Source organism: Lolium perenne, chromosome 3, assembly GCF_019359855.2.
Source record: "Lolium perenne isolate Kyuss_39 chromosome 3, Kyuss_2.0, whole genome shotgun sequence".
NCBI classification, from domain to species: domain Eukaryota; kingdom Viridiplantae; phylum Streptophyta; class Magnoliopsida; order Poales; family Poaceae; genus Lolium; species Lolium perenne.
Window position 1 is genome coordinate 83,042,019 of NC_067246.2, and position 71,332 is coordinate 83,113,350.

The 71,332-nt window shown below is 46.7% G+C and overlaps 5 protein-coding genes and 1 non-coding gene across 6 annotated transcripts; 3 read left to right on the plus strand and 3 right to left on the minus strand.

The window, feature by feature from the left end:
* Positions 1 to 13,817: 13,817 nt before the first annotated feature.
* On the plus strand, positions 13,818 to 13,890 carry TRNAE-CUC (transfer RNA glutamic acid (anticodon CUC)). The gene has a single exon. It is a non-coding gene; the product is annotated as a tRNA-Glu (tRNA).
* Positions 13,891 to 13,979: 89 nt separating this feature from the next.
* On the plus strand, positions 13,980 to 16,166 carry LOC127341774 (large ribosomal subunit protein uL5). The gene is made up of 5 exons (XM_051367707.2): positions 13,980 to 14,113; positions 14,215 to 14,322; positions 14,844 to 14,886; positions 14,991 to 15,186; positions 15,811 to 16,166. The coding sequence occupies exons 1-5, from the start codon at positions 14,111 to 14,113 to the stop codon at positions 16,001 to 16,003; spliced, it is 543 nt and encodes a 180-aa protein (XP_051223667.1). The 5' UTR covers positions 13,980 to 14,110; the 3' UTR covers positions 16,004 to 16,166.
* Positions 16,167 to 16,837: 671 nt separating this feature from the next.
* LOC127341773 (enoyl-CoA delta isomerase 2, peroxisomal-like) lies at positions 16,838 to 17,714 on the plus strand. The gene has a single exon (XM_051367706.2). It carries the CDS (start codon positions 16,880 to 16,882, stop codon positions 17,606 to 17,608), a length of 729 nt encoding a protein of 242 aa, XP_051223666.1. The 5' UTR covers positions 16,838 to 16,879; the 3' UTR covers positions 17,609 to 17,714.
* Positions 17,715 to 21,955: 4,241 nt separating this feature from the next.
* On the minus strand, positions 21,956 to 22,957 carry LOC127339440 (putative cyclin-dependent kinase F-2). Its single transcript, XM_051365295.1, has one exon. The coding sequence runs from the start codon at positions 22,955 to 22,957 to the stop codon at positions 21,956 to 21,958; it is 1,002 nt and encodes a 333-aa protein (XP_051221255.1).
* Positions 22,958 to 29,557: 6,600 nt separating this feature from the next.
* LOC127339436 (putative cyclin-dependent kinase F-2) lies at positions 29,558 to 30,572 on the minus strand. The gene has a single exon (XM_051365294.1). The coding sequence runs from the start codon at positions 30,570 to 30,572 to the stop codon at positions 29,574 to 29,576; it is 999 nt and encodes a 332-aa protein (XP_051221254.1). The 3' UTR covers positions 29,558 to 29,573.
* A 6,597-nt stretch (positions 30,573 to 37,169) lies between these two features.
* Positions 37,170 to 38,151, minus strand: LOC127339435 (putative cyclin-dependent kinase F-2). Its single transcript, XM_051365293.2, has one exon. The coding sequence runs from the start codon at positions 38,104 to 38,106 to the stop codon at positions 37,186 to 37,188; it is 921 nt and encodes a 306-aa protein (XP_051221253.2). The 5' UTR covers positions 38,107 to 38,151; the 3' UTR covers positions 37,170 to 37,185.
* Between the last annotated feature and the right edge of the window lie 33,181 nt (positions 38,152 to 71,332).

Below are 71,332 nucleotides of genomic sequence, written 5' to 3' on the forward strand. Positions count from 1 at the left end.
CTGTTTTGACAGATTCTGCCTTTTATTTCGCATTGCTCCTTTTGCTATGTGGGATGGATTTCTTTGTTCCATTAACTTCCAGTAGCTTTGAGCAATGTCCAGAAGTGTTAAGAATGATTGTGTCACCTCTGAACATGTGGATTTTTGATTATGCACTAACCCTCTAATGAGTTTGTTTCGAGTTTGGTGTGGAGGAAGTTTTCAAGGGTCAAGAGAGGAGGATGATATATTATGATCAAGGAGAGTGAAAGCTCTAAGCTTGGGGATGCCCCGGTGGTTCACCCCTGCATATATCAAGAAGACTCAAGCGTCTAAGCTTGGGGATGCCCAAGGCATCCCCTTCTTCATCGACAACATTATCAGGTTCCTCCCCTGAAACTATATTTTTATTCGGTCACATCTTATGTACTTTACTTGGAGCGTCGGTTTGTTTTTGTTTTTGTTTTGTTTGAATAAATGCTTGTGTGGGAGAGAGACACGCTCCGCTGTTGCATATGGACAAGTATGTCCTTAGTTTCTACTCATAGTATTCATGGCGAAGTTTCTTCTTCGTTAAATTGTTATATGGTTGGAATTGGAAAATGATACATGTAGTAATTGGTAAAATGTCTTGGATAATGTGATACTTGGCAATTGTTGTGCTCATGTTTAAGCTCTTGCATCATATGCTTTGCACCCATTAATGAAGAAATACATAGAGCATGCTAAAATTTGGTTTGCATATTTGGTCTCTCTAGAGTCTAGATAATTTCTAGTATTGAGTTTGAACAACAAGGAAGACGGTGTAGAGTCTTATAATGTTTTCAATATGTCTTTTATGTAAGTTTTGCTGCACCGGTTCATCCTTGTGTTTGTTTCAAATAACTTTGCTAGCCTAAACCTTGTATCGAGAGGGAATACTTCTCATGCATCCAAATACTTGAGCCAACCACTATGCCATTTGTGTCCACCATACCTACCTACTACATGGTATTTCTCCGCCATTCCAAAGTAAATTGCTTGAGTGCTACCTTTAAACAATTCAAAATTTATCACCTCTGATTTGTGTCAATGTTTTATAGCTCATGAGGAAGTATGTGGTGTTTATCTTTCAATCTTGTTGGGCAACTTTCACCAATGGACTAGTGGCTTCATCCGCTTATCCAATAATTTGCAAAAAGAGCTGGCAATGGGATTCCCAGTCCCAAATTAATTAACTTAAATAGGCACTCCTCCATGGTATGTGATTGTTGGACGGCACCCGAAGGATTCGGTTAGCCATGGCTTGTGTAAGCAAAGGTTGGGAGGAGTGTCATCATAATAAAACTAAAATAAAAAGGCACTCCTTCATGGTATGAGATTGTTGGCAGGCACCCGAGGATTCGGTTAGCCATGGTTTGTGAAAGAAAGGTTGGAAGGAGTGCCACCCAAAAATAAAATAAAATGGGAGCCGCTCTTTGAAGCTTTGTCTGGCAAGGGGGTTAGAGTACCCGCTACCATTCGTTGACAACAACATACACCTCTCAAAACTTTATTTTTATGCTCTCTTTATGTTTTCAAAACCAAAGCTCTAGCACAAATATAGCAATCGATGCTTTCCTCTTTGAAGGGCCATTCTTTTACTTTTATGTTGAGTCAGTTTACCCATTTCTCTCTATCCTAGAAGCAAACACTTGTGTTAACTGTGCATTGATTCTTACATACTTGCGTATTGCACTTGTTATATTGCTTTGCATTGACAACTATCCATGAGATATACATGTTACAAGTTGAAAGCAACCGCTGAAACTTAATCTTCCTTTGTGTTGCTTCAATACCTTTACTTTGAATTATTGCTTTATGAGTTAACTCTTATGCAAGACTTATTGATGCTTGTCTTGAAGTACTATTCATGAAAAGTCTTTGCTATATGATTCAGTTGTTTACTCATGTCATTTACATTGTTTTGATCGCTGCATTCACTACATATGCTTACAAATAGTATGATCAAGGTTATGATGGCATGTCACTCCAGAAATTATCTTTGTTTATCGTTTACCTGCTCGGGACGAGCAGGAACTAAGCTTGGGGATGCTGATACGTCTCCGACGTATCGATAATTTCTTATGTTCCATGCCACATTATTGATGATATCTACATGTTATATGCACATTTTATGTCATATTTATGCGTTTTCTGGAACTAACCTATTGACGAGATGCCGAAAGGCCAGTTGCTGTTTTCTGCTGTTTCTGGTTTCAGAAATCCTAGTAACGAAATATTCTCGGAATCGGACGAAATCAACGCCCAGCATCCTATTTTTCCACGAAGCTTCCAGAACACCCGGGAAGGACCAGAGGTGGGCCACAGGCCACCCAGACCATAGGCCGGCGCGGCCCAGGCCCTGGCCGCGCCGCCCTATAGTGTCGGCGCCCCTTCGACCTTCTGACGCCGCCTCTTCGCCTATATAAAGCCCCTCGACCTAAAACCTCGATACGGAAAAAGCCACGGTACGAGAAACCTTCCAGAGCCGCCGCCATCGCGAAGCCAAGATCTGGGGGACAGGAGTCTCTGTTCCGGCACGCCGCCGGGACGGGGAAGTGCCCCCGGAAGGCTCCTCCATCAATAACACCGCCATCTTCATCAACGCTGCTGTCTCCCATGAGGAGGGAGTAGTTCTCCATCGAGGCTCGGGGCTGTACCGGTAGCTATGTGGTTCATCTCTCTCCTATGTACTTCAATACAATAATCTCATGAGCTGTCTTACATGATTGAGATTCATATGATGATGCTTGTAATCTAGATGTCATTATGCTAGTCAAGTGGGTTTTACTTATGTGATCTCCGGAGACTCCTTGTCCCACGTGTGTAAAGGTGACAGTGTGTGCACCGTGTGGGTCTCTTAGGCTATATTTCACAGAATACTTATTCACTGTTATGAATGGCATAGTGAAGTGCTTATTTATATCCCTTTATGATTGCAATGTGTTTTGTATCACAATTTATCTATGTGCTACTCTAGTGATGTTATTAAAGTAGTTTCATTCCTCCTGCACGGTGTAATGGTGACAGTGTGTGCATCCGTGTTAGTACTTGGCGTAGGCTATGATTATGATCTCTTGTAGATTATGAAGTTAACTATTGCTATGATGGTATTGATGTGATCTATTCCTCCTACATAGTGTGAAGGTGACAGTGTGCATGCTATGTTAGTACTTGGTTTAGTTGTGTTGATCTGTCATGCACTCTAAGGTTATTTAAATATGAACATTGAATATTGTGGAGCTTGTTAACTCCGGCATTGAGGGTTCGTGTAATCCTACGCAATTAGTGGTGTTCATCATCCAACAAGAGAGTGTAGAGTATGCATTTATCTATTCTGTTATGTGATCAAAGTTGAGAGTGTCCACTAGTGAAAGTCTAATCCCTAGGCCTTGTTCCTAAATACTGCTATCGCTGCTTGTTTACTGTTTTACTGCGTTACTACTGCTGCGTTACTACTGCTGCGTTACTACTGCTTGTTTACTGTCCTGGGCAAAGCACTTTTCTGGTGCCGTTGCTACTATTTATTCATACCACCTGTATTTCACTATCTCTTCGCCGAACTAGTGCACCTATTAGGTGTGTTGGGGACACAAGAGACTTCTTGTTTTGTGGTTGCAGGGTTGCATGAGAGGGATATCTTTGACCTCTTCCTCCCTGAGTTCGATAAACCTTGGGTGATCCACTTAAGGGAAACTTGCTGCTGTTCTACAAACCTCTGCTCTTGGAGGCCCAACACTGTCTACAGGAAAAGGAGGGGGCGTAGACATCAGGATGCTTGATACGTCTCCAACGTATCTATAATTTCTTATATTCCATGCTAGTTTTATGACATTACCTACATGTTTTGTTCACACTTTATATCGTTTTGATGCATTTTCCGGAACTAACCTATTAACGAGATGCCGAAGTGCCAGTTCCTATTTTCTGCTGTTTTTGGTTTCAGAAATCCTACAAAGGAAATATTCTCAGAATTGGACGAAATCAACGCCCAGGGTCTTATATTTCACGGAAGCTTCCAGAGAGCCAGAGAGGGACCAGAGGGGAGCCCTGGGGGCCCCACCCCACCTGGCGGCGCGGCCAAAGGGGGGGGCGCCCCCCTATGGTGTGGCTCCACCAGGACTCCTCCGAGGCTGCCCTTCCGCCTATATAAAGCCTCCGTCGCGAAAACCCTAAAACAATAAGCCACGGGACGAGAAAAGTTACGCAGCCGCCTGATACGTCTCTGACGTATCGATAATTTCTTATGTTCCATGCCACATTATTGATGATATCTACATGTTTTATGCATACTTTATGTCGTATTTATGCGTTTTCCGGAACTAACCTATTGACGAGATGCCGAAGGGCCAGATGCTGTTTTCTACTATTTTTGGTTTCAGAAATCCTAGTAAGGAAATATTCTCGGAATCGGACGAAATCAACGCCCAGGGTCCTATTTTTCCACGAAGCTTCCAGAAGTCCGAAGGGGAAACGAAGTGGGGCCACGAGGTGGGGACACAGTAGGGCGGCGCGGCCCAAGCCCTGGCCGCGCCGGCCTAGTGTGTGGCCCCACCAGGACTCCACCGACCTTGCCCTTCCGCCTACTTGAAGTCTCTGTCGCGAAAACCCTCACACGTTCGACGAAACCAGAGAAAACCTTCCAGAGCCGCCGCCATCGCGAAGCCAAGATCTGGGGGACAGGAGTCTCTGTTCCGGCACGCCGCCGGGACGGGGAAGTGCCCCCGGAAGGCTTCTCCATCGACACCACCGCCATCTTCATCACCGCTGCTGTCTCCCATGAGGAGGGAGTAGTTCTCCATCAAGGCTCGGGGCTGTACCGGTAGCTATGTGGTTAATCTCTCTCCTATGTGCTTCAATACAATAATCTCATGAGCTGCCTTACATGATTGAGATTCATATGATGATGCTTGTAATCTAGATGTCATTATGCTAGTCAAGTGGATTTTACTTATGTGATCTCCGGAGACTCCTTGTCCCACGTGTGTAAAGGTGACAGTGTGTGCACCGTGTGGGTCTCTTAGGCTATATTTCACAGAATACTTATTTGCTGTTATGAATGGCATAGTGAAGTGCTTATTTATATCTCTTTATGATTGCAATGTGTTTTGTATCACAATTTATCTGTGTGCTACTCTAGTGATGTTATTAAAGTAGTTTATTCCTCCTGCACGGTGTAATGGTGACAGTGTGTGCATCGTGTAGTACTTGGCGTAGGCTATGATTGTGATCTCTTGTAGATTATGAAGTTAACTATTGCTATGATAGCATTGATGTGATCTATTCCTCCTTTCGTAGTGTGAAGGTGACAGTGTGCATGCTATGTTAGTACTTGGTTTGGTTATGTTGATCTGTTATGCACTCTAAGGTTATTTAAATATGAACATTGAATATTGTGGAGCTTGTTAACTTCGGCATTGAGGGTTCGTGTAATCCTACACAGTTAGTGGTGTTCATCATCCAACAAGAGGGTGTAGAGTCTAGCATCTATTTATTTATTCTGTTATGTGATCAATGTTGAGAGTGTCCACTAGTGAAAGTATGATCCCTAGGCCTTGTTCCTAAATACTGCTATCGCTGCTTGTTTACTGTTTTTCTGCATCTTTACTTCCTGCAATATTACTACCATCAAGCTGCACGCGGCAAGCACTTTTCGGCGCCGTTACCTCTTGCTCATATTCATTCATACCACTTGTATTTCACTATCTCTTTGCCGAACTAGTGCACCTATTAGGTGTGTTGGGGACACAAGAGACTTCTTGCTTTGTGGTTGCAGGGTTGCTTGAGAGGGATATCTTTGACCTCTTCCTCCCTGAGTTCGATAAACCTTGGGTGATCCACTTAAGGGAAACTTGCTGCTGTTCTACAAACCTCTGCTCTTGGAGGCCCAACACTGTCTACAAGAATAGAAGCACCCGTAGACATCAAGCACTTTTCTGGCGCCGTTGCCGGGGAGGAAAGGTAAAAGGCACTCATACTCCAGTCCCAGGTAAAGTACTTTTCTGTTGCCGTTGTGTGTGTGCTCGAAGCTATTTCCTTTAGATCCTGCAATTGCATCTTTTTGTTTCTTGTTTACACTAGTTAGGCATAATGGACAACAATGAGCTTCTTATTCTATTTCCTGATTTAAGACATGGACGGTTTGATGCGAAAATTAAAAAACCTATGGAACATATTAGTATGAACGCTTTGAACACCATTGTTGCTAATGATATGGAAAATTCTAAGCTTGGGGAAGCTGGCTTTGATGAGCATGATATTTTTAGTCCCCCAAGCATTGAGGAGAAAATTTACTTTGATGATACTTTGCCTCCTATTTATGATGATTATAATGATATTGGTCTTTTAGTACCGCCTACTATGGAGGATAAATTTGATTATGATTACAATATGCCTCCTATATTTGATGATGAGAATAATAATGATAGCTACTTTGTTGAATTTGCTCCCACTACAACTAATAAAATTGATTATGCCTATGTGGAGAGTAATAATTTTATGCATGAGACTCATGATAAGAATGCTTTATGTGATAGTTATATTGTTGAGTTTGCTCATGTTGCTACTAAAAGTTATTATGAGAGAGGAAAATATGGTTGTAGAAATTTTTATGTTACTAAAATGCCTCTCTACATGCTGAAATTTTTGAAGCTACACTTGTTCTATCTTCCTATGCTTGTTACTTTGCTCTTCATGAACTTGTTTATTTACAAAACTCCTATGCATAGGAAGCATGTTAGGCTTAAATGTGTTTTGAATTTGCTTCTTGATGCTCTCTTTTGCTTCAACTCTTATTTCTTGCGCGAGCATCATTAAAATTGCTGAGCCTATCTTAATGGCTATAAAGAAAGAACTTCTTGGGAGATAACCCATGTGTTTATTTTGCTACAATACTTTTGTTTTATATTTGAGTCCTGGAAGTTGTTTACTACTGTAGCAACCTCTCCTTATCTTATTTTATTGCATTGTTGTGCCAAGTAAAGTCTTTGATAGCAAGGTTCATACTAGATTTGGATTACTGCGCAGAAACAGATTTCTGTCTGTCACGAATTTGGGCAGGGTTCTCTGTAGGTAACTCAGAAAAATCTTCCAATTTACGTGCATGATCCTCAGATATGTACGCAGCTTTCATTAAATTTGGGCATTTTCATCTGAGCAAGTCTGGTGCCACTTTAAAATTCATCTTTACGAACTGTTCTGTTTTGACAGATTCTGCCTTTTATTTCGCATTGCCTCTTTTGCTATGTTGGATGAATTTCTTTGATCCATTAATGTCCAGTAGCTTTGTGCAATGTCCAGAAGTGTTAAGAATGATTATGTCACCTCTGAACATGTAAATTTTTATTGTGCACTAACCCTCTAATGAGTTGTTTCGAGTTTGGTGTGGAGGAAGTTTTCAAGGATCAAGAGAGGGAGATGATACAACATAATCAAGGAGAGTGAAAGCTCTAAGCTTGGGGATGCCCCGGTGGTTCACCCCTGCATATTTTAAGAAGACTCAAGCGTCTAAGCTTGGGGATGCCCAAGGCATCCCCTTCTTCATCGACAACATTATCAGGTTCCTCCCCTGAAACTATATTTTTATTCCATCACATCTTATGTACTTTACTTGGAGCGTCTGTTTGTTTTTGTTTTTGTTTGAATAAAATGGATCCTAGCATTCATTGTGTGGGAGAGAGACACGCTCCGCTGTTGCATATGGACAAATATGTCCTTAGGCTTTACTCATAGTATTCATGGCGAAGATTGAATCTTCTTCGTTAAATTGTTATATGGTTGGAATCGGGAAATGCTACATGTAGTAATTCTAAAATGTCTTGAATAATTTGATACTTGGCAATTGTTGTGCTCATGTTTAAGCTCTTTCATCATATACTTTGCACCCATTAATGAAGAAATACATAGAGCTTGCTAAAATTTGGTTTGCATAATTGGTCTCTCTAAAGTCTAGATAATTTCTAGTATTGAGTTTTGAACAACAAGGAAGACGGTATAGAGTCTTATAATGTTTACAATATGTCTTTTATGTAAGTTTTGCTGCACCAGTTCATCCTTGTGTTTGTTTCAAATAACTTTGCTAGCCTAAACCTTGTATCGAGAGGGAATTCTTCTCGTGCATCCAAAATCCTTGAGCCAACCACTATGCCATTTGTGTCCACCATACCTACCTACTACATGGTATTTCTCCGCCATTCCAGAGTAAATTGCTTGAGTGCTACCTTTAAAATTTCTATCCTTTACCTTCGCAATATATAGCTCATGGGACAAATAGCATAAAAACTATTGTGGTATTGAATATGTACTTATGCACTTTATCTCTTATTAAGTTGTTTGTTGTGCGATAACCATGTTCCTGGGGACGCCATCAACTACTCTTTGTTGAATATCATGTGAGTTGCTATGCATGTCCGTCTTGTCTGAAGTAAGGGAGATTTACCACCCATTTAATGGTTAGAGCATGCATAATGTTAGAGAAGAACATTGGGTCGCTAACTAAAGCCATGATCCATGGTGGAAGTTTCAGTTTTGGACATATATCCTCAATCTCATATGAGAACATTAATTGTTGCTACATGCTTATGCATTAAAGAGGAGTCCATTATCTGTTGTCTATGTTGTCCCGGTATGGATGTCTAAGTTGAGAATAATCAAAAGCGAGAAATCCAATGCGAGCTTTCTCCTTAGACCTTTGTACAGGCGGCATAGAGGTACCCCTTTGTGACACTTGGTTAAAACATGTGTATTGCGATGACAATCCCGGTAATCCAAGCTAATTAGGACAAGGTGCGGGCACTATTAGTATACTATGCATGAGGCTTGCAACTTGTAAGATATAATTTACATAACACATATGCTTTATTACTATCGTTGACAAATTTTTTTCTTGTTTTCAAAACCAAAGCTGTAGCACAAATATAGCAATCAATACTTCCCTCTGCGAAGGGCCTTTCTTTTACTTTTATGTTGAGTCAGTTCACCTATCTCTCTCCATCTCAAGAAGCAAACACTTGTGTGAACTGTGCATTGATTCCTACATACTTGCATATTGCATTTGTAATATTACTCTATGTTGACAATTACCCATGAGATATACATGTTACAAGTTGAAAGCAACCGCTGAAACTTAATCTTCCTTTATGTTGCTTCAATACCTTTTACTTTGAATTATTGCTTTATGAGTTAACTCTTATGCAAGACTTATTGATGCTTGTCTTGAAAGTACTATTTATGAAAAGTCTTTGCTTTATGATTCATTTGTTTACTCATGTCATTACCATTGTTTTGATCGTTGCATTCATTACATATGCTTACAATAGTATGATCAAGATTATGATAGCATGTCACTTCAGAAATTATCTTTGTTATCGTTTACCTGCTCGGGACGAGCAGGAACTAAGCTTGGGGATGCTGATACGTCTCCGACGTATCGATAATTTCTTATGTTCCATGCCACATTATTGATGATATCTACATGTTTTATGCATACTTTATGTCGTATTTATGCGTTTTCCGGAACTAACCTATTGACGAGATGCCGAAGGGCCAGTTGCTGTTTTCTGCTGTTTTTGGTTTCAGAAATCCTAGTAAGGAAATATTCTCGGAATCGGACGAAATCAACGCCCAGGGTCTTATTTTTCCACGAAGCTTCCAGAAGTCCGAAGGGGAAACGAAGTGGGGCCACGAGGTGGGGACACAGTAGGGAGGCGCGGCCCAAGCCCTGGCCGCGCCGGCCTAGTGTGTGGCCCCACCAGGACTCCACCGACCTTGCCCTTCCGCCTACTTAAAGTCTCCGTCGCGAAAACCCTCACACGTTCGACGAAACCAGAGAAAACCTTCCAGAGCCGCCGCCATCGCGAAGCCAAGATCTGGGGGACAAGAGTCTCTGTTCCGGCACGCCGCCGGGACGGGGAAGTGCCCCCGGAAGGCTTCTCCATCGACACCACCACCATCTTCATCACCGCTGCTGTCTCCCATGAGGAGGGAGTAGTTCTCCATCAAGGCTCGGGGCTGTACCGGTAGCTATGTGGTTAATCTCTCTCCTATGTGCTTCAATACAATAATCTCATGAGCTGCCTTACATGATTGAGATTCATATGATGATGCTTGTAATCTAGATGTCATTATGCTAGTCAAGTGGATTTTACTTATGTGATCTCCGGAGACTCCTTGTCCCACGTGTGTAAAGGTGACAGTGTGTGCACCGTGTGGGTCTCTTAGGCTATATTTCACAGAATACTTATTCGCTGTTATGAATGGCATAGTGAAGTGCTTATTTATATCTCTTTATGATTGCAATGTGTTTTGTATCACAATTTATCTGTGTGCTACTCTAGTGATGTTATTAAAGTAGTTTATTCCTCCTGCACGGTGTAATGGTGACAGTGTGTGCATCGTGTAGTACTTGGCGTAGGCTATGATTGTGATCTCTTGTAGATTATGAAGTTAACTATTGCTATGATAGTATTGATGTGATCTATTCCTCCTTTCGTAGTGTGAAGGTGACAGTGTGCATGCTATGTTAGTACTTGGTTTGGTTATGTTGATCTGTTATGCACTCTAAGGTTATTTAAATATGAACATTGAATATTGTGGAGCTTGTTAACTCCGGCATTGAGGGTTCGTGTAATCCTACACAGTTAGTGGTGTTCATCATCCAACAAGAGGGTGTAGAGTCTAGCATCTATTTATTTATTCTGTTATGTGATCAATGTTGAGAGTGTCCACTAGTGAAAGTATGATCCCTAGGCCTTGTTCCTAAATATCGCTATGTTTGCTTGTTTCTTGTTTCTTGCATCTTTACTTCCTGCAATATTACTACCATCAACTGCACGCCAGCAAGCACTTTTCTGGCGCCGTTACTACTGCTCATATTCATTCATACCACTTGTATTTCACTATCTCTTCGCCGAACTAGTGCACCTATTAGGTGTGTTGGGTACACAAGAGACTTCTTGCTTTGTGGTTGCAGGGTTGCTTGAGAGGGATATCTTTGACCTCTTCCTCCCTGAGTTCGATAAACCTTGGGTGATCCACTTAAGGGAAACTTGCTGCTGTTCTACAAACCTCTGCTCTTGGAGGCCCAACACTGTCTACAAGAATAGAAGCACCCGTAGACATCACCGCCGCCATCGCGAAGCCAAGTTCGGGGACAGAAGTCTCTGTTCCGGCACGCCGCCGGGACGGGGAATTGCCCCCGGAAGGCATCTCCATCGTCACCACCGCCATCTTCATCGCCGCTGCTGTCTCCCATGATGAGGAGGGAGTAGTTCTCCCTCGAGGCTAAGGGCTCTACCGGTAGCTATGTGGTTAATCTCTCTCCCATGTACCTCAATACAATGATCTCATGAGATGCTTTACATGATTGAGATTCATATGATGAGTTTTGTATCACTATTAATCTATGTGCTACTCTAGTGATGTTATTAAAGTAGTCTATTCCTCCTCCATGATGTAAAGTTGACAGTGTGTGCATCATGTAGTACTTGGCGTAGGTTATGATTGTAATCTCTTGTAGATTATGAAGTTAACTATTACTATGATAGTATTGATGCGATCTATTCCCCCTTTCATAGCTATTGTTGACAGTGTGTATGCTATGTTAGTACTCGGTCTAAATTGCAACGGTCTATTATGCTCTAGAGGTTACTTAAATATGAACTCCAAATGTTGTGGAGCTTGTTAACTCCGGCTTGAGGGAGCTCTTGTAGCCCTACACAATGAATGGTGTTTGTTATCCAACAAGAGAGTGTATGTAGCACAAGTGAGGAGAAGTTATTTATTTGTTATGTGATCAATGTTGAGAGTGTCCACTAGTGAAAGTATGATCCCTAGGCCTTGTTTCCAAATACTGCAAACATCGCTTGTTTCTTGTTTCTGCATCTTTACTTCCTGCAATATTACCACCATCTATACCACCTGTGTTTTACTATCTCTTCGCCGAACTAGTGCACCTATACATCTGACAAGTGTATTAGGTGTGTTGGGGACACAAGAGACTTCTTGTATCTTAATTGCAGGGTTGCTTGAGAGGGATATCTCTGACCTCTACCTCCCCGAGTTCGATAAACCTTGGATGATTCACTTAAGAGAAACTTGCTGCTGTTCTACAAACCTCTGCTCTTGGAGGCCCAACACTGTCTACAGGAATAGAAGCGTGCGTAGACATCAGGGTGCCTAGAGGGTCCACACCCTAGGGCGGCGCGCCCCCCCTCTTGGCCGCGCCGCCAGGTGGTGTGGGCCCCCCTGGCCCTTCTCCGTCTCTTCTTCGGTGTTCTGGGTCCGTCTCGGTAAAATACGAGGTTCGGCTTTTGTTTCGTCCAATTCCGAGAATATTGCCCGAACAGCTTTTCTGGAACCAAAAACAGGAGAAAACATGAACTGGCACTTCGGCATCTTGTTAATAGGTTAGTCCCGGAAAATGCATAAAAACATTATAAAGTGTGAGCAAAACATGTAGGTATTGTCATAAAACTAGCATGGAACATCAGAAATTATAGATACGTTGGAGACGTATCAAAGAGCCACTAATGTTCCCACACTCTACCCGTCCTCGCACCTCGGCATGAAAATCCATATCGGTTGCCCAGCTGTCCACTGTTACATACACAAATTAATAACTAGAAAAATAGGAAAAGTAGCACGGATCTTGGCAGAAATCATATGCTCATTAGGAATTAGTTAATTCTCAGAATTATCAAATCCATTTAGTAGAGATGTAGTACAAATATCCAATAGAAATAGGCAAATCTCAACATAAATATTATATTAAACTTCAAAAGGAATATATACCTACCAAGCCATATCCCTCATGAAATCTGAAATATTTCAATGTCTGTGAAAACAATTATGCTTTAGAATTCAAAGGTCTTGTTAGGTAGAATATTTTAACAAATGAGATAAGGGAACTCCAACAATTACATATGTGTGACTTGAAGATATAAATAAAGAAACAAATTGCACGGTTGTGTGGATGCAACCCTCTCGGTGCATACCTTCCATGTCCCACATTGATATTGGTTTTATCTTTTATATAGTGCACTAAGGGTTGTATGAGGTTCAAACTCACCTTTTGTCCCAATTTCCGTTCAACTTGGCAAAATATATTGCCCACACAAACCATTTGGATGCCCTTAGATCCATAAAATCTACCTATGTCCCAACGAGTGATTCTCCTTCTACAAAATCTACCTATGTCCCAACAAATGATTTTCCTTCAACAAGCGGGGGAAGTTGAAAATAACTAATAATAATTATGGAAATTTTTACTGCATATTTGGAAAAAGAAGGATACTAAGCATGTAAGATTAGTGCCATGTTGTACTCCTCCATTCCGAAAAGTTTGCATTTTGTAATCCTCCATTCCGAAAAAGTTTATCGCCAGCTAACACATCAATTCAACTTAGTCCAACTACCAGTTCCGACAAAAATTCCAGAACGGAGGTAGTACTGAGGGAGAGAGGGAGAGAGGGAGAGAGCATGGGCAAATCTAACGTCTCTCGGGAATTTTCCAGGCTTGCTAGCGACACATCGGCTGACATCAAGTGTTTTTTTCATGGCTATTTGAGAAAGAAAAAAATCCTAAGCTCAGCTTGCTCGGGCTTTCAAATACTCTAGGGTTTGCCAAAGAGAACATTGTTGAGGAAACGTAAACAAAGTTTTAACTCTTTTGAGTTGCCTAGGTAATTGAGGCCATAGAAATACAATTCTTACTCTTTGCCACTGATCGTATGGTACATGGAGCTAATGTGTGTAATCCAGATATGAAGTTATTACAGAAAGCAATTATATAAATGGTACTCAGTATATCATCTCAATCCTCCGTCGTAGTCTAGGTGGTTAGGATACTCGGCTCTCACCCGAGAGACCCGGGTTCAAGTCCCGGCGACGGAATTCTTTTTTGCCCTTAAACCAAATTATCCGAAATTTACTAAATCACCCTCCATTCCACGCCATCTACGGGGGCACGAAGGTAATTACCCGCATATAACCATCTCCGCACTAGGGTTTCCGTCTCCTCCTACAAAGCCTCTGCCGCCGCCGCCTCGCGCTCCGCTCTAAACCCTCCTCCCTCCCCACTCGCGCCGCCGCCGCCGCCCCAGATCCGGCCGCCATGGTGAGCTCTTGTACTCCAGAAGCGCGATACTCTCTCGCTCCCGAATCCTTCGGGCTGGTCATGGTTCCTGCTGTTCTGACGATGTGGTTTTGTGCTCGCAGTCGACGGAGAAGAAGCAGTTGAACCCCATGCGGGACATCAAGGTCCAGAAGCTCGTCCTCAACATCTCCGTCGGCGAGAGCGGAGATCGTCTCACCCGCGCCTCCAAGGTAATAAATACGCCTGTCTATTTGCCCTCTTCCTCTCCTCGTTGATGCGCTCGCGCGTGTGTGGTTCATATTAGGTTCGTCTAGATTTATCAGTATGTTGGTTGTTAGATTGTTTTACTTTGCTATACACTGGTCAGAGATTTAGTTTGTAGAATTTTATGCCAACGATGATCTAGCCAGTGCTCGGCACTGACCTATTCTATCTGTGGTGGAGTCAGTGCCTCTGTTGTAGTATGCTATTAGGATATGCATCAGTTTGCGATGCTAATGATGCTACCATGTAACAACTATTCATTGGGTGTTGTCAGTCTTGTCTGCTCCATTTCTGATAGTTGTAGGGTGGCCTGAACTTGTGTAATCCGAGTGGCACCATATGTCCTTCCCCAATACGATATTCCAGTCCAAAACAGATAATCTGAGTGGCACCAATCAGTTAACTTGATTTCCCTGAATATGTTGTGTTGGAAGTAGACCTCAACTGCAAATCATTGGCGTAACTGCTCTATTTCATTTGTTTTTAGGTGCTGGAGCAGCTGAGCGGACAGTCACCGGTGTTCTCCAAGGGTCAGTTTCTTAAAGCCAGCCAGCCTACTCTGTTTGGCCATGTCCAGTTCCAGTACGGTCTATGTTGGTGGTGCCTGACAGTGATATTATCGTGTTGTTTGCAGCGAGGTACACTGTGAGGTCTTTCGGTATCCGGCGTAACGAGAAGATTGCGTGCTATGTGACCATCAGGGGCGAGAAGGCGATGCAGCTGCTGGACAGTGGGCTCAAGGTGAAGGAGTACGAGCTGCTCAGGAGGAACTTCAGTGACACCGGATGCTTTGGGTTCGGTATCCAGGAGCACATTGATCTTGGCATGAAGTAAGTTGATCTCATGCTGTTTCTCTTTGTGTATGGCACATTGGCTGCTTCCACTGATTATTATCTTGTTATGAAGATACTGTGCCCTTGTTAAGTAGATGAAATCACGTGTTGTGCATCTGTAACTTCATGTTTACAATTCGTTAGAGCACATTTAGCAACTGTTTGGACATGAAAACCAAGGCTTGTAATTAGCTGTAGGTTTAACAACTGTTTGAAACATGAGATCCAAGATGGGCAATTGGTAACAACTCGGCCATCATCATGCAGCTACTTGTTATCAATGAAATCCCCTTTATTTGTCCACCAAATGTATCCTATTACGCTTTTAATAATTAATATTTGACAGTGCATTGAATCCTGGTGGATAACTAATGCTATTCAGTTTAGTAGTGCGGCACTGTTTGATTTTTGTTTGGACACGCACTGTATTGCCACTGCTAGTTCTTTCCTTGCCTACTGATTTGGGCTACTAAACTTCACATATCAAGTAGCCACAGTGCATGGTTCTTGTTATTTGCTGATTGCTCACTGGCATCTCATTATGACTGCTGCGCAAACATTATTCCTTGAAATTTTGCTATTCTTTAATAACAAAGTAACTGACCTTGTTGCGCTTATCAGGTATGACCCATCCACTGGTATCTATGGTATGGACTTCTTCGTCGTTCTGGAGCGTGCTGGGTACCGTGTTTCACGCCGCCGCAGGTGCAAGGCCCGCATTGGCATCCACCAGAGGGTCACCAAGGAGGACGCAATGAAGTGGTTCCAGGTCAAGTATGAGGGTATTATCCTCAACAAGTCCCATGCGGGCTAAGAGAAGAACGCAGCTCGACCCAGAGTTAATTAAGTTCGTCTGGTTGCTGGATATGTATGTTCCTTAGAAACCAAATGCTTTCAGTTTTTGCCTGTACTGAAGTTGGATGATTTTGGTTGATGACCTGCACTCTCGTCTAAGTAAGAGGCTCACTTATGCTTTATCCTCTTTGGACAATAGATATATGTTTGGCATATGAGATAGCCTGCTTTGTTTAGTCCCTCATAAGTCTTCTAAATTACTGCTATCACGGGTTACATATTGTTGGAACTGTTGTTCTTATTAATCAGATATCATCTGTATGCCCATTTCTGCAGTTGGAACAATTTTGAGAATTGACGATTGTAGGGAAATTCGTGAATAGTTTAACATAAAACATTGATTTTATTGTGATCCTAGCAGTGGATTTCCATGCTTATCTAAAGATTCCAGTTCAAAAGGTTCATAGTCAGTCTCGATGTCCGGCAAATGTGTCGTGGCAACTCTCAACTCTGCACCGCCTCAGCCCGGAGCTCGTTTCCTCTATATGCCGTGAACGCTGTCGTTGCTAAAGCAGGAGATTTTCCATGTTTTATTTCAATAAAACGAAGCAGGTTTCTTGTTGCCAAGTTTCATATTCAGTTCAGTTTTTATCATTTTCAATAGGTGAAAAGTTTTACAAAGTAGGCCGGCAGATGCGTCATGACAGACGATCCATTCGTGACAAACTCTAGTAAAGAAGTGATTAGTAGCATTCGTGACAAAGTTTCATATCCACTGGTCAGACAAAACGAAATTGCTGGGAAGCTCTCGTAAACAAGTGATTAGTAGCACTAAACAACCCGACTACTACCCAAGAACAACAAGTCCAGCCCAGAGTTGACCCTGAATCCCCAAATGGACACGGGAAGCATGTGCACCGTGGAGCGGCGCGGCCGCGTGCACCTCATCACCATCACCGGCGCCGGCGAGCACCGCCTGGGCCTGCCCCTCATCTCGGCCCTCCGCGCCGCCGTGGCCGCCGCCCGCGCCTCCCCGGGCGCCGGCGCCCTGGTCCTGGCCGCCGAGGGGAAGTACTTCTCCAACGGCTTCGACCAGGCCTGGGCGCGCACGGTCCCGCTCCACCTCCAAGTCTCCATGAGCGAGGGCTTCCGGGGCCTCCTCGCCGACCTCCTCGTGCTGCCCATGCCGACCGTGGCCGCCGTCACGGGCCACGCCGCCGCCGCCGGGTGCGCGCTGGCGCTCGCCCACGACACCGTCGTCATGCGCGGCTCCCGCGGGTTCCTGTACATGAGCGAGGTGGACGCCGGCATCAAGATCGTCGACTACTTCGCGGAGCTGCTCCGGCAGAAGGTCCCCGACGCCGCGACCAGGCGGGACATGCTCCTCGCCGGGAGAAAGATGACAGCCGCGGAGGCGGTGCGGCGGGGCGTGGTGGACGCGGCCGCGGACGGCGGCGTCGAGGACGTGGTAGCCGCGGCCGTCGCGGCGGCCGAGGGGCTCGCGGCGAGGGGCTGGGACGGGGAGGTCGTGGCCGAGATCAGGAAGGCCATGTGGCCCGCCGTGTGGGGGAAGGTCAAGGATTACGGCGGCGCCGAGGCGGCCGCCGCGCGGCCACGCCTCTAGGCTCCGCTGTGCCGCAGGAGGTCCTTCGTATTGTGCTAGAAACTGTTTACAGTCTAGCTCTTCTTCAAGGAACAGCATAATCGATTAAGATTGCTCGTAGTGACCATCTCGCCTACCGATGATTTGTGATCAACCTGTGATCTGTGAAGCATCATGAACTGCTTTCGTTCCATTGTCGTGTACGTACATCAGAGCTAATTGCATCGCTATCACTGTCAGCATCTGCTGTTGCTCAATGCCTAGACTCAACTCACCGCCACACTGCCGCCGGTAGACCGTGAGTATCAGTGAGCTGTTCTGACGACAATTCTGTCCGCCTCTCACTGAGGCTTTGCGCAAGACATCATCATAATAAATTAAAATTGCAGCTGAAGAAGATCTTGTTTCTTGCGGTGTTTGTTTGTTCCCCCCAAAAACATAGCACTCCAAGGAGTATATACGTTCATTTCTTCTGCAAGAACTGACACAGCCTTGCACTGATTTTCCTCAATGTGAACTGAATTAAGCACACCCAATCCATGTAATTTAGACCATTTTAGCAGTGGGTTTGTGTGTGTGTCATCTCTGATGATGTATGTATGCTTCAAGGTTAACTAATATTTTTTTTCGAAATGGGGATACCCGGTCTCTGCATAATTAGATACACATCCATTTATTAGAGCAAACGTACACGATTCAAAAAGTTAATAACTCAAAGATCATCCAGGGTCGATACAACTATCATCCATCTATCATCCATCAATTTTTTGAAAACTCACCTAGAGCATCTCCAGCCGCGTCTCTAAAGGTTTTTGGGGCGTGTTGGACATTTTTTCGTTCCCAGTCACACACCCCAAATACTCCTTCCGCCAGGAGCGATCCAATACGGTGTCCGGCGCCTCGAGCCCGCCCCCGGTCCACAAGGGACACTCCGGGCACGGCGAACAGAGCGAGAAGCAAGGCGGGGAGTGGCAGGCCCGACACATCACGGGGAGTGGCAGGCCCGACGCATCATTGACACGGAACTAATTTAACCCAACAGTCGCCTACCTCGCGACGGAAGTTATTGGCACGCAACGACGGTGCAGTTTCCGCAGAGGCCTAGCGATGCGTATTGTCGCGCCTAGCTCTCCGTGCCAGCGTTAATAAGCGCCACCGAGCCTCGCTTCCGTCCGTCCTATAAAGAGGGGGTGCTCTCACATCGTTCCTCACACACAAACCCTAGCGCCTCTCTCCCCAACCCTCGCCGCCACCATCTCAAGAGTAAGGGCCATGGATGGTCGCCGTCGCCTGCGATGGAGCAGCAAGGCATGGCGACATCATCGTCTTCCGAGGGGGAGTGGGAGTTCGAGTTCATCGTCGTCCTCAATGGCAACCCACGCGGCATCCAGAGGCTACCGGACAAGTTCACCTAGTTCGTCGCCAGCAACGAGCCGGCCACGCTACAGCTGCGGGACGCTGGTTGCGGCTTCTGCCGGTTGCTGGTGGACGTGCTCTTCGACGGGCGTAGCAAGATGTCCCTCCACACCGGCTGGGAGATGTTCGCGCGCTTCCACGACCTCCAAACCGGTTGCGTCCTCACATTCTCCTACCAAGGCAACGAGGAGATGAGCGTGAAGGTGTTCGACGACACGTCCTGCCGCCAACACTACCACATCGACGACGAAGAGGACGGCGATTGAACACGCCGAGTGTTCTTTCTTCGCAACGAAAATGGCCAGGACTGTATGTTCTCCCTGCATAGGACCAACATGGCTATTACCAGCTGGATTTTCCACTTTGGGTGCTTAAGAGTGCCTGAGAGTGTTCTTTTTTGGCAGCAAACATACGAAATCTGCGAGGCCAACTCTCGTTAGGTTTCCTCATTTTGCAATTTTTAACTATGTATTAGTTTCTGTAAACCATGTTCCAAACTATGTATTAGTTTGTGTAAAACCATGTTCCCAATTATGTATTAGTTTGTGTAATGTTCCTCCTCCCTATTGAAATGAAAATGCAAAAAAATAATTTAATGTAAAAACAAGTTTGGGGGCCGCGTTTGGCGGACGCGGCTGGGGAGCAACGTCCCCCAAACGCTCGATCCGGTGAAGTTTGGGGGACGCTTTGGGAGACGTGGCTAGAGATGCTCTAACCATCATGTAATCTACTAATAGATCGCCAGGTAGCCCGGCAGAAAGTATCACGTGCAACCATCAGAAGACGGTTGCACTCAGAAACCATTCCTGCTGATCCTGCGGGGAAAGGAAGCGCAATAGTTGAATCAAGTGGACAACCATATGAATAACCTATATAAAAATTAGTGAAATCCTTTCTGTTAAAAACAATATTATTTCAACATTTCCATATCGACAAACATAGAGCAGAAACACCAAATGCGAATTCTAGCTTCAGTTTTCTTGTCAATACCATTCAGCCAATTGCCGAACATATTCGTTATATTTGTTGATGGTGGAATATCAAAAGTAGCATAAACAACTCTCCACACTAATCTAGCAAAAGGGCATGAGATAAAAACATGACTCATTGTGTCCTCCGAGTCACAGAAACAACATTCCTTCCTCCCATTTCAATTTCTTTTTGCTAAATTGTCACATGCGAGTAAAACCTTTTTACTAAGAAACCACATGAACACTTTGATCTTTGGTTGGATTTTTAATTTCCAGAGATACTTTTTTAAGAACCTTGTGTGACCATCCGTCAAATCAGTATCATAGACTTGACAGTAAAAACACCTGAAGTCGTAAGTTTTCATAGAAAACTATGTAGTTAATTATTCAACAACTCCCATCAGGCGCCTACACAAGTGACCTAGGAGTTCCACTTGTTTCACGTCAATTGTTGGGTGAAACCAATGTTTATAGGGACTAATGACAGAACATGTGCAACTGAAACATGCTTCCGTTGAGCAATGTTGTATAGTGTAGGATATTCTTGAGCCAATGGTGTTAGTTCTAGCCAAGTATCTTCCATAAAACGTACTAGACCAGAACCATCGCCTAAATTTAAAAAATGACTCAGCTGGAGAACTTATCTTTAACATTCATCAAACATTTCCAGAAAGGCGAGGCAGTAGGTTTACATTGAACATGAGAAAGTGTTTTTTAGAAAAAAAATATTTATTATGTAGCAGTTCTTGCCACACATCCTCTTTGTTTTAGTAGATTATATAACCATTTGTGGAGTAAACACCTGTTTTTAATGTCGAGCACCTCCTCCCCCCTATCCTTTGGTCTACAAATCACATTCCATTTAGTTAACCCGTATTTACTTTTGTTATGTTCACTTTGCAAAAAAATTGAGATCAATAAAAATCAAGACGTTTTCTTGCCCCTTTGGGTATTTGCAAAAAAGATATCATAAACATCGGTAGGCTAGTGAAAATAGAGTTCATAAGGACCAGCCGGTTGGCTGTGTGCATCTTGATATCAATATATATACTCCTTATCGAAAAAATAAGGACGAGCCGGTCTCTATATGATAACATCTTACCAGCCCAGCTGCCAAGTTTTCCTTCAAACCGTCTTTCAACTAAGTACCATTCAGAGATTTTGAGTTTTCTATAGTGGATAGGTATACGCCCAAATAACGAAAAGGAAGAGGTAAATAATAATTATTGTAAGCGAAAGGTTTAAGAATGTTTGTTGGGGACTGAAGTTACTTTCTCCAAGACAGTGGCTACTGACGAATCACGATTACTTTGCTGGTGCTACTCATTAACAAGTAATATTTCATTTCCCAGCTGGATACCGTTTCTGAGGCCTTGTACTTACTCCTGTTGATTGATTGAGTTGAAGAATAAAATCTTAAGCTCCATAAAAGGGGAAAAGAGAGGTTCATCTAGTCTGGAACAGGGAGGCGCCACTCGCCAGCCGGACCATTTTATTCACCATGAAGCTATGTCAGGGATCCCCGTCCGAGAGCAGATACGATATGCATCAAGGGTCATTGTCGCAACATACGCACTGGAAACCTACATTCGGGAATTCGCAAATAACTGGAAACATTTCAGAACTACCAGTGTCAACCAACACAAAACCATGCTAACTAAACCATTGCTTTACATTCACCACACGCGAGCCTCGGCATGGACTAATGAGTTGTACATTGATGCATGCTTGGATGCAGAGAGGAAGAAGAACATGTTACAGGTACAAGGTGCAAGTCCATATTTGAACAGCAAAGAAGAAAAATCACCTTAACAAAGTCTTGAGATAATTCACGAGACACCATTCATACTGATTCTTGTACAGTGTAACATTTGCATTTTCTGATTCACTCAAATCAGATGCGCTGGACTATTACAATTATGCAATCACGCATTTTACTTCATGCACGCAGAGGCAGAGCTACGTTGTGTTCGTTAACCGATCAGCTCCTTGCAGTCCTAGGGTTGGCCTCCTTGAACCACCGATGCTGTAGCGCGCTTTTCGCCGTGAGCCTCTTCTCCGGATTGCATCGCAGAAGGCCGCTCAGCACCTCGAAACCAGCCTCCGACAGAGTTGGCGGGCCCCTGATCCTGGCCTCCCGTGGACTGGGAAAGCTGTGACGCAGAAAGCTTCCGGGTTGGCTTCCGCCGGGCAACCGCTGGCCATTGTAGTCCGGCCACTCCTTGATGTCTGCTGTGCCCAGAATGTCCAAGATCTCGCTGAGGTTCTCCTTGTCCGTCCTCCCAAGGAACGTGTGCTTGCCGGCGAGGAGCTCCGCCATGATAACACCGAGTGACCATGTGTCGACACGCTCGTCGTAGTCCGTGGATCCGAGGATGATCTCCGGCGCGCGGTATCCCCGTGACCCGATAAGGTTGGAGTAGGGCGGGCCACCATCGGTGGTGAAGCTGCACGACAGCCCGAGGTCGCAGATCTTGACGTTTCCGCGGCTGTCGACGAGTATGTTGTCTGGCTTGAGGTCGCGGTGCATGAGGCCTAGACGGTTCATCCTTCTCACGCCTGCGAGGAGCTGTCTCATGATCAGGCGAACCTCCAGCTCCGTGTGTCTCCTCCTGAAGCGGTCGCGCTTCATGACGTGCTTGAGGGTCGGCCCCACGAACTCCATGGCGAGGAAGGCCTGGCCGCCGAGGAGGCCGGAGGCACGCGGCTGCACGATCGACGGGTGTCCGCTGCAGGTCTCGAGAGCCCTGACCTCGGCGGCGAAATAGTGGCCGTCGGGGTCCTGGATGCTCGCACGGAGACACTTGATGGCCACAATCTCGCCGGTACGTCGTTCCCGCGCCCGGTGAACGACTCCGAACGTCCCAGAGCCGAGCACCTCGAGCAGCTGGAAGCGGCTGGCCATGGCAGTGTTCTTGAGCACCGGCGGCGGCGGTGTGGTGGTAGCCTCGTCGCCGTCATGGGGTGTCGATGACCACCCCATTGTTTCGCTAGCTACTCCAGGTATCGATCCGAGGCACGCATGTGCTAGTTTAGGTTAGCTTATATAGTTAGTTGCCGGCTCTAGTTTTGTCACCGGTTTGCACTAGGTCCAATTCCGAGTCTGATCGGGACTGCGTTGATGACTGGATGCTGTAACGGACTCGAAAACGCGTCGCCAGTTAAACTTGCCCGCGTCCGAGGCAACAGCCAGCAGCCACTGTGTTTCTTGCCTTTTACTCCCAAAAATATGTCAACTTTGGTCAAAGTAAAACTTCATAAAGTTTAACCTTGTATATTGATAAAAAATATAAACATATACAATGAGGTACTAATATTTTTAGAATTATCATGAAATATATTTTTATATTATATTTGTATGATATAGTAAATCTTCGAATTATTATCTATATTTGTAGTCAAACTTTGGTACGTAATTGCACGAAAATTTATACGCATCATATTATGGGTAGGATTTGCAAATGATTCCTGATAGGGTCCCTTCATAGAGGGAGTGATCTTTTGTAACATGGGAGCATATGCTCCCTATATTTTGAAATGCATCTTACACATATTTTAAATTTTAAAAATTGAAACAAAAAATTCGCACGTACATCTTCATGTTTTACGCGATCACAAAGTCGTTTCATAAAAAAGAACTTATCATGTAACGTGTGTAAAAAGACAAAATTCAGTGCTGAAAACAATACTTTTCACAGGATAAGTTTTCTTTTTTTTACATAGGCCGCAAAAAATATTATTTTTTCGTGAAACTTGACGTATACACATATATTATGTAGATGTACACGTAGATTTTTTTGTAAAATTTTTCCACACTTCGAAATATGTTTTGTTGGTAGAGGGAGCATACGCACTCGGGAGCCTAATTGAATTTATGCCCTTAATATTGTTTTGTTGATCGAAACAGTGTCTCGAAGGATGCATCCTACGTTGTTGACATAGCTCGATGCAACCGTCTCCAGCTGTAACGGCTCACCATTGGCCTCGCCTACTTCGTAGACATCTTCTCTTTTTGTAGGTAGCCTGCTTTGGCGCCTCTGCTTCCATATCCTCGTCGGTTGGCTGCCATCGGTGGTCACGTTGCCACCCCCTCCATCGGTGGTCCGGTTGCAAGCTAAAAACACAGATTACACGATGCGAGAAAAACCTAAACAGTTTGGCTGCATAACGGTCACATTCGACTTATCAGCAAGCCAATCGGAAGCAGGCTAACGGCGATGTTTACAACCAAGATGGTAACAAGGCTGTCATTCGTCACCACGACGGAGGCTGTGGCGGGCCTAGGATTTTGAGCATGTGTATTCAAAGTTTCAAAGGGTACCAAAAGAATGTTATGTACCGTCTAAAGCCCGCTTTTGGCATGTATACTAGTATGACTATAGCATCATATAGTTCTAACAGTATAATACATAGAAGGTATAACCCAAGGTATGAAACAATATTCTCTGGTACGTTGAACAATTGGAACTAATAGAAGTTCCAATTGGAATGAAGGTGGTCTGAATTTTTACTGCACATCAACAACGAATGGTTCAGAACTTTAGAAAATTGAACAGTATCGAGAAGACGGCGCGGTGTCCAAATAGCTAACCTTAGTTCCGTCGTTCTGGTCAAGCTTTGGATTGTCGATACGACATGAAAAACAACAGGAACATAGGTGCTGCCGTGGCGACCTTGGGGACGAGGTGGCGTGGAGACGAGGAGCCGCAGAGATACGACCGCACTCTGGCCGGGATTCCTTTGTCACTTAGGGCCCGTTTGGTAGCCTAGATCGAGTTTCCGCACCACTGCGCCAGGGAGAAGGGACCACCTGCGCGTTTCAGACGGGTCATGGGCTAGAAAAGCCATGCTGTTTGGTCCCTGTGAAGCCATTTTCTGCACCGGATAGGGAAGACAACTCCCATTGTTTGGTTGCCTGGACATACGTCTTTCTGCCCTAGTGGTGCAACGCAGTCCTTGTTTGGTTGCATACATGAGCATGTTGTGTAACCCCTTCCATTTGAGTGGTGAGGTTACCTGGTAGTGCTAACTAAATAACAACACATTCAACAACGTTCAGATCATCAAAAGGTTTATACACATCAAATAGTTACCCTACTAGGCGATGCATCACGAGTAAAGCAACTATACTAGGTCCTAACAATTTTATGGAGTGGCTCAATGTGTTGATTTCCTTGTATCATGGTACTATATGATCAAATGGCAAAGGTAGAGGGTTGCTTTTATAGGCTTGGGCATGCTCTAGCGTCATGACACATAGGTGGACGACTCTTGTTTTGATTTGAGGAGTAAGGTGCTTGTTGTCTTGTTCTCATCCATAACAATATTTTAAGCATGAGGTGTCATATCTTAGGATGCAAGCTATGTAGATATTTCCATCATAGGTGGCCTTATCATTATCCTTTAGTCTTCTTTATTTTTGGGCATCCAGGTTGCATTTAGTACTAAATGGTTTGTGGATGACTTTATGCTTATGGATGAATCACTATATTGTATGTGATTGTATTTATATTATAATTAGAATCAAAATGTGAAAGATAAGGATTATACCCAAATTTTGAATGGTGATGTTTGATTTCACCAACGGATGAAGCCTGGTGATCAAGAGGATACGTGAGCACCCCTTCTCTGCTCGATACGTGTCTAACGACGTTAGTACTGTACATGCATCGATGCGGTCCAGCGCGTTGAGTGGAAGGGCGGAGAGACGCGGAGAAGGTGCATGACAACACGCTTGGCCGGGGAGACACTGGCGCGACCTCAGATGCGCGAGGTGGAGGCCAGCGAGGTGGAGGTGGAGGCCGGTGACGTAGTGGCCGTTAGTGGTCGTTAGTGAGTAGCAGAATCCAACAGTGGTGCACTAAATCCAACGGTGATAACCGGGTGCTCACGTATCCCCCTGATCACCAAATCCACTCTCTAAGTTTCAAAATACTCATAGTTAATTTTATTCAAATAGTTTGAACTATAATTCATAATGTAAACAAATTTAGTTCTGTGATATTCCATATATTTAATAAGTTATAATTTAAATAAGAATATGTGGCTTTTATGCATTTTACACCCTGGGGTTTACCATATTTGGTAATAAGTTTAGAGTTGAACTAAGTTTTAGACAAATGTAGTTTCTTAACTTTTAAGTGTTAATAACTTAGAGTTTGATTCTTAACTATCAGATGGTTATGGGCCTCTCCTATCTCTAGGGTTTAATGATAAGTTTGTGTTGGTGTTGAGTTCAAGAGTTTAGTTCAGGAAATACCATGAGGTTCATGGTAGGAATATTTATTTGTTTAATACATGGAAAAGATAAGTTAAGAATGGTTCCTATTATTTCATATTCTTTTATTTGTTGTTGAGTAGATATCTATATGTGGTTGCAAGGAATATCATATTATGATCCTTTAAAAGATCTGGTCCTTAATCCTTGCTTAAGGTGTTGTTGTGTTGGTTTTAGTTCCATTTGATCTAACCTTAGGTCAAATCATCTACACCCAAAACAAGGTTTTAGCACAGGTCACATTGAGGTTTATAGCACTTGATTTGATGATCTATTTCAATTCCATCAACACAAGTGAAACTTTAGTTAGTGTGACATGTTTTATTTGAAAGCGCGGAAATTTCCCAGATTTTCTATGCATAAATGCAATGCACATATCTGTTTCCTCTATTTTTGTAAGCCCAAATCATGGGATGTTACATTGAGCATATCCTCCTATTGCACACACATAGATATAGTCTTTTCTATGTCCCACTTTTCACGAGACATGTTGTAATTGACAACAAAGTTGTCAAACTGTGCTGGCAATGAAGCCATGACCAAGTGAAAAAGAAGTGCAGGCTTTAACTCCAGGTCATCATCCATGGGCTTCAACTTTGCAGCCAGGTTGCTCATCGTGAGGATGTGCTCCCTGATGCCATGTGCACCTCCAGTGCACTTCTCTGCCACCAGTTGCTTCAGCAACTGGATTGTATATGTCTTTGAAGAACCGGGCTCTTTATCTTTTCCAAGTACTTCCCAACGGAATCACACTCAGCAATTGAGCCCACGATGACGTTCTCAATTTTTTTCTTTATAAATGCCATGCATTTCTTATTGGCTGTCTGTCACTTTTGGTTCTCTAAAGTGTAGGCCATCTCCATAGGAGCATGGTCTCATTTATTTTTTGCCATGCATCATCAGTATCCTTGTCATCTCGGACACGATCAACAGGCTTTTTGGGCTACAGTGTTTCAAGCACCCACTGCACCTCAGCACATACGGAGGCGAAATCCACATTCTTCCTCCACTCAGTGTAGTTGTCCCCTCTTACGGTGGGAACATCCTCTTAGGGTCGGAACGTCCTTGATGCAGCTCATCAAGTAGTACCCTCCTGAAAACCATAGTTGAGTGAGAACAGTACAATTAAATATTATAATCTAACGTTTGTCCAAATTAAGACATGCAACGCAAATAAAACTATATCACCGTTGGACAAAAATAGAGATAAATGCACGTATCATTGCAACAAAAACATGATCATGCCATTTAATGTTGGTCATAAAATGACAGAATCATAATTATTTCAATACTCACTTTTATTCAACTTTTAAATTTTAATCATCATTTTTTCATTTTTCAAATTTAAAATGCATCTTTAACCGTTTGCAGCAGAAACTTCGAATTCAAACTTTAAACTTTTCAGAGGCTTAAACTCTCACTTTTTAGTTCCTGAACTAATATTTTGTTGGTCCTATTTATTCAAGAAAAATCAAGAAAAATTTTGGCAAAAAAAAAAAAAACAGCCCAAAACAGCCTCCGGAAATTTAATTAATAGAAATAAGCAAGAAACTCTGCGCAGACCAACTTTGCTCATGTGGCCCACAACCCACCTGAGCGAAAGCTTTTTACGCTCCACTCGGGCGAGTCAGCTTTCGGCCTGTTGGCTCACAACTGGCCCACAAGCAGCCGTGGCCTGCCACCGCCAGCGCCGAAACACGCTGACCGTGCGATGCAAATCCGACGGCGTCCCACGCCGATCGGCCAGTATAAAAAATCGTCGGTTCGGTGGGAACCCTAACCCTAGCCCATTTCCCCCGAGCCCCTCTCTGCTTCTCTCTAGCGGTGGCGCCGCCCGGCTGCTACTCGCGCTCGCGCGGCCAAGCACGTCGGTGACGAGCACAACAAAGAGCTCCTCTGCCGCATGCCTTTTCCACCTCTCCGTGCCCACCAGTACCTTGACCGGCGGCCTGCGATGAGATGAGCGGAGCAACGGAGAACCAATGGCACCCCTCTAGCTCCGTTGCCGGCGCGCGCGAGCAGCCCGAGGGTGAACGCGCCGCCGTCAACTGGCTCAGCGACGGCGCCCTTTTTCGGCGAGCAGCAGGAGCCGCATCACGGTAAGTTCTTTGCCCCGTCTCGAACAACAACATCAGGTGGAGAGGGGCTTGTTCTTCTTCCAGGTGCCTCGGCTTGCCGATGCGCATCGGTATCGAGAGGAACATCGCGGCCTTGCAGTGGCGCAACTTTGCTGGCGAGCCCGAGGGCCTCGGCCGGTGTCGATTTTCTTTTTCTTTGCCCTTTCCCTTCTTGGATTCGATCTAGGGTTAGGGTTTGTGGACGAACTAGGGGTTTCTTCCTCTTTTCCTTTACTTTTCTTTCCCGGATCAAAGATATACTACTAGGAACTACCTCTGATACCAATGTTAAACTTGTTAGATCAACTAGGGTAGATGATTGCCGGGTAGGAGAGGGATACTGTGGGTTTAACTTCTCCCTTGGAGGTGGAGCCCGCCGACATGGACATAGTGGTGACGGCGGCGCGTGGGTGAGAGAGAGGTGGCGACGGTGATGCTTCCCGACGGCACAGCGCTAACCCTAATCGGCAGGTGTGTCAGTGGGAAGTGCGGCTACATGGTGAACCTCGTACTGCGAGCCGCCAACCCTATATGTCTTTATAGCGCTGACGACAGGGGCTCATCAACCAGATAAGGTTGGGCGCCCCCGATCAGGGAACAGACAAGGTCCACATCGAGCCGTTGGACTCGAACGTGCGAGACATCACCTAAGACCTAACATTATTAACATTTACATTCTGGGAAATTCACTTTGTTGGCTCAAAGGAGCATATGAACCTGTTGTGTGAAAATACATTTTGAAGTGTCAAGAAATTCAAAATAAAATTTTGCATGTACATCTAGATATTTTGTGTTCGTACACAAGTTTTTAGATTTTTTTTGTTTTTTAGGGATCTCCTGTAAAAAAAGACAAATTGTGATGCTACAACACGACTGTACATGACATTATTTTTTGTCTTTTTTGTACGTGCCACATAAAATGTTGCTTTTTCACGAAAACATTTGTAAGAACATAGAATGTCACGACGTACCCTATAAATTTTATGTCTGAATTTTTTAACATTGTTATTTTATTAAAATAATTTTTTTACATAATAGGTGCAAATGCTCCTATGAGCCAAAACATACATTCTCTGATTCACTGAAATCAGATGCGCTTGACTACAACAATTATGCAATCATCAAGTTTGCTACACGCAGGCGGCTACATTGTGCATTTGTGCTCGTTAACTGATCAGCTCCTTGTAGTCTTCTTTTTGTGGGGATCAGCTCCTTGTAGTCCTAGGGTTGGCTTCCTTGAACCACCGATGCTGAAGCGCGCGCCCCGCCGTGAGCCTCTTCTCCGGATTGCATCGCAGGAGGCCGCTCAGCACCTCGAAACCAGCCTCTGAAAGTGTTGGCGGGCCTCTGATCCTGGCCACCCCTGGACTGGGAAATCTGTGACGCAGCAAGCTCCCGGGCTGGCTTCCGCCGGCTGGCAACCGCTGGCCATTGTAGCCCGGCCACTCCTTGATGTCTGCTGTGCCCAGAATGTCCAAGATCTCGCTGAGGTTCTCCTTGTCCGTCTTCCCAAGGAACGGGTGCTTGCCGGCGAGGAGCTCCGCCATGATCACACCGAGCGACCACGTGTCGATGCGCTCGTCGTAGTCCGTGGATCCGAGGATGATCTCCGGCGCGCGGTACCCTCGTGACCCGACAGGGTTGGAGTAGGGCGGGCCGCCGGTGAAGCTGCAGGATAGCCCGAGGTCGCAAATCTTGACGTTTCCGCGGCCGTCGACGAGCACGTTGTCCGGCTTGAGGTCGCGGTGCATGAGGCCTAGACGGTTCATCCTTCTCACGCCTGCGAGGAGCTGTCTCATGATCAGGCGAACCTCCAGCTCCGTGTGTCTCCTCCTGAAGCGGTCGCGCTTCATGACGTGCTTGAGGGTCGGCCCCACGAACTCCATGGCGAGGAAGGCCTGGCCGCCGAGGAGGCCGGAGGCACGCGGCTGCACGATCGACGGGTGTCCGCTGCAGGTCTCGAGAGCCCTGACCTCGGCGGCGAAATAGTGGCCGTCGGGGTCCTGGATGCTCGCACGGAGACACTTGATGGCCACAATCTCGCCGGTACGTCGTTCCCGCGCCCGGTGAACGACTCCGAACGTCCCAGAGCCGAGCACCTCGAGCAGCTGGAAGCGGCTGGCCATGGCAGTGTTCTTGAGCACCGGCGGCGGCGGTGTGGTGGTAGCCTCGTCGCCGTCATGGGGTGTCGATGACCACCCCATTGTTTCGCTAGCTACTCCAGGTATCGATCCGAGGCACGCATGTGCTAGTTTAGGTTAGCTTATATAGTTAGTTGCCGGCTCTAGTTTTGTCACCGGTTTGCACTAGGTCCAATTCCGAGTCTGATCGGGACTGCGTTGATGACTGGATGCTGTAACGGACTCGAAAACGCGTCGCCAGTTAAACTTGCCCGCGTCCGAGGCAACAGCCAGCAGCCACTGTGTTTCTTGCCTTTTACTCCCAAAAATATGTCAACTTTGGTCAAAGTAAAACTTCATAAAGTTTAACCTTGTATATTGATAAAAAATATAAACATATACAATGAGGTACTAATATTTTTAGAATTATCATGAAATATATTTTTATATTATATTTGTATGATATAGTAAATCTTCGAATTATTATCTATATTTGTAGTCAAACTTTGGTACGTAATTGCACGAAAATTTATACGCATCATATTATGGGTAGGGTTTGCAAATGATTCCTGATAGGGTCCCTTCATAGAGGGAGTGATCTTTTGGAACATGGGAGCATATGCTCCCTATATTTTGAAATGCATCTTACACATATTTTAAATTTTAAAAATTGAAACAAAAAATTCGCACGTACATCTTCATGTTTTACGCGATCACAAAGTCGTTTCATAAAAAAGAACTTATCATGTAACGTGTGTAACAAGACAAAATTCAGTGCTGAAAACAATACTTTTCACAGGATAAGTTTTCTTTTTTTACATAGGCCGCAAAAAATATTATTTTTTCGTGAAACTTGACGTATACACATATATTATGTAGATGTACACGTAGAATTTTTTGTAAAATTTTTCCTCACTTCGAAATATGTTTTGTTGGTAGAGGGAGCATACGCACTCGGGAGCCTAATTGAATTTATGCCCTTAATATTGTTTTGTTGATCGAAACAGTGTCTCGAAGGATGCATCCTACGTTGTTGACATAGCTCGATGCAACCGTCTCCAGCTGTAACGGCTCACCATTGGCCTCGCCTACTTCGTAGACATCTTCTCTTTTTGTAGGTAGCCTGCTTTGGCGCCTCTGCTTCCATATCCTCGTCGGTTGGCTGCCATCGGTGGTCACGTTGCCACCCCCTCCATCGGTGGTCCGGTTGCAAGCTAAAAACACAGATTACACGATGCGAGAAAAACCTAAACAGTTTGGCTGCATAACGGTCACATTCGACTTATCAGCAAGCCAATCGGAAGCAGGCTAACGGCGATGTTTACAACCAAGATGGTAACAAGGCTGTCATTCGTCACCACGACGGAGGCTGTGGCGGGCCTAGGATTTTGAGCATGTGTATTCAAAGTTTCAAAGGGTACCAAAAGAATGTTATGTACCGTCTAAAGCCCGCTTTTGGCATGTATACTAGTACGACTATAGCATCATATAGTTCTAACAGTATAATACATAGAAGGTATAACCCAAGGTATGAAACAATATTCTCTGGTACGTTGAACAATTGGAACTAATAGAAGTTCCAATTGGAATGAAGGTGGTCTGAATTTTTACTGCACATCAACAACGAATGGTTCAGAACTTTAGAAAATTGAACAGTATCGAGAAGACGGTGCGGTGTCCAAATAGCTAACCTTAGTTCCGTCGTTCTGGTCAAGCTTTGGATTGTCGATACGACATGAAAAACAACAGGAACATAGGTGCTGCCGTGGCGACCTTGGGGACGAGGTGGCGTGGAGACGAGGAGCCACAGAGATACGACCGCACTCTGGCCGGGATTCCTTTGTCACTTAGGGCCCGTTTGGTAGCCTAGATCGAGTTTCCGCACCACTGCGCCAGGGAGAAGGGACCACCTGCGCGTTTCAGACGGGTCATGGGCTAGAAAAGCCATGCTGTTTGGTACCCTGTGAAGCCATTTTCTGCACCGGATAGGGAAGACAACTCCCATTGTTTGGTTGCCTGGACATACGTCTTTCTGCCCTAGTGGTGCAACGCAGTCCTTGTTTGGTTGCATACATGAGCATGTTGTGTAACCCCTTCCATTTGAGTGGTGAGGTTACCTGGTAGTGCTAACTAAATAACAACACATTCAACAACGTTCAGATCATCAAAAGGTTTATACACATCAAATAGTTACCCTACTAGGCGATGCATCACGAGTAAAGCAACTATACTAGGTCCTAACAATTTTATGGAGTGTCTCAATGTGTTGATTTCCTTGTATCATGGTACTATATGATCAAATGGCAAAGGTAGAGGGTTGCTTTTATAGGCTTGGGCATGCTCTAGCGTCATGACACATAGGTGGACGACTCTTGTTTTGATTTGAGGAGTAAGGTGCTTGTTGTCTTGCTCTCATCCATAACAATATTTTAAGCATGAGGTGTCATATCTTAGGATGCAAGCTATGTAGATATTTCCATCATAGGTGGCCTTATCATTATCCTTTAGTCTTCTTTATTTTTGGGCATCCAGGTTGCATTTAGTACTAAATGGTTTGTGGATGACTTTATGCTTATGGATGAATCACTATATTATATGTGATTGTATTTATATTATAATTAGAATCAAAATGTGAAAGATAAGGATTATACCCAAATTTTGAATGGTGATGTTTGATTTCACCAACGGATGAAGCCTGGTGATCAAGAGGATACGTGAGCACCCCTTCTCTGCTCGATACGTGTCTAACGACGTTAGTACTGTACATGCATCGATGCGGTCCAACGCGTTGAGTGGAAGGGCGGAGAGACGCGGAGAAGGTGCATGACAACACGCTTGGCCGGGGAGACACTGGCGCGACCTCAGATGCGCGAGGTGGAGGCCAGCGAGGTGGAGGTGGAGGCCGGTGACGTAGTGGCCGTTAGTGGTCGTTAGTGAGTAGCAGAATCCAACAGTGGTGCACTAAATCCAACGGTGATAACCGGGTGCTCACGTATCCCCCTGATCACCAAATCCACTCTCTAAGTTTCAAAATACTCATAGTTAATTTTATTCAAATAGTTTGAACTATAATTCATAATGTAAACAAATTTAGTTCTGTGATATTCCATATATTTAATAAGTTATAATTTAAATAAGAATATGTGGCTTTTATGCATTTTACACCCTGGGGTTTACCATATTTGGTAATAAGTTTAGAGTTGAACTAAGTTTTAGACAAATGTAGTTTCTTAACTTTTAAGTGTTAATAACTTAGAGTTTGATTCTTAACTATCAGATGGTTATGGGCCTCTCCTATCTCTAGGGTTTAATGATAAGTTTGTGTTGGTGTTGAGTTCAAGAGTTTAGTTCAGGAAATACCATGAGGTTCATGGTAGGAATATTTATTTGTTTAATACATGGAAAAGATAAGTTAAGAATGGTTCCTATTATTTCATATTCTTTTATTTGTTGTTGAGTAGATATCTATATGTGGTTGAAAGGAATATCATATTATGATCCTTTAAAAGATCTGGTCCTTAATCCTTGCTTAAGGTGTTGTTGTGTTGGTTTTAGTTCCATTTGATCTAACCTTAGGTCAAATCATCTACACCCAAAACAAGGTTTTAGCACAGGTCACATTGAGGTTTATAGCACTTGATTTGATGATCTATTTCAATTCCATCAACACAAGTGAAACTTTAGTTAGTGTGACATGTTTTATTTGAAAGCGCGGAAATTTCCCAGATTTTCTATGCATAAATGCAATGCACATATCTGTTTCCTCTATTTTTGTAAGCCCAAATCATGGGATGTTACATTGAGCATATCCTCCTATTGCACACACATAGATATAGTCTTTTCTATGTCCCACTTTTCACGAGACATGTTGTAATTGACAACAAAGTTGTCAAGCTTGTCTTTAACAATGAAGCCATGACCAAGTGAAAAAGAAGTGCAGGCTTTAACTCCAGGTCATCATCCATGGGCTTCAACTTTGCAACCAGGTTGCTCATCGTGAGGATGTGCTCCCTGATGCCATGTGCACCTCCAGTGCACTTCTCTGCCACCAGTTGCTTCAGCAACTGGATTGTATATGTCTTTGAAGAACCGGGCTCTTTATCTTTTCCAAGTACTTCCCAACGGAATCACACTCAGCAATTGAGCCCACGATGACATTCTCAATTTTTTTCTTTATAAATGCCATGCATTTCTTATTGGCTGTCTGTCACTTTTGGTTCTCTAAAGTGTAGGCCATCTCCATAGGAGCATGGTCTCATTTATTTTTTGCCATGCATCATCAGTATCCTTGTCATCTCGGACACGATCAACAGGCTTTTTGGGCTACAGTGTTTCAAGCACCCACTGCACCTCAGCACATACGGAGGCGAAATCCACATTCTTCCTCCACTCAGTGTAGTTGTCCCCTCTTACGGTGGGAACATCCTCTTAGGGTCGGAACGTCCTTGATGCAGCTCATCAAGTAGTACCCTCCTGAAAACCATAGTTGAGTGAGAACAGTACAATTAAATATTATAATCTAACGTTTGTCCAAATTAAGACATGCAACGCAAATAAAACTATATCACCGTTGGACAAAAATAGAGATAAATGCACGTATCATTGCAACAAAAACATGATCATGCCATTTAATGTTGGTCATAAAATGACAGAATCATAATTATTTCAATACTCACTTTTATTCAACTTTTAAATTTTAATCATCATTTTTTCATTTTTCAAATTTAAAATGCATCTTTAACCGTTTACGACGAAACTTCGAATTCAAACTTTAAAATTTTCAGAGGCTTAAACTCTCACTTTTTAGTTCCTGAACTAATATTTTGTTGGTCCTATTTATTCAAGAAAAATCAAGAAAAATTTTGGCAAAAAAAAAAACAGCCCTAAACAGCCTCCGGAAATTTAATTAATAGAAATAAGCAAGAAACTCTGCGCAGACCAACTTTGCTCATGTGGCCCACAACCCACCTGAGCGAAAGCTTTTTACGCTCCACTCGGGCGAGTCAGCTTTCGGCCTGTTGGCTCACAACTGGCCCACAAGCAGCCGTGGCCTGCCACCGCCAGCGCCGAAACACGCTGACCGTGCGATGCAAATCCGACGGCGTCCCACGCCGATCGGCCAGTATAAAAAATCGTCGGTTCGGTGGGAACCCTAACCCTAGCCCATTTCCCCCGAGCCCCTCTCTGCTTCTCTCTAGCGGTGGCGCCGCCCGGCTGCTACTCGCGCTCGCGCGGCCAAGCACGTCGGTGACGAGCACAACAAAGAGCTCCTCTGCCGCATGCCTTTTCCACCTCTCCGTGCCCACCAGTACCTTGACCGGCGGCCTGCGATGAGATGAGCGGAGCAACGGAGAACCAATGGCACCCCTCTAGCTCCGTTGCCGGCGCGCGCGAGCAGCCCGAGGGTGAACGCGCCGCCATCAACTGGCTCAGCGACGGCGCCCTTTTTCGGCGAGCAGCAGGAGCCGCATCACGGTAAGTTCTTTGCCCCATCTCGAACAACAACATCAGGTGGAGAGGGGCTTGTTCTTCTTCCAGGTGCCTCGGCTTGCCGATGCGCATCGGTATCGAGAGGAACATCGCGGCCTTGCAGTGGCGCAACTTTGCTGGCGAGCCCGAGGGCCTCGGCCGGTGTCGATTTTCTTTTTCTTTGCCCTTTCCCTTCTTGGATTCGATCTAGGGTTAGGGTTTGTGGACGAACTAGGGGTTTCTTCCTCTTTTCCTTTACTTTTCTTTCCCGGATCAAAGATATACTACTAGGAACTACCTCTAATACCAATGTTAAACTTGTTAGATCAACTAGGGTAGATGATTGCCGGGTAGGAGAGGGATACTGTGGGTTTAACTTCTCCCTTGGAGGTGGAGCCCGCCGACATGGACATAGTGGTGACGGCGGCGCGTGGGTGAGAGAGAGGTGGCGACGGTGATGCTTCCCGACGGCACAGCGCTAACCCTAATCGGCAGGTGTGTCAGTGGGAAGTGCGGCTACATGGTGAACCTCGTACTGCGAGCCGCCAACCCTATATGTCTTTATAGCGCTGACGACAGGGGCTCATCAACCAGATAAGGTTGGGCGCCCCCGATCAGGGAACATACAAGGTCCACATCGAGCCGTTGGACTCGAACGTGCGAGACATCACCTAAGACCTAACATTATTAACATTTACATTCTGGGAAATTCACTTTGTTGGCTCAAAGGAGCATATGAACCTGTTGTGTGAAAATACATTTTGAAGTGTCAAGAAATTCAAAATAAAATTTTGCATGTACATCTAGATATTTTGTGTTCGTACACAAGTTTTTAGATTTTTTTTGTTTTTTAGGGATCTCCTGTAAAAAAGACAAATTGTGATGCTACAACACGACTGTACATGACATTATTTTTTGTCTTTTTTGTACGTGCCACATAAAATGTTGCTTTTTCACGAAAACATTTGTAAGAACATAGAATGTCACGATGTACCCTATAAATTTTATGTCTGAATTTTTTAACATTGTTATTTTATTAAAATAATTTTTTTACATAATAGGTGCAAATGCTCCTATGAGCCAAAACATACATTCTCTGATTCACTGAAATCAGATGCGCTTGACTACAACAATTATGCAATCATCAAGTTTGCTACACGCAGGCGGCTACATTGTGCATTTGTGCTCGTTAACTGATCAGCTCCTTGTAGTCTTCTTTTTGTGGGGATCAGCTCCTTGTAGTCCTAGGGTTGGCTTCCTTGAACCACCGATGCTGAAGCGCGCGCCCCGCCGTGAGCCTCTTCTCCGGATTGCATCGCAGGAGGCCGCTCAGCACCTCGAAACCAGCCTCTGAAAGTGTTGGCGGGCCTCTGATCCTGGCCACCCCTGGACTGGGAAATCTGTGACGCAGCAAGCTCCCGGGCTGGCTTCCGCCGGCTGGCAACCGCTGGCCATTGTAGCCCGGCCACTCCTTGATGTCTGCTGTGCCCAGAATGTCCAAGATCTCGCTGAGGTTCTCCTTGTCCGTCTTCCCAAGGAACGGGTGCTTGCCGGCGAGGAGCTCCACCATGATCACACCGAGCGACCACGTGTCGATGCGCTCGTCGTAGTCCGTGGATCCGAGGATGATCTCCGGCGCGCGGTACCCTCGTGACCCGACAGGGTTGGAGTAGGGCGGGCCGCCGGTGAAGCTGCAGGATAGCCCGAGGTCGCAAATCTTGACGTTTCCGCGGCCGTCGACGAGCACGTTGTCCGGCTTGAGGTCGCGGTGCATGAGGCCTAGACGGTTCATCCTTCTCACGCCTGCGAGGAGCTGCCTCATGATCAGGCGAACCTCCAGCTCCGTGTGTCTCCTCCTGAAGCGGTCGCGCTTCATGACGTGCTTGAGTGTAGGCCCCACGAACTCCATGGCGAGGAAGGCCTGGCCGCCGAGGAGGCCGGAGGCACGCGGCTGCACGATCGACGGGTGTCCGCTGCAGGTCTCGAGAGCACTGACCTCGGCGGCGAAATAGTGGCCGTCGGGGTCCTGGATGCTCGCGCGGAGACACTTGATGGCCACAATCTCGCCGGTACGTCGTTCCCGCGCCCGGTGAACGACTCCGAACGTCCCAGAGCCGAGCAACTCGAGCAGTTGGAAGCGGCTGGCCATGGCAGTGTTCTTCAGCACCGGCGGTGTGGTGGTAGCCTCGTCGTCTTGGGCAACCGGTGGCGATGACCACCCCATTCTTTTGCTACTCCAGGTATCGATCCGAGGAGGCACGCATGTGCTAGTTTAGGTTAGCTTATATAACCAGTTGCCGGCTCTAGTTTTGTCACCGGTTTGCACTAGGTCCAATTCCGAGTCTGATCGGGACTGCGTTGATGACTGGATGTTGTAACGGAGTCGAAAGCGCGTCGCCAGTTAAACTTGCCCGCGCCCGATCGAGACAGCAGCCAGCAGCCAGCAGCCATTGTGTTTCTTGCCTTTTACTCCCACCTGCCTAATATATGTTAAGTTTGGTCAAAGTCAAACTTCATAAAATTTAACCTTGTAAGAGTTACTAATATTTTTAGAATTATCATGAAATATATTTTCATATTTTATTTTATGATATAGTAAATCTCCGTATTATCATCTATATTTGTGGTCAAACTTTGATAGGTAATTGCACGAAAAATTATACACATCATATTTTTTAGATAAAAGGCACTCAACTGCCCAATTTTGAATTAACAAAACCATCAACGGCGAGAACGATACAAAGTGCTGAACCCAGCTTACAGAACGACACCACACACCCACACGAACTACCGAAGAAGCTACAACCGGAAACGCGACCAACAAGCCCAGCCAAAGCGCCTACGAGGACTCGGAGTAGAGCTGGAGTCTACAGTGTCGGGCCGGAGCTCACCCGAGAGCGAGCCATTTTTCACGCGAGCCTCAACAGCACTCCTCCGACGCAGAAGCGCCACCGGAAGCCGACCACCACCGGGGACCGACCCACGTTGCTCACAAACCGAACAGCAGCGCCAAGGCAGCTCGACAAGGGGAGGGCACGGAGCAAGCCTTGCTGAGGATCGCCGAAGAATCACCTCCGTCACAACCATCGGTGAGCTTCGCGCTGTGGGCTCCAAGACGGTGTCTTCAAGAAGAGCACGACACCGGAGTGCCGCCACCGCCCGATCCGAGGATCTTGGGTTTTCACCCGGACGAAATAGAGGGACGGAGATTGGTCTCACGGCGCCTTCAACAAGGGAACGCCGTCCGCGGACGCCGCCGCCGTGGCCCGAGGGGCAAAGGTTTTCCTTTGGCAACATCACCGCCATCTACACCCCACAACACTCAACTCGCCGACCACCACGCCGCCCTCACGGCCGTGGTCACCGGCCAGCACCAGAATCATTGGCTCGCCCGCCAACCAACATGACTCCCACCTTCCAGGGCCGCCGCCCCGGCATCCCAACTCGACCGGGCGAAAAGGAAAAAGGAGGAGGAGCGTCGCATCGAGGCCGCCGGATGCCGAACGAGGGGCAGGCCGGCCATCGCCCCCGACACCGCAACCGGGGAACACCACCTGCAGCCCCCATGGCTGCCGGAGATGTGCAGATCTGGGCGAAGCTGGGCTCGAAATGGGCCCGGGGCCCCTGCCCCGACCCGGACTCGAGGCGGCCAGATCCCTCTAGGCCGCCGCACCCCACCACGCCAGAGATCCACCGCGTCAGGCCGAACGGGCGCCGCGCCGCCGCACGCCGCGCCGGGCACCTACCCGCGCCGCCCTCGTCTTCCTCCGCCCGCCCAGGCCGGAGCTCGCGCCGCCCGCCACCATGGCCGCTCCGAGGAACTGCCGCCGTCGCGAGCGCGCCCAGCCGTGGTGTCTCCGCGCCGCCGCCGCGGGGGCCACACCGTCGCGCCCACCAGCCAGCACGACGCCCTCGCCGGCCGTGGGGGCCCGTGCCGCCACCTCCGCGCGAGGGAGAAGAGGGGCCCCGCCACCGCCGCGCGGGCTTTGCCCGGCGACGGCCTCTGGCGGTGGCGAGGAGAGGGGAGGGGAGGAGGGCTAGGGGGCGCCGCCAGGGGAGGCCCTCGGTCGCGCGCGGGCGCAACGCGAGGAGCCTAGGGTTTTCATACACATCATATTATGGGTAGGAAAGAGTATTCAACACAAATGGCGCAATCTGGCAAGCTAAAAACACTGACAAAATTACACCTATAACTAACGAAACTGAATGTGTCAATAAACGACACTTATGCACATTCAGAAAAACCAGATTTCAATGGGAGGAGACAGGGGCCTCGGTGGTGGCTATAGTGTCAGCGATGATCTTCATCTTGTGCATGTACTGGGTCGCAAACATCACTTCCTTCCACGTCGACTGAAGTTGGCAACGAAGATGACGGATGTTGGCGCGACTTTGAGCACCAAACATGGTGTGAACTGCTCTGCAACATAGTCAGCTCCCCATCATCGTGGACACAGATTGCCTACAGCTGGTGTCATTGATCTCCGATCCCGGCCCTGATCGGTCCACCCTCGTGCACTTAGTGTTAGAAATTAAGAGACTTATCCGACAGTCTAGACTATGCAAAATTGTAAAAGTGGACCGCTTACAGGTTAGGGTTAGTCACTGTCTTGCAAATTTTGCAAGAACAGAGCATCATACTTTTGTATGGCTTAGGTCTGGCCCTGATATCATTTTACAGGAGCTAGAACTCGAGCGTATTGTAGCCCTACCTGATTAATAAAATCCTCTTTTACCCGCAAAAAAAAAACGGCTGTCCAGGCGGCAGCAGCGGATGTGAAGCCGATGAGCTGACACGCGACTTCCGGTTCCATCAAAGCAAGGAGGAAGCCTAGGACCCTCTGGTCCGTGATCCACCAACGAGTTTAGGTCAGGTTTGGAACCTCCACAACAGCGTCGCCGACCCCTTGTGTGATCGTCTTGGCGGGGCCCACCTCGGTTCCGTCAAGATAGCCATGAAAACCCACGCTAGAGATATTGGGGAGGGTGATCCCCTTCCACAACATGAAGTTGCGTCAAGACGGACTGAAGATGTCGACCTGATCGACGGAATGGATGGCGGAGTGGGGGGCAGCGCCCGACGGAGGTCAAGAGCTGAAGAGTGGTGGACAAGCCCATGGGGACGATGAGGGGATGGCGCAGGTCGCGGAGGGAGCTCGCGATGCGATGGTTTGTATTGTAGATCAGTGATACAGAAATCAATGGGATAGACAAAAGCACCAACATAAACCCGAGTATTACGGAGAATGCCACAAAATATCTTACTAGTCTATCGGAGAGCCTAATAGGGGGTATAGTGGGTTCTAACTCAGGATCATCAACATAATAACTAATTTTTTATAAGCATGATAAGAAAGGATGTTTACCATATCCATATTGACCTTGCTAGTGCCCAAGTTTTTCTCTAGGTTCTTTGCCTTCTTATATTCTCTCCTTTCTTTAGGGGGGTTTGGAATTGTGTCTTCCATTGGCTCTTCAAATTCAAGCAAATTTTTAGGTTTCATAGCTATATTTATAAATTCTTGAACACTTGGTGGCTCAAAGGTCTCCCATTCTTGAGTTACGTGCATAAACTCAGTGTATTTCCTAACCATATTTTCTATCATGTTAGGATCAAGTTTATAGTTCCCTAAAAGCTCTCCTACTCTGCCAGTGTTAAGGAAATTTTTAATGCATTGGTAATCAACTGAATTTTCCCATCACTATTCGTAATATCATCATAAGTTTCTTTCTCTAGGTGGATGGATTCTGGAACATCCAAGCTTTATGCAAACTATATTCTGAGAAGGCTCCTTCATAAGCATTGTCTACTTCTTTCCTATTACTAGGACAAAGCCCTGCATAGAAGGTATGTAAAATCAACCACGGTGGGAAACCATGATAAGGACAATTAATAATAAAAACCTCTTGTAGCATTCATAAAGGCTCTGATCTAGGTGGTTGTTGAAATTGGTGACCATGCAACTTGCTCCATAGGATTTGCTATCAGAGTTAAACTGAGTCAAGAACGCCGAGGCCAACTCCTCCCAGGGTCTGTTATTTCTGTAGGGCAATTCTTAAGCCAAACATAAGATTCATTAGTAAGAGTTTGGAAAATAATTTTCATTTAACAGGCTTCCTAAAAGAAATCTAAATGCTTGTTCGGATCCTCTATACCATCACCTGTGAACCTTTTCATGTGCAATACTTCTAAGATCATAGGCTGTCTTTCATACCCATTAGGATTAATGCATTTTTGCACTTGCATAAAGGCATTCGGCATAGCGCGGGTGCTCTCAATCTCATCTATGTAGATGAGGTTTTCGATGTCTTCCATATGGTGAATACTTGAAAACTCAATAAACAACGTCCATACTACAATAATAAATTAACAATTAAAAGTAAAGACTAAAAATTCTTAGCTCCCCGGCAACTGCACCATAAAATAGCTTGATGACTGCAAGTGCACAGTTTGTTTATAGCTAGTTTCGAAGTAAGAGTATCGAACCATGGAGTGCTAGAGTTCAGACAGTCTTAATACCTTCTATCGCTATTTATTGATGAGAGTATTTAGTAATTTTTCTAAAGTCTAGGGAATGCGAAAATGGTAAAAAGAGTTTGGTTGTTTATGTTGTGTTTGCGAACTAAGCAATAAGTAAAGTAGAAACAGTAAATAAAGAGTAGAACTCGTAATATAAAAAGATGAAACTGCAATAGAGCGAAAGAATTCTCAGGAAGTGTTGGTTTCACCACTAGCATCTATGAATTCTGATTAAGATAATCTAGCCCTTTCTTCGTGTGTATGTATGGGGTGGAGCTCCATAACTGGATGACAATGGATCAACCACCAATTCTCATCCCTCGTAACCATCATAGTGATTGATAGTCATCCACTTCAATCCCACTGTAACTAAAGGTTTTTCCGTGCTTATGGATAGATTCATTGTGTCCCCTCATACCCCACCCCCCTACTAGGTAACTGAAGATCTAACGCAACATGTCACTTAGCACCTTTAACAACACCCTCTAGACAATATTAGTTACTTCTCCCGCCCCGTAGGAAAATGTTACATGGTGCACAACATATAACATCGAGAAAGTAAACTAATACATACAATCATGAATGAAAAGTATAGATCATCTTTATTGAAGACATAATATTCCTAGGGTTTCGCCATGACACTTTATTATCACAACATCCATTTTGAAATATTTACTATTTAATTGGGATTGGTGGTTTTCATATGTAAGAAAAACCTTGGTAAGTCAGGATATCTGCTTCCTTCGCAAAAAAAATCGGACTTCGCCGTTTTCACAATTTACCCACGGTTTCAAATGCATGCTATGATATGCACAAAATTATAAAACTACCTCCTGTGTCCTATAATCATGTGGTGTTACAAACAAAATGTCAGCGTTCATCCGAAAATCTGCTTTCGGCGAAGATGGGGTGCGGCGGCGCGGGGCTATGCGATGACCCTAGTGCGAGAGAGTGCAACACTGCTAGGGTTTTGAGAAAAAAAAAGGGATTTGGGCAGCCCATAATGCGGGAGTGTGTCCTGGTTTGACCTGCTTGCGACAGAGGCAGAAAAATTGATTGATGGGGTCGTCTGTATGGCACTTGGTCATTTTCTACAAATGAATAGAAGGAATTCCTAAGTTCATTGGGCCAGCTAACCCCATTTAGAAGGAGTAGGTTGTAACATCACACAACCAACACATTTTGATTACATGTCATGACAATAAATAGAAAAGGAGAGTGGGGTGGTAACTAGCTATGTTATGTTATCGTAACATCACACACCCCAAGACAAAATGAGTCTACAACATAATAAATATAAATTTACATGGTACCGCACATTTGTTACTCCGCTCTACGAAGGTAGTAACATAGATTAGTAACATATGCATGTTAGAGCATCTCCAGAAGACGTGCGCAAAAAAAATTATACAGCGCTGGTTTTCCCTTTTTTGGGCAATAACGCGTCTCTAGGTTTTCTAGTTGCGCGAAAAAATACAGCCCAGAAACAACGCTTTACCAGACGCCGTAAAATATAGTAATTTTGCAAACACATGATTGAAAATAAGATCAAACATACTACTAAAAATACATTTTAAAACGACAACAAGGACGATAATTAAATGGATACAATACATCTAAATACATCTAAAAATCTGAGAAGTCAACTCTGACAGCTCAGTCAAGACCAAATCCGCCCTACGTTCATCGTTTTCATCGATGGTCGTCAGGCCTGCTTCGTGGGCCTCGATGAACCGCTTGCGCGCGCGAATGCCCTCCTTCTCCGCCCTGCGCCCCGCCTTCTTCTACACGAAGAAGACACGTTCGTCGATGACATCATGCGGGAAGGCGGGGGTCCATGCCTCCATGGCGCGTTCATCCGCCTGTGAGATGGTAAGGCGGCGCTGAATCTACTTGCGCCGGAGGCGCTGCTCGGCGGTGACGAGGCCGTCGAAGCCGGCCAAGAACTCCGCCTCCGCGAGCGATTCGCAGTCCTTAAAGTTGAGCTGCTGGCGGTCAGGCGCCATGCCTCCGTGTCGTAGGCGCGCCGCCTACTCAACGGTGTCGAAGGTGCCGAGGGCAGTGGTGGACCCACCGTAGGGGCGAGCAGGGGTGGCCGCCCCGGGTCTCCCGCGGCTGATCAGGGTACCCCTCGTCGCCACCTTGTCTCCGGCGGCCGAACGGAGCAGCGCCATTGGTAGATTAGTTCGTCGATGGAAGCATTCCGTTCACACAGTGACACAGGTCGAAAGGGGCACCGAGAAGATAGCCATAGTGGGCTTGGATATAAGTGAGAGGCCTATCAACGCGTCACACACAGACCCTGGTAACCTCGTGGTAAAAAAAAGCGGGCACCGAACCTACCGCTCCGTTTAGAAGAAAAATCCTTTTCTCAAAAAAAAAAAAAAAGAAGAAGAAAAATCCTTCGCTCTGCATCTTCAATCGTTCGTGCACCCATCTTAAAAATAAAAAATTCTCTAGTGCATGCACTGCTACTTCTCACACAATATATGTCTCGTCCGAAATTTGGATCATAGTGTGGCACACGACTAGTGTTTCTAGCGGAAGTACACTTTCTAAATTTCCTTAATAGTTTCATGTTCTCCATAGCTATATAAATTGGGTTAATTATTGGTTTGCCACTACAGCCCGCGCAACACTCAGTTTTGCCACTAGAGCAGAATGGTGCTCGGTTTTGCCACTAGTGTGTGTGCAACGACTCGTTCCGTGAGTCTGCCGTTTCATTCAGGTCAACGTCCTTGACTCGGCTGTTTCAGGTGGGACCAGGCGGAGACGCATTTGAAAAGAGGACCGTTGCTGGCCGTTTGACGTGGGACCCACGAGGCAACCGTTGGAGCTCAACCCCATTTAAAATCTCTGAACGCGCGGCGGAGCTCGCAGCGGTGAGCAGAAATCGACGGGGTTGGAGACGCCCCCTCGCAGAGGTGCGGCGCGGGCGACTGAGAGGGCCTTGTTGACGGGGAGCGCCGCCGACGGCGCGAGCTGCGGAGGGCGCAACCGTCTGCCAGAAGCACCTCACGGTTCAGATCCCCGACGGGGAGCGCCGCCGACGGCGGGAGCTGCGGAGGGCGCAGCCGTCTGCCAGAAGCACCTCACGGTTCAGATCCCGCGCCACCTCTATCCATGTCTTCTTCTAGCTCCCGTGCCACCTCTCGGTTCGAGCTTCCGGTGCGCATGGAGATGCCGATCCTCCTCTGTCCGCGGTGCCGGGCGCCTGTTGATCGGAGGATTTCGCGCACACCGAAGAACACCAATCGTCCGTTCTACGTGTGCAGCAGCGAGAAAGGGGTAAGAATAGTGGAAATTTCAGTATTTTGTGCATAGTTTGTGCTCAATGTGGTTGATCTCTTTCGTGTGCTTGCAGATAAAATGCTTCGTTTGGGTCGATGTTTTGCTCCAGACGCTGATGAATCAGCTGCTGGATGAGCACGAAGAATGGTTGCCCATCTTGCCACAGACGACACGGGTCGCCGCGATAGCTAGTGCAGAAGAGACGCAGGGCGGAGCACGCATTGACAGAGAGGTAGCTTTTGAGCTAAGGTGGATGAACCAGAAGATTAGAGAGCTCGAAGATCAATCAAAAATTTGGAATTACATTTGTGCATTTGTAGGCGGTATTGTCATCGCACTAGGTTTAATGTTGACATTGTATGGAAAGGCATGACTTTGTCATGAATTTGTAAGCTTCAAATTGTATGAACTTGTAAGCTTGAATTTGCAAGCTTGAAATAAATAAATCTGATCAAAATTCGCTAGTGGCAAAGGTTTGGCTTTGGGCAGATGAGAAGGGTGTTTAAAAAAACGGTGAAAAATGAACAAACAAAAAAGGGTGCGGCTGGGACTCGAACCCAAGACCGCTTTGTTTGGTAGCGTGAAGGATTGCTCTGGTAACCAGTGGGGTGGATGGAAAGCTATTGAAAAGCAAAAGAAAGAAATCTAGCTATAGTTAGTTCTAGTTCGTGACTTGGTTTATGGTGTAAGGACGCATATGTTTGTTCTTTGTGTTTATGCACGCTGCTTAACCAAAAACAGGGCGGGTCTTTGTTTTTCAAGCATTACGTGTTTGTGGTTTAGGTTGAAAAAATAATCAAACAAAAAAGGGTGCATCTTTCTATTTTTGCGAGGGAAAAAGGGTGCATTTATCTGATTTCAAGCATTGCGTGTTTGTGATTTTTTGTTTCATACTTATATGGATACCCTACTTATATTACATCAAAGTTCATACTTGGATCCATGTTTGTGATTTCATGATTCGTACACCCTTGATACATTACATCGAAATCATAGAAAAATAAGATATATGAGATGCAAATATTGGTAGCAAGATCATGACGCAAAATAAATATTGAGTGACACACGACTTGACACGACTCGACACGGAACCACATAGAAAATGAAAACGTAAAGCTAAAAAAACATGACGAGCTTGACGAGAACACATCTTGGCCGCACCACCTGCGCCGCACCACCGTCTTCACTTGTAGTACGGGAGGCAGTGCATAGGTTTTCCGGAGAAGAAGATGGCGTCGCAATCGGTGAAGACGTTGTAGGTGGTGAAGAAGATTGACTCGCAGCCGCACCAGAAGACCTCACGGAGGAGGGCGTACGCGTCAAATCGGTTGGCGAAGGTGACCGTGAGCAGCTTGAGGGCGACGCCTTCACGAGACTCGTTGACGTAGTACATGACGGGCGAGCCCGGCGGGAGGTGGGAGAAGCCCTCGTCGAGGAAGTCTCGAGTGAGCTCGACCTCGGTCCTCCACCTCGACTTTGCCCACACACGGAGCGTGGTCTCGACGAGGACTTCCACCAGATAGAGTAGCTCCGGCCTGGTGCGCGGACGGCGGAAGGTCGGTCCCGTGTACTGCATCTTCGGAGAGGCAGAGAGGCTCGCTTGAGTGCACGCGTGGTGCTTTGGAGAGGGAGAGGAAGAGAGGCTCGCTCGGTTGGTGTGTGGGAGAGGAAGAGAGGCCCCTTATAAAGAGGTTGGCTCATAATTCGGGTTCCTAATGAATTAACGCGTGGCTAGCCGTCTTCCAAAAATAATTAAGCGTATTGACACGATCGACGATGGCAAAACTGATGCCGCTGCATCGCTGCGAGAGCTGAGACGATGGCAAGGCTGAGACGCTGCCTCGATGCATTAAAAGGCGTCGGCGAGTGAGGTACGTGGAAAGGGGCGTTGGCGTGGCGCATGCATGGCGCATGCAACGCAGGCCCAGACACGCGGGACGGCCCAACGGACCAACGGACAGTTCAGTGTGTGTTCTTATAGCCCACCGTACGCGTGGAGAAAGGAACCAATCATGTTGAAGAACGAGGGTGTCCACGGATCGGCCCCAAAACCTTCTAGAAGGCTAGATCGGACGGCTGGCGTTACCGCAGTGAACGGTCCACAATGCAAAACAGAGCAACCCACGGATCGGTCCGGTTTCCTTCTAGAAGAATAGGGTTAGCTGGTCAAAGCACTACAAGAAAAGTTCTGATAGACAACGTCTCAAAATCGTCCGCTAAGGGGTATTTTTCGTCGCCTATGGGCCTAACCCGACGATATGGGTTCTGTTGTCGAAACTGCGTCAGGCAAAGTCCTACGACGATTTTTTCGGTCCGTCGTGCTTGGGCGCCCTTCCGCCACGGAAAATCGGACCGTTGCCCAAGTGTTTCCGGGAGCCCGTTGACTGCTGACGTCATGCAAACTGACACGTGCGACGCGTAATCGCGCAACGGCGTTAACCGGCTGAAACCCCGTGGTAGATGGTAGGCCCACACGAGGCCTGCCACGTCTTAAGCGGGCCGGCCCATTAAGTTTACGGGCCGGGCCAGCTAACTTAGTTTGACCGGTCAACTATATACCTGGGCTGGTCCATTAGTTACGTGGGCCGGGCCTAACCTCTAAGGTTGACTAGTCGAAACTTTAATGGGCCGGCCCACTAAGCATGTGGGCCGGGCCGAATGCACTTGTTTGACCGGTCAACAGGCAAAAGGGTCGGCCCACAAGACATGTGGGACCCACTTTCTTGTTATCGGGCCGGCCCATTTAACAAGTGGGGTCCACCTTACAGCAAGTGGGCCGGCCGAAGCAGTTATTGGGCCGGCCCAATTAGCATGTGGGTCCCACTTTCCTGCTATCGGGCCGGCCCATTTAGTACGTGGGGTCCACAATAGATCAAATGGGCTGGCCCAACAAGCCAGTGGGCCGGGCCAAAAGCACAGGTGGGTCCCACTTTCCTGCTATCGGGCCGGCCCATTTAGTATGTGGGGTCCACCATATAGCAAGTGGGCCGGCCCAACAAGATAGTGGGCCGGGCCAAAAGCACAGGTGGGTCCCACTTTCCAGTTAAAGGGCTGGCCCATTTAGTATGTGGGGTCCACCATATAGCAAGTGGGCCGGCCCAACAAGATAGTGGGCCGGGCCAAAAGCACAGGTGGGTCCCACTTTCCTCTTAAAGGGCCGGCCCATTTAGTATGTGGGGTCCACCATATAGCAAGTGGGCCGGCCCAACAAGATAGTGGGCCGGGCCAAAAACACAGGTGGGTCCCACTTTCCTATTAAAGGGCCGGCCCATTTAGTATGTGGGGTCCACCATATAGCAAGTGGGCCGGCCCAACAAGATAGTGGGCCGAGCCAAAAGCACAGGTGGTTCCCACTTTCCTGTTAAAGGGCCGGCCCATTTAGTCTGTGGGGTCCACCATATAGCAAGTGGGCCGGCCCACCAAAAAAGTGGGTCGGGCCAAAAACACAGGTGGGTCCCACTTTCCACTTAAAGGGCCGGTGACAAGGTATCAACTTGTCAATGCCTACAGATTGTAGACTAGGGTTTTGTTAGATGTAGAGGGCAAGTAGATCTCGAAGGTTTCAGCCGAAAAGTACTCGACGATGTAAAAACTAGGGTTTGAGAGACAATGATTTGGTCCTTTCTGCGTCCCTCGACTCCCCCTTATATAAGAGGCGGAGCCGAGGGTTTCGTATTGTACAAGTTACAGAATCCGGGTAGGTTTCTAACTCCTCCCGCAAGATTACAAATAATGCTTCCTATTACAACTCTAGCTTTCCTTAACAACATCTTGGGCTTCCGAACCTTCTTATTCTTCGGGTAGTGGGCCTTCAGTAAACCCCGGGTACCATCATTGGCAGGCCCATTGGGGATGCCTATGTCAGTAGCCCCCGAGATTTTGCTTGAATCGTAGAGTCAGGGAAAATCTCCACTGTTTATTTTTACTCGATAATTCAAAAACCTTTCTATATTTTTTCACATAAGTTTCTATATTGTTGTTGCTGCCAAAACCCACCGGCGGGCAGCGACGGGCAACACCGTAGAGCCGGGAACAACCTAGGGCTGCGGCTGGCCGAGGTCCCTCCGAGCGACGGCCCGCAAAGCCTTCTGGTACACACGTCCGATGCTGATGCAAGGGCGTGCCACCTGACCTATACCTGGTCAGGAAGGTGATGGAGATGCCTCGCTTAGTTTCCTGCATGGCATACACGTAAACATTAAATACGAGCCTCGATCGGCTCTCAGGTTATCCTGTGAATCGGCTCAAGGAGCCGATCCACCCATGATTCGTACGAGGTGCACGAATATATGGTGGTCCTGCTTGATCAAGATAAAGCTAATGAGATCTACGACGATTTAGGGTTTTCACCGCATAATCGGATCATCCTACTCAGGATTGGGCCTCGCGGCCACGCACGGTGATCGTAAGCCGATCCTAGACAAGGCCTAAAAACCAACACGAGGTTGATCCCCGGAACATCCTGTCTAGGACTAGCAAACGAGACCCTACGTGCCGCTGGATCCTCCAACCCTTTGTAAGGCCTAACTATTGCAGATATTAAACTAATCCTTGATGAACAAGGAGCAACCGTAACGGATCAGATCTACTAAATAATGATCAAGCGGGGTACCGCCCCTACACCTAAAATAGGCGTAAGGGCGGCTAGATATGCAAGGGTTGCACTACGATAGCATGTTACGCGAAGAACTATGCTAACCCTAACACATCTATGATAACTACGTTGCTCGCCATCAACAAGGCTTCAGTACGAGCAACGCATGAACAACGTGGAGCTTGTGCTGCCTAGATCGCAAGATGCGATCTAGGCAGCATGTTGCTTACCGGTAGAAACCCTCGAGACGAAGGAGTTGGCGATGCGCCGAGATTGATTTGGTTGGTTGAACGTTGGTTGTTGTTTATTCCATAAACCCTAGATACATATTTATAGTCCAGGGGACTTTCTAATTTAGGCGTGCACCTAACCGTGCACGGGTAAAACTCTATCTTCTAATCTAAGATGCGATCTATTATAACTAAAGATACACGGGCAATCTAGCCCAAAGTCTTCGTGCAAGGCCGCTTCAGAGATCTTTCACATGTAACCTTCCAAGCCCATCTCCCTTACGGCCCACCTCCTGATTTGGCCAAAATCTGGTGATAACACATGCCCCCCTGGTTTTGGCAATGATAATTTCAAAACCACTCTGTTTTTCCTTCGAAGGGTCATGTCGTGGTAGAGCAGACCTGGCGCAGTATTCTTCATCATGATGACCTGTCTTTCCAGCTTCTCTGCAAAATTCGATAGTTTTGGCATCACTTCCTCGGAAACTGCAATGGCATTAAATTTCCACCAGGCTTCTCATTATTTAACTGTGCCGATCGATTAGCTCTCTTCATCCCCTTCCTCTGTTCCAGCCATCGGCACCAAAAAACCCCCTTCCCCTGTAACGATGTCTTCCTCTTCCTCTGTCTCCTCCGGCCTCTCCCTCCAGTCCTTCTCTTCGAGCGAGCCGGAGTGGAACTCCGATCACGCGCTAGAGGGCGACCTGCCTCTGACCGATGGGGAAGAGGACCTCAAGTTCCTCATCAATGGGGAGCTGATAAGCGAAAGTGAAGACGACCTCCATCCTTGGGCGAAACCCACCTCCCCCGATGTGAAGGGGGAAGAAGTAGAGGAAGAGGAAGAAGAAGAGGAGGGCGGCCCCTCTCCCCCCGCTAAGCTTCTGCTGGCCAAGTGATTCCGCGCTTGGGCGGACAGCGAAGACGATGATGATGACGAGGAGGAAGAGGAGGAGGATGAATCCTCCTCCTCCATCGGGTATCCGCCGACCAAGCGCTTCCGCTCCTGGGAGGACAGCGAGGATGATGATGATGATGAGGAAGACGAAGCTCCGGCCAAGGGCTGGGGTAGCAGCAACGAGGAGCTTCCTGGGAGCAGCGCCGACGACCTCGACGACGGCGACGATGAGGACAGCGACGACTAGTAGAGTAGGACTAGTAGTAGCAGTGCACTAGGCACCAGATCCCTCTTTTGAGAGCCATCGGCTCTTTCTTGTAAAGCCGCTCCTTTGAATTAATGAAATTGTTCTTTCAATTAATCCAATTTCACTCCTTCCGCTAGTCATACCAAGACCGATAGCAACGTATCGGATTCCTTTTCCTTTGGACGCCCGTGAAGCCGGACTCAAATGTCGATTAGACCGCCAGTCAAGCACTTCTCAAATTCAGGCTGTGATTTGATATCTGACCATGATTTCTCGCAACCCCTTAGCCGATGACTACTCATCGGCTATTTTGAGAATCGAGTCCCTTTCCTTTTCTTGCAGCGACAGGACGGTCCAAAACCTGTAAAGCCGACGGCCTCCTTTTCCGGTTCCTCTCCGTAGCTTTAGCGCTTTCTTTTGCAACACCGAATCGCTTTCGAGAAGATCACGATGCAGGGTCAGTCGATGCGACTCCAATCGGCTCTCAAAACAGAACATCTACCAAGTTAGCTGCCCCCCGAGCCTTAATCAAGGCGAGAATACCGGCGAGGACGCACAGGTCGTTGATCAGCTTTCTTCTACTGAACGTCGATGTTGATGTGAACTTTGAGCACATAGCCAGTAGGTCTTGGTCTTGTGTAACTGTACTAGAGTCGATGGCTGCGCATCGGCTTCGCTTCTTGTGCAAAATTTTTTATTGGCCGATTTTTCCTAATCGGCCCCCAATGTTTCACTGCACGCATGTTTACACATGTTTATCTGCACATGTTCATCTGACTATATGCCCCCCGAGCCGAATCTGCCAGATGACTGCAGATATCGGCTTTTGTGGTTAGCCAGGGCACTGCACTTGCACGTCGGCTCCGCGAGGATTCGTGCTGATTTTCATCCGCCGACGTGGCCGCTACCCAGTAGCTCGATGCTGAACACAAGCAGAACATGTGGTGACGATAATTTTAGCCGATTGCTGGAATCGGCCTCCATATCGATTGAAGCGCTGACTGAAGGTTCTGTAATGCTCCTTCATAATTTTTGGGGCCGATCACAAGGATCAGCCTCGCCACGTTTGCTCATCGCTTTGCTTCAGCTACTTGGTCAGGCTGGTGGATAAAACCAGCCCAACCTCTGACTTGATGCGCTTGCTGTCGTCCACCTTGAGTGCATCGTAGAATCGTGGAGCACTAAGCTCCGTCGGAAGGACGAGCACCATGTTTGTACCAGCCGATGTTTCATCATCGGCTTTCCTTTGCTTGGGACGCCACTCCATTTTCCGTGGACGACCCTCTTCATCCAGGGTTCGCTGAACTTTCACAGCCAGATCAGGTCGTGCCTTCCTTAGCGTATGCAAGTATAACCTTTCGGCTTCCTCCAGGCCGCGCAATCGCTGAACCCTGCGCTTTTGGGAACGGCTGAGTCTATCAGGGCACCACCTTGGACGGTGGTACCTGTCTTCTTCTTCTTCTTGTCCCTCGTCTTCTGAATCCTCGAGATCTGCCCACCGAGGGGACTCAGCGCGTTTGCTTTGTGGCGGGAGAGGCCCTAAGCGCCCGAACACAGACACGTTGGCTGCCTCCTTCTTCTTCTGGTTGCATTCTGGGCAATTGCCGATTGCCCTCATTCCTGAATCCCAGCAGTGTCTGAAGAAGGGGCAGTCCCAGTGCCTGTCGTTGTCGTCTTGCTCCCTTGATTCTTCTTTGGCACGGCGCTCATGCTCCTCCTCATCGTGATTGTGCCGACGATGTCTTCTGGCTTCTCTAGCCAGACGATCTCTTTCATCATCATCGCTGGATCGTCGGCGTTGGTCATACTGACTCACATACTTGTTGAGAAGGTGATCAGAGAGGGGTCGCTGATATCTTATGTTCTTCACTTCTCCCTCTGTGACGTAGCGCTTGCCATCATGACGGAGCCGATCGCGTGGAGCGGCCTCCTCTGTATCCTTGCTACGAGAGCAGCTGCCCTCGTCCCCATCTTTGCCAGAGTGGTGCCCAAGTCCTACCATGTTGATGCTGAACGAGGACCCTGGCTAGCAACCTTCAGGGTAAGTGCATTCTACCATGTTAACGGCGGGGAAGGGTTGGGTGTCGACCTTCATGGCGTACTGGTTGAAAATCAGACGCCCTTTTTCTATCGCCGCTTGGATGTGCTGACGCCACACCCTGCAGTCGTTGGTGGCATGGGAGAGCGAGTTATGCCATTTGCAGTATGGCTTTCCGTTCAGCTCTTGCACCGTGGGGAATTTGAGACCTTCAGGAATCGTCAACTGCTTCTCCTTGAGCAGGAGGTCGAAGATTTTCTCAATTTTGGTAACGTCAAAATCAAAACCCCTGGGCGGACCTGGTGGCTTAACCCATTTGCAGGACACGGGGGTTGCCCCCCGAGTCCATTCAGCCATTGCTACCTCTTGATCTCCCGCAGAAACTTCGTCTTCCTCTGCATCGACACGCTTGAATTTGTCCTGGTACAGGTCCGGGTGGCGCTGTTCATATGCCGACAGTTTCTGAACCATGTGTGCCAGTGAGGGATAGTCTGCTTGGGAGGCCATGTCCTTGAGCGGTGTTGCGAGGCCCGCTACTGCCAGCTCGACTGCTTCCTTTTCAGTTATACGAACCGAATAACATCGGTTCCTAAGATTCCTGAAGCGCTGGATGTATTCTGTCACAGTTTCTCCACGCTTCTGACGTAGTTGTGCTAGATCGGCAATGCCGGACTCGAAAGCCTCTGAATGGTACTACATATGGAACTGCTCTTCCAACTGCTTCCAAGTCCGGATGGAGTCTGGTGGCAAAGAGGTGTACCATCCGAAAGCCGATCCCGTGAGGGACTGTGAGAAGAGCCTCACGCGTAGTTGATCCGACACTGAGGCCGGTCCTAGTTGTGCCAAATATCGGCCCACGTGCTCGATGGAGCTGGAACCATCTGATCCACTGAATTTGGAGAAGTCAGGGAGCTGATATTTAGGTGGTAGCGGGATCATCTCGTAGTTGTCGGGGTACGGCTTGGAATAGCCGATTGCCCTCCGTTTCGGCACCATGCCGAACTGGTCTCTCAGTATAGCACTGATCTGATCCGCTGTGCTGGCTGCAGGAGTTGAACTCTGAAGATTCGCCGGGGTGGCGTACTTAGCCAGCCATGCTTGCTTTTCCAGCTCTGAGCCAACTGCAGGAGCTGAGCTCTGGAGGTTCGTCGGGGTGGCATATTTAGTTAGCCACGTCTGCTTCTCAAGATCTGTTGCTGACGTTCCTCCTACTTTCCCAGAAGCCCCTGTTGTTGCGGCCTGGTTTGTGAGCGCCCAGTTACCGCAATCTGGCACATACGTGCACATGTACCCGTGAGGGATCTCCTTAGGCGCCTCATGCAAGAACTGGCAGTCACTAGGGTCACCACCTATCTTGTAGACGACGAATGCCGGTGAATTCGGCACTCCTGGTGCTGCCCACGCAAATGGCAGCGGTGGACGGGACTGGAGTGGCAACTCTCCTTGATGCGTCCCGAGAGCTGGTCCTGACGGCGAGTACTGGTGCCTCATGATCTCCTGGATCACGCGAAGAGCGACACGCTCCAACGTGTTTACCAGGTTCTCAGAGTGGCGGTGTAGCGAGTGAGCCACCAAGTAGTTGATCTCCTGCCGCAGGGACCTGGTGCGTTCTTCTGACGGGGCAGAGAGGTCTATCCCATCGAGTGCACCATCAGGCGTGAACCCCTTCCACCTGATGCCATGTCAACGGGTTCTGTGGAAAGAGCCGATGAGGTTGGCTTCGAGGATTGCTTTGACCTCGTCATACTTCTTCTTGAGCTCGTCGGTCAGATCCTCGTACGTGACCGGCGTGCCGTCCGCCATCTCAGATGTAGATGGCGATGTGGTTGATGTAGACGATTGTCCCACCGGGCGTGCCAGAATGTGTTGCTGCCAAAACCCACCGGTGGGCAGCGACGGGCAACACCGTAGAGCCGGGAACATCCTAGGGCTGCGGCTGGCCGAGGTCCCTCCGAGCGACGGCCCGCAAAGCCTTCTGGTACACACGTCCGATGCTGATGCAAGGGCGTGCCACCTGACCTATACCTGGTCAGGAAGGTGATGGAGATGCCTCGCTTAGTTTCCTGCATGGCATACACGTAAACATTAAATACGAGCCTCGATTGGCTCTCAGGTTATCCTGTGAATCGGCTCAAGGAGCCGATCCACCCATGATTCGTACGAGGTGCACGAATATATGGTGGTCCTGCTTGATCAAGATAAAGCTAATGAGATCTACGACGATTTAGGGTTTTCACCGCATAATCGGATCATCCTACTCAGGATTGGGCCTCGCGGCCACGCACGGTGATCGTAAGCCGATCCTAGACAAGGCCTAAAAACCAACACGAGGTTGATCCCCGGAACATCCTGTCTAGGACTAGCAAACGACACCCTACGTGCCGCTGGATCCTCCAACCCTTTGTAAGGCCTAACTATTGCAGATATTAAACTAATCCTTGATGAACAAGGAGCAACCGTAACGGATCGGATCTACTAAATAATGATCAAGCGGGGTGCCGCCCCTACACCTAAAATAGGCGTAAGGGCGGCTAGATATGCAAGGGTTGCACTACGATAGCATGTTACGCGAAGAACTATGCTAACCCTAACACATCTATGATAACTATGTTGCTCGCCATCAACAAGGCTTCAGTACGAGCAACGCATGAACAACGTGGAGCTTGTGCTGCCTAGATCGCAAGATGCGATCTAGGCAGCATGTTGCTTACCGGTAGAAACCCTCGAGACGAAGGAGTTGGCGATGCGCCGAGATTGATTTGGTTGGTTGAACGTTGGTTGTTGTTTATTCCATAAACCCTAGATACATATTTATAGTCCAGGGGACTTTCTAATTTAGGCGTGCACCTAACCGTGCACGGGTAAAACTCTATCTTCTAATCTAAGATGCGATCTATTATAACTAAAGATACACGGGCAATCTAGCCCAAAGTCTTCGTGCAAGGCCGCTTCAGAGATCTTTCACATGTAACCTTCCAAGCCCATCTCCCTTACGGCCCACCTCCTGATTTGGCCAAAATCTGGTGATAACAATTGTACAGGGATAATGGTAGTTGGGGCTAGTTCATCTGACGGATCAGGTACTAGTTAACTGCTCTAGTGGCAATCCGCAAAAACCTACTTCAAAATCACGTCCCTGGACATGATCTCGGGATACTGGTGTAAACTTCGACATGTGCCGCTTAAGGTCTTACCGTTCTGTCGAGTCCCAGTTATATTTATCGGGTACCTAACGTGTCCGTTAGGATTTTTCTTCGTATCTGTTGATACGGATAAAAGTAGCAAACCGACGTCAGAGACGGCGCCACGCCTCACAGAACGGATCTGGGGTCTTACCTTCGCAAAGTTTTGCAGCATTCAGAAATTAATCGCAACTTTGGCGTGCTGAGAATATATTGTCGAGTGCTTATTCGGCTGTCGGAATGGCACATTTTATTGAGTCAAAGATGACTTATATTGCTTTCCCGATGGGAGTATATGCAGAGTTATTTATAACTCGAAATATACTCTGTTGCTCTTTTGTCGTTCTTCTTTATGATTTCATCGGGCACGCGAACAGCGTTCCTGATGGGAGTAGCACCCGAGGCTACAGCCAAGGACTTGTGCTTGGTTGTAGGCTCCACGCCTTATGCCGCTATAGTTTCTTTCTCTCCCGAAGTTTTGTAATTTCTCGGGTGCGCGAACAGCGCTCCCGATGGGAGTAGCCCCCGAGGCTATGAACAAATATTTGTATTTGATCATAGGCTCATGCCATTTTTTTTTGCCTTTCTTGATCTTTTCATTTTTTCAAAGTAGCCCCCGAGCATTTGTTCAAAAACTTGTATTTGATCGAAGGCTTAGCATCATTTCCCATGTCGCCTTTTATGAAATTGTAAAGTCGATTTTTTTGCTCTGCCAAGGTGACGTTACTGCTGACGATAGCCACGATTGAAAGTCAAGAATCGCGAGAAGCCTTCTCCCACTGCCTTGCAGGCCCAATTAATCCATTAACTTAACACATCGTGCAAGTGGGGGACACATGTCCTCCGCTTTTTCCGGCACACGTTCCGTAACTTCTTCGATGTTAAGTTACTTTTTTACCCTCATTTCCACGTGGCTATCATCTGCCATATATTTTCCTTATCCGACGGTCCGCCGCTTCAGCGCACCTCTATATAAGGTCTTCTTCTTCTTCTTCTTCCTCGAGCACCTCCGCTCGCGCCGTCCTCCTGTTTCCATCTGCAAATTTCCTCCTGCGACCCTGCGCCATCCAAGCTCTTCATCCCCAAGCTGCAAATCCTGCGCCATTGCTAATGCCACCTCGCCGGTTGACAAGGCACAGCACGCCGGATTCCTCCATGGCCGCCGTGGATCTGGGGACGGCGGAGTGGGAAAGATCAAAAATTTCCAACCAGGACATCAACATGCTGAAAAAACTGGGGATCAGCAAGAAGCCCAAAGCTCTATGCTTCCCCAGTGAGGAGAGCTACCCAACCCCTCCAATGGGGTACCGGGTAAGTTTTGTCGACCACCTCATCCGCGGTCTTTCCGCCCCTATTCATCCTTTTCTCCGCGGACTGCTCTTTATCCATGGTTTGCAACTCCACCACCTCACGCCAAATTCAATCCTCCATATCTCCATTTTCATCACCCTCTGCGAGGCCTTCCTTGGCGTCCAGCCTAACTGGGCGTTATGGAAGCGCATTTTCTTCTGTCGCCGTAATGGCTCGCCCAATGTCGCCTATAATATAGGCGGCGTTGTAATTTCTGTTCGGCCCACTGTCGACTACTTCGACGTCAAACTTCCTGACTCAGTTCAAGGGTTGCGCAAGAAGTGGCTGTATATTCAGGAGGAGAACCATGGATGTGCTGAAGACAACATCCCTCCTTTTGATGGCGCCGAAAAAATCCTTCGCCGCCGCTCCTGGGACGCAGAGGCTACCGAAGAAGAAAAGGCGTCGACAGAAACCTTGATGGCTCGTATCCACGAGTTGCAAAATACTCGCGGCAAAGAGCTGTCTGGTATCCAAATCACGGCTTATTTTCTTAGGACTAGAGTGCAGCCGCTTCAGGCTCGTAAAAATCCTCTCTGGAAGTATGCTGGTGACGAGGACGTAGATCGGCTGTCGGTGGATTTGGAGGTCAAGGATTTAGAAAAGCTTGTCCGAAAAATCTCTTCTCTCAGCAAAAAAGATTCTGTCCCTTCGTCCTGTCGTGTAAAACCATACAGCGCCACCAATGCGCTTCCCGAGGTAATTTTTGTCGGTTGATTTGTTATTGCTTTGCTATTTTTCTGTAATTCCTTTTTTATTGACATCTTCCCCTGTTTTATATAGAACCATCCAAATCTTGTCTCGCTTCCTCCCCTTCCTGAAGATGGATAAGTCGAGGAAAGGGCCGTTGTTACTGACGACAACCAAGATGCCCCCTCTTTTGTGAATGAACCCGCAGATTCTCGGAAATCTGCGGGATCTGTTGAAAAGGAGGCTGCCTCTGAAGGCACTGCATCGGCACAATCTCCTCCTCCTGCTGTTTCTCCAAAGAACAAAAGGAAAAGGAATGATGTCGAAGATTCCGGCACCTCCAAAGCCGAAGAAATTAATCCTTCACGTCAGAAGGCAACTTATGATCCATATCTCGAATCCCTCGTCAGCTCGTGAGTCACTTTTATTTCCTCTTATTTCTGTACTCGAAGTTTTTTGTCTTATCTTGCTTTTTATGCTGTCGATTTTTAATCACAGTGATGATGAGGAAGAAACACCAACTCTTGACGTGGCTCCTCGAACGAGCACATCACATACTTTAATTGTTTCGGAGACGCCAGTTGAGGGAGAAGAATCCTCGCCTCCTCAACGAAACGTCATCACCACCACTCCTTCTTCAAGCCCTCTTTCTCCTTCACCCAAAAGGACAAGGGTTGAAACGATTATGGAGCCTGCCCCTCAGTTGGGAAGCTCTTCTAATCCGCTCTTAGATGATGTGAGTTTTTTGACTTTCTTACCAGTACCTATATTTTCTCTGTTTGCTTTTTTATGCCTTCATATTTTTTCTCGTACCGATGTTTTCTTTCTTTGTTTTTCTTTGACAGCCCATGATCAAAGAGCTTGTTCGTATCGGATCCCAATTTATTGGGTACCGTGAATATGCCAGCAGGACTGAAGGTAATAACTGTTTTACTGTCTTTGTTTCTGACTTCTTGCTCTTGTTTTTATCGCAATTTTGACTTTTCTTTTCTATTTTGACAGAGAAACTTGAAGAGGCCAACAAGCTTGCCGACGATCTTGCTCAGAAACTGGAGCAAAGTGAGGCAGCCCGCAAGAAAGCCGAATCAGATGCTGTTCGAGCTAGAGCAGAGGCTGACAAAGCCAAGACTGATGCTACTGGTGTCGAAGATCTTAGGAAGAGACTTCATGATGCCGAGACTTCGCTGAGTGAGCATATAGCTGCACAATCTGCTCGCGAGGAAGCGGTTATTAAGTGCATAAGGACGCAAAATCGTCGCTTTGTCAGTAAGTATCTGAACCACTTCATATCTTTTGAACTTTCTTTCTTTCGCTCGTTTATTGATCATTAAGGTTTTATCTTAACAGATAGAACATGTCAAGAATTTGAACTTGAAGACCCCGACAATGATTCTCTTCTGGACGCCGTTTCGTTCCTTGAATTTCATGGAACAGAAGCACGCGAGGGCATTGATCACGCTAAAGCAGGGTTGTCGCGACTCTTCCCCTACTTCTTCCCGAAGAAAGAGGAACCCGCAACTTTCCTTGCTCTGGCTAAGTGCTTTAATCCACCAGAAGATCTTGGGCTGAAGATGCGCCAGGAAAATATGAAGGTCGCTGTTGAAAACACTGTTGCCTTGGTTGCTGATAGTCAGCAAACTATCGACTGGGCGAAAGTAGGCGACACGGAGCAGATAGAACAGCCAAAATGGCGATCGCTGATCAAGGCGGCAAAGCCCAATACGAAGAAAATCTTGTCCTATCTCGGGATCAAGCCATCTTCGACTCCTAGCTCATCAAAGCCGGAGGTCTAGTTGAATGCCCCTTTGCTCTTTTTCTTTTCTTTTGTAGCTTATCTCCTTCTTTTGGCACTGTTGCCATAGTGTTCCTGGCGATGACTGCTTCAGTAGGTCTCTAGAGGTCCTTCTTTTGTAATAGACATGTATATATTATGGGAATGAATGGAAATCTATCTTTGCTCAATGATTGATGTCGAAATTTCTCTTTTTCCAGTTAATTTTTGATAACTATACGCCAACTCCTGGTCCTTCCGAGGTTGTTCCTTCGCCTCCTTCGAAGAAAACCCCTGTCACTGTTAATTTTGTCGAAGATTCTGCGAGTAAGACTTCGGCAGAAGATTTGAAAGAGCTTCAACAACAGCTCCAGTCTATGAAGAAGCAATCACTTATGTTTATGGAACAGTCTCGGAAATCCTCTGAGTGGGAAAAAGTAGCACTCCGACAAGCTCAGGATGCTATAATCGAGAAAGATGCCGCCATTGCTGAAGCTGCTGCAGCTATGTCTCGAGAAAATTTCATGCTGGAACTGCTAACAGATGCTAGCTTGGATATGGCAGGTATGCTTCGGTATCTTTGTCACACTTTATCTTTTCTTTTTTACTTGTCTTCTTGTTGCCCGCTGATTTTATCGAAATAGGTGCCTTTTTGAATGCTGCTACGGAAGATGAACGTGTTGAAGCTCGTTCTAATGCTCTTCTGAAGCTTGCACGTGATCATGGTTCAAATTTTTGGGGCACACCTGAACGGACTCGCCAAATCGTCAGATTTCAAGATCGTGCTCTTCAGGTCCGCGATTTTCTCGACTTTTGCACGAGGACCTTGTCTTTAGTTTACGGGACCATGTTTCCACGTAATAAAATGCCAGAGATGCTTCCCGCTCTGATGGAACAATTTTGAGATGCTCCTCGAATCCATGGATTTGTGCGAGCCCAATTAGCTGCTGGCGCGAGGTTTGCCTAGATTATGATAAAGATCTGCTGTCCGAAATTAGATATGAGTCAAATTGTTCCGAAATGTCTGGCGAAGATGGCGAAGAGAAAAAGGAACTTCGGCAAATATGATGACGTTGTGACTCCTGTTGCCGAAGATATGATGGATGAACTTCTTCGACTAGACGCTGAATTCTTCGTAAAAGGCAGTTATGCGGAACATAGTACTCGCGCCATAAATAATGAACGGCTGACGATAGATAATATACTGGGTAGCTCTTGAAGTTTTGTTGCTCCAAGGATTGTATCTTGTGTGTAGTAAACGTAATCTATATTGTAAAGTTACTATTTTTCTGTTTGTCAGTGCCAAGCCCCCGGGCGTTTTGATGGCGATATTTTTCTCTTGTTATAATGCGAGGTTGTCCCAGGGCAAGATAATTTATATTTGTACACAATTTTTGCGGGTGCGAACCCTGAGCTTTTCTGTTGATTGCTATTTTGCGACGTAGTTTTGTTTGGCGAGGTACTTTATACCAAAGCGAGATATATATTTTGTATCTTCTGAGTAAGAGCCCCCGAGCCTGTCGAAAAGATATATAATTCCACTATCTTTATTATATTGCAGCACCGCGAGCCCGCCTCATTAAAAACCTTTCCCGGCCCCACTCGGTGCCCCGAAAAAGGAAAAGAGTGCGTATGAAAACTCGCGAGCGTTTCAGTACATTGTATGTTTACAGAGGAGACTATATTTCAGCATCTAGGCGTAGAAGCGCCTGAGCTGTGCCACGTTCCAAGGATTTGACTCAGCAATCCCCGTCTTCTTGTCCTTGAGTCTGTATGCTCCTCCTTCGATTACCTCTGTGACTATGTAAGGTCCAAGCCATGGTGACTCGAGTTTTTCATGACTTTTTTGATTTAGTCGCAAAACCAAATCGCCAACTTGGAAAGACCTCGGTCGCAGTCGTCGACTATGGTAATTTTTCAGGTCCTGTTGATACTTGGCAACTCGTGACAGGACTTCATCTCGAGCTTCATCAAGTGCGTCGACATCATCTTCTAAGGCTTTTCTCGAAGTTTCTTCATTGTATTCTGTAACTCTTGGAGCATCATGTTCTATTTCTATCGGCAATACTGCTTCAGCTCCGTGGACCAGGAAAAATGGCGTCTCCTGCGTCGCCGTGTTTGGTGTTGTTCGAATACTCCACAACACACTTGGCAACTCCTCTGGCCAAGTATGTCGAGCTTTTTCCAATGGTCCCAACAAGCACTTCTTGATACCATTGCAGATAATGCCGTTGGCCTTCTCGACTTGACCATTGGTCTGTGGATGTGCGACAGACGCAAAACTCAGTTTGATGCCTACTTCTGCACAATATGCTTTGAACTCCTTGGAAGTAAAGTTACTGCCGTTGTCTGTGACGATGCTGTGAGGTACTCCAAATCGAAAGACGATGCTTTTCACAAACTTGATTGCTGATGTGCCGTCCGGTGATTTTATCGGCTTTGCTTCTATCCATTTAGTAAATTTGTCGACAGCAACGAGCATATACTCATATCCACCTGGCGAAGATTTGTGTAGTTTTCCCACCATATCGAGACCCCACTGAGCAAAGGGCCAAGACAATGGGATTGGCATCAGTTCTGCTGCCGGAGAATGAGGTTTGGCGGCGAATCTTTGACACGCGTCACAAGTTCGCACTATTTCCTTCGCGTCCTCGATTGCAGTTAACCAATAAAATCCCGCTCTGAAGACTTTAGCCGCGATAGCGCGGCTGCTTGCGTGATGCCCGCAGATTCCTTCGTGTACATCTTTCAGGATGATCCGTCCTTCTTCGGGTGTGACACATCTCTGTAGTACGCCCGAGATACTGCGCTTATATAACTCCCATTTTACCACAGTAAAAGCTTTAGATCGCCTACTGACTCGCCTTGCTTCAACTGGATCGTCGGGTATTGTTTTTCTTAGGATGTATGATATGTATGCCTGCATCCATGGAATTTGTACCATCATGACTAGCTCCTGTTCCTCTTCTTCTTCTTCCAGTGATTTTTTGGTGACATCCGAAGGTTTCTCTTCTTTCTCCTTCTTCTTTGTTTTTATTGGCTTTGTTGATCTCTCACTTATTTCTTCCCAAAACACGCCTGAAGGGATCGCGAGACATTGTGACCCGATGTTTGCAAGGACATCGGCTTCATCGTTGCTCACTCTGCTGATGTGGTTGACCTCGCATCCATCAAATAATTTTTCCAGCTCATTATACATCTCCTTGTATGCTATCATGCTCTCATTAACTGCATCACATTGGTTCATAACTTGCTGTGCTACCAACTGTGAGTCGCCGAAAATTTTCAGTCGGGTTGCACCGCAAGCCTTTGCTATCTTCATCCCGTGTATGAGAGCTTCATATTCTGCTTCATTGTTAGACGCGTTTGGGAACGTCATCCGCAAGACATACTTCAGCTTGTCGCCTTCAGGTGATACCAATATCACGCCTGCTCCAGCGCCTTCTAACCTTTTAGACCCGTCGAAGTTCATAGTCCATGTTCTCGATAAATCTGGAGGTCCCGTATTTTGTAGCTCCATCCACTCTGCGATAAAGTCCGGTAGGACCTGCGATTTTATTGCCTTTCTTTTTTCATACGTGATGTCCCGAGGAGAAAGTTCTATTCCCCAAAGGGAGACACGACCCGTAGCTTCTGGGTTGTTCAATATATTTGACAGAGGAGCTTCATTGACCACTATTATCGGGTGCGCCGAAAAATAGTGTCGCAATTTTCTTGCTGTCGTAAATACTCCATATGCCAGTTTCTGGTACTGAGGGTACCGCTGTTTTGACGGCGACAGTACTTCACTGATGAAATATACTGGCCTCTGAACTCCATGGAGCTTTCCTTCTTCCTCTCTCTCGACTACCAAAACCGTGCTGACCACTTGGGGTGTGGCTGCAATGTATAGTAGGAGAGGTTCTTTCTCTTTAGGCGCTACCAAAATTGGTGGTGTCGAAATTGTGCGCTTGAGGTTCTCGAAGGCCCTATCTGCTTCCTCGTTCCATTGAAATTTCTCCCCTTGTTTGATCAATGCGTAGAATGGCAGCGCCTTTTCTCCTAGCCTGGCGACGAATCTGCTTAAAGCTGCGACTCGCCCAGTCAGCTGTTGTATTTCTTTCAACTTTGTTGGCTTCCTCATAGTTACGATGGCCTGTATTTTTTCGGGATTAGCTTCGATCCCTCTTGCTGATACTAAGAATCCAAGAAGTTCTCCCGCAGGAACGCCAAAGGAGCACTTTGTCGGGTTCAACTTGAGGCAAAACTTGTCAAGGTTGTCGAAGGTTTCCTTCAAATCTTCGATCAGTGTTGACCCCTTCTTTGATGTTATCACGACATCGTCGATGTAGACTTGTACATTTTTCCCAATCTGTGTTGCAAGGCACTTCTGCATCATCCGCTGATATGTTGCTCCCGCGTTTTTCAAACCAAAGGGCATTGTTTTGTAACAAAACACGCCGTAAGGTGTTATGAATGCTGTTTTGGCCTCATCGTCTTCTTTTAGTCTGATCTGGTTATAACCAGAGTATGCATCCAAGAAGGAAAGACGTTCACATCCTGCCGTGGAGTCGATGATTTGATCGATCCTTGGGAGGGGAAAGTGATCCTTAGGACAATGTTTATTGAGACACGTAAAGTCGACGCACATGCGAAGGACTTTCGTGTGTTTCTTCGGCACCATCACTGGGTTAGCTACCCATGTGGCTTCTGTAGATATCTCTTTGATAAAACCAGCATCTTTAAGTCGATCTATTTCTGATAGCATAGCTTTGCGGTTTGGTTCCGAAAAATGCCGCAAGGGTTGTTTGATTGGTCTCGCGAGAGGATCCAAGTTGAGGTGGTGCTCGGCAAGTTCCCTGGGTACTCCTGGCATGTCAGCTGGACACCATGCGAAGATTTTCCAGTGCTCACGGAGGAACTTGACGAGCGCGCTTTCCTATGCGAGGTCCATATTTGTTGCAATGGACGTCGTTTTCTTCGGGTCCGTCGGGTGGATTTGCACTTCTTTTGAGTCCTTCGCTGTGTTAAAGGTTGGTTCCCTAAGCGGCCTCCCTGTGTCTGGCAAAACATCATAATCAGTTTGCCTTGGCGCCATATATTCTGCTTGCATCCCGAAGGTTTCTGACAGTTGATGAAAATCTCTGTCGCATTTGTCGGCTAATGCAAAGCTTCCTTTGACTGTGATTGGTCCTTTGGGTCCAGGTAACCTCCATAGTAAATACGTATAATGAGGTACCGCCATAAACCTAGCATACGCTGGTCGTCCCAACAAAGCATGATATTGCGACGGGAAATCCACAACTTCAAACTCCAATTTCTCTATCCTGTAATTTTCTTGGGTCCCAAACTGAACGTCGAGATTAATCTTGCCCAACGGATAACTTGGTTTCTCTGGCATGATCCCGTGAAAACGTGTGTCAGTTGGTGCTAGATTTGCTAGGGATATGTTCATCTTCCTTAGTGTATCTGCGTACATAAGGTTTAAGCTGCTGCCGCCGTCTATGAAGACTCTCGACACGTCGAAGCCGGCAATTACTGCGGGTAAAATAAGTGCGGATTGCCCAGGTCGAGGAACCTGCTGCGGGTGATCCGCAATTGTGAAGTCGATATCCTGTCCCGACCAATTTAGGTAGTCGACTGTTGGTGGAGGCATCTTTTCTGCCATGAATACTTGCCGCGAAATTACTTTCTGCGCCCTGTTAGATGGCCTAGCTTTCTGAATCATCAAGACTGCGCCATTAGAATTGGGATCAACATACGGAGGTGGTTGTGGTGCTGCCGCTATTCTGAGCTGGTGCCGATTCTCGTCTGTAATCGCGGGAGGAGGTGGGAGATGTATCTCGCTCCTTGGTCCCTGGTGATTTCTATTCATTGCTTGGGTATTTGCAATTCCTGCGGCTCGCAACATTGCCTGAAAGTTGCGGCAGTCTTTTTGGAGATGTCCTGATTGTCTCTTTCCGTTGTTATCGAGAAAAAAGTGCATCTGACACGGTCCGTTCATCATCTCCTCGGGGGACACATAGGGTCTTTGAAACCTTGGTCCACTATTTTGCCTGTGACCGCGAGAATCACTTCTATTGTCGCCTTGTTGTTCATTACTTCTTTGGTAGTCATCTCGACTATTTCCTCCAGGATTTCCTCGGAAGCCAGCCGATATGTGGCCGGGAGCGTCGTTGTTGTAGAACTGGCGAGAAAATCGCCTTCTATTTTGAAAATTTCGACCGCGATCCTCTTCTGGCGACCTGTGTCGCTTGTTATATATTGCGTCTTCTCCATCTGCCCACTTGTTGGCTATCTCCATCAGTGCTGATATTGTCTTGGGGTTGGTTCTCCCTAAGTCCTCGACGAAATCTCCCCGTCGGATTCCTGCCACGAACGCGTCTATTGCTCTCTCGTCAGATATATCTTCTGCCGAGTTTTTAATAATGTTCCACCTCTGTATATATTTTCTCATCGACTCATCGTGTTTCTGTCGGCACGCCCTCAACTCTTCCAATGACGCAGGTTTCTTGCAGGTGGATCGGAAGTTTGTCACGAAAATATCTTCAAAACTATCCCAGCTGTCGATGGAACCTGGGGAAAGTTTCTTTATCCAAGATCTCGCGGCACCACTCAGGTGGACTTGGATACTTTGCATGGCTGTTGCTCTGGTTCCTCCTACCAGCTTCACCATCTCGAGATAATCAACGAGCCAATCCTCGGGATCCTGCAGACCGTCGAATTTTTTGAAATTCTCGGGTAACTTAAACCCTTTTGGTACTCGAGTTTTTCGGACTCGTCTCGTAAAGCACGGAAGCCCGCACAGATCTTCATCGGCAACTTCTGGTGAATGCCGATGTTCTCTTCTTTCTTGTCGCGCTCTGTCTACCCTTACTTGAGCCGCCGTATCTCTTGCCCCACTTGTTCTTGGTGGATCTTGCACTGCAGCAGTAGGTCGTGGACTATTTTGCTTTTCAGTACCTTCGGGAGGTGTAGCTGTGAATGCTGTTCCCATGACTCCAACTCCAGCCATTGCCATATTGAACAATGCTTCTCTCGGGTCTCCGGGGGGTGGTCTGGAGGCGAGGATGTAAGCTTGCGTTGCCATGTATCCTGCTTCTGGCGTTTTCGGGATGATATTTCCCCTTGTATCAATCGACATGAAAGACATGTCGAGATTTTGAATTATGTTGCCTCTCTCTGCTTCAGGTATATTTTGCAGCCGAGATATTGCCCTCCTCCGAGCTTCTCTGTGACTATCTCCTGAAGTTCCTGATTGTCGACTGAGCTCTGCTCGACGCCTGCTTGACGCGGATGCTGCCTCTTTTCTTCTATTCAGGGATGCTGTTTGTTTTTCCAACTCCCTACTCACACGAGCAAGTCTATATTGATAGGCTTGTAATTCCTCGGCAGTAGTTGTGGTGGTCATTGGTTCTGAACCATCCATGGCTCTTGCAGCCCTATCCCACGCTGCTTGCGGGAGTTGGACTCTTTCGCGAGGTGAGGTCCCGACATATTTGGTGCCTAAGCCTCTTCTGAGATCAGCGGGATCGACGTATGGGTTTCCCAAATCATCGAAAGCCTCTGACGTTTCTGGTTCTGCTTGGCTTGCCTCTTCAATTGCATACACTTGATGATATTTTGAGTATTGATTTTTGTCGGGATTGGTGACACCATCATAAAGATTGGTGAAGACCTTTCCGATGGCAGCAGATTTGTCGATGAAGCTGTTGACGCTGTCGGAGTCGCTGCTTATAAAGGAGTCCGCAGTCGACCCGAAGGATGTGTCGCTGAAAATCTTGACGAACTTTTCGCTTGCCTTGGTGTCGATGAAACGTGGCGACGAAAACTCTTCATCACTTGTCGAAAAGTCAGAATCGATCGCTGAAAATTTCGACGAGATCAGAACTTCGAGACGATAAGATCCTTCCTTGTTGACGCTGAATCGGAATTCTCCGAACTTTATAACGATGGGCTCCTCTAGATACGCACATGCATCCAAACGGGAGGGCGGGTGAGGAATAAAATCGACTAGATCAGTTTTTTCCTGTTTACCTCGATCCATCGCATTGCTTGCTACCGACGAAGTCGACGATTCTGGACGTGCCATCGAGATCAGCTCCTTGCAACCTCTAGATCCCACAGACGGCGCCAATTGACAAGGTATCAACTTGTCAATGCCTACAGATTGTAGACTAGGGTTTTGTTAGATGTAGAGGGCAAGTAGATCTCGAAGGTTTCAGCCGAAAAGTACTCGACGATGTAAAAACTAGGGTTTGAGAGACAATGATTTGGTCCTTTCTGCGTCCCTCGACTCCCCCTTATATAAGAGGCGGAGCCGAGGGTTTCGTATTGTACAAGTTACAGAATCCGGGTAGGTTTCTAACTCCTCCCGCAAGATTACAAATAATGCTTCCTATTACAACTCTAGCTTTCCTTAACAACATCTTGGGCTTCCGAACCTTCTTATTCTTCGGGTAGTGGGCCTTCAGTAAACCCCGGGTACCATCATTGGCAGGCCCATTGGGGATGCCTATGTCAGCCGGCCCATTTAGTATGTGGGGTCCACCACAAAAGCAATTGGGCTGGCCCAGCTAGTTAGTGGGCTGGCCCAGTAGTGGGTGGGGTCCACCTTAAAGCAAATGGGCCAGCCCAATTAGAGTGTGGGGTCCACCGTAAATCAAGTGGGCTGGCCCAATAAGTAAGTGGGCCAGCCCGTTTAGTTGCTGTTTATATGCCGGCATAATAGGCGCTTTAGGATTTTGCGGGCCGGCACATATGTGATTTCGCTTAATTGGGCCGTTTAAGGGATGGGAATTCGTGATTTAGATACTGAGAATATTTACGCAGCATTGATTTCTGTCGGATAGCCTCACTTACCACAAGCACCAAAGAAAAAATGCGCGAAAGAACTATAAAAACTAACTAAATATTACATCAGCTGCAAGGCTTTGAAAAAATATTACAGAACCCAGAGAAATTGAATGGTAATTAAACCTAGCAATACAATGAAGCGATCCGGCAATCTTTTAAGTTGTCCATGCAGCACCTATATCTGAAACAAAGACATTACAAGTTAAGACAGCAACAATGGAAAGGCAAAGACACTACAATATTGTTTGCCAAAGAATTTGGAACTCATCATTTTTTCGTTATAAGAAGATCATTGTAATGCGCACAATAAGCAAACAAAGAGTGCATGCCGCATACCAACAGCCAATATAACAGAGCATGTTAGAATGAAACAGCAGACTTACTACTGTCGAGTCCCATGCAAACCAACATGTTCAGGGAGTACAAAATTGGCATGAACAACATAGTAGCAGGCTATAAATTTTGTAACAACGACTGAGCAAGGTGAAGTTATGATGGCTACATCTACAGAGCAGGGAATGTAAACCAAAAATAGAAGTTACGATGGCAAAAGCTAAAGAGGAGGGAATGTGAACCAACATGTGCCAAGTGCAATTACTTCAAATTGGCCGTGAACTAAACAATACTCCTGAACTTATAGTGAATGGGATGCAAATCAAGATGTTTCGGGATATAAACTTGTAATGAGCAACACATAGAGGACAGTTAATGATGGAGCTTAGGATGGACCAGATACAGAATATAGTGGGATCACCTGTGAACTTGTATAAGAGGGAATGCAAACCAATATGTTCAGCTTTCCATATGTGAGCGTCATGCCAAGTCAGAGAAACAAGTCAATAATGCAGCTTTTGAAGAACAAGATGGCACGCAAAATTATTATCTAGTAGTATGACAAGTTTATTTGTACTACAGGCTAGATAGCAGAGTGATAGCTGATACATCTCAAACGTATCTATAATTTCTTATGTTCCATGCTTGTTTTATGACAATACCTACATGTTTTGTTCACACTTTATATCGTTTTTATGCATTTTCCGGAACTAACCTATTGACGAGATGCCGAAGTGCCAGTTCCTGTTTTCTGCTGTTTTTGGTTTCAGAAATCCTAGTAAGGAAATATTCTCGGAATCGGACGAAATCAACGCCCAGCATCCTATTTTTCCACGAAGCTTCCAGAACACCCGAGAGCCAGCAGAGGAGGGCCACAGGGCCACCAGATGATAGGGCGGCGCGGCCAGGGCCTGGGCCGCGCCCCCCTACTGTGTCACCACCTCGTCAGCCCTCCGACTCCGCCTCTTCGCCTATATAAAGGTCCCTGACCTAAAACCTCGATACGGAAAAGCCACGGTACGAGAAACCTTCCAGAGCCACCGCCATCGCGAAGCCAAGATCTGGGGGACAGGAGTCTCTGTTCTGGCACGCCGCCGGGACGGGGAAGTGCCCCCGGAAGGCTTCTCCATCAACACCACCGCCATCTTCATCACCGCTACTGTCTCCCATGAGGAGGGAGTAGTTCTCCATCGAGGCTAAGGGCTGTACCGGTAGCTATGTGGTTAATCTCTCTCTCTCTGTACCCCAATACAATGATCTCATGAATTGCCTTGCATACTTGAGATCCATATGATGAGCATTGTATCACTATTAGTCTATGTGCTACTCTTGTGATGTTATTAAAGTATTCTATTCCTCCTTCACGGTGTAATGGTGACAGTGTGTGCATCGTGTAGTA

What these genes read in the sequence shown, in the direction of transcription:
- LOC127341774 (XM_051367707.2), top strand. An exon ending in GTCACCGGTGTTCTCCAAGG is followed by an intron (nt 14,887 to 14,990) that starts GTCAGTTTCTTA and finishes TGTTGTTTGCAG; the next exon opens with CGAGGTACACTGTGAGGTCT. An exon ending in CACATTGATCTTGGCATGAA is followed by an intron (nt 15,187 to 15,810) that starts GTAAGTTGATCT and finishes TGCGCTTATCAG; the next exon opens with GTATGACCCATCCACTGGTA.
- LOC127341773 (XM_051367706.2), top strand. Translation starts at nt 16,880, where the DNA reads ATGGACACGGGAAGCATGTGCACCGTGGAGCGGCGCGGCCGCGTGCAC.
- LOC127339440 (XM_051365295.1), bottom strand. Translation starts at nt 22,957, where the DNA reads ATGGGGTGGTCATCGACACCCCATGACGGCGACGAGGCTACCACCACA.
- LOC127339436 (XM_051365294.1), bottom strand. Translation starts at nt 30,572, where the DNA reads ATGGGGTGGTCATCGACACCCCATGACGGCGACGAGGCTACCACCACA.
- LOC127339435 (XM_051365293.2), bottom strand. Translation starts at nt 38,106, where the DNA reads ATGGCCAGCCGCTTCCAACTGCTCGAGTTGCTCGGCTCTGGGACGTTC.